The 72089-nt window shown below is 43.3% G+C and overlaps 1 long non-coding RNA gene across 2 annotated transcripts; it reads right to left on the bottom strand.

Moving 5' to 3' along the window:
- Window positions 1-512: 512 nt before the first annotated feature.
- LOC134478971 (uncharacterized) lies at window positions 513-46892 on the bottom strand. Of its 2 annotated transcripts, none has more exons than XR_010051807.1 (5): window positions 46295-46892; window positions 31478-31571; window positions 31007-31078; window positions 27911-28263; window positions 513-767 (listed from the first exon to the last, which is right to left on the bottom strand). It is a non-coding gene; the product is annotated as an uncharacterized LOC134478971 (long non-coding RNA). The 2 variants fall into 2 exon arrangements; XR_010051806.1 differs by lacking the exon at window positions 46295-46892 and adding an exon at window positions 37717-37833.
- Window positions 46893-72089: the final 25197 nt, after the last annotated feature.

The raw sequence follows: 72089 nt of genomic DNA on the forward strand, positions 1-72089 counted from the left end.
CCACCACCCCGCCAGGCACAAGACCACCACCATGTTCCAATAAACCCTACTGAGTATATATGGGAAACTTTAATTGCCAGAGAGCTATTCTCTATTGCAGAGTTAACTGTCCCTGAGAAACTGTATTGGGGTTTTGAAAAAGGAAACAATAAGTTCGAATCTATACTAAGGCCATATTAGTAGTGTGATATTCCTCTGGGAGACACAGGGGATTGTGGGAAGAGGGTAAATCATGTTGCATCTGTCATCCGTTGGTTCTCTACCTTAGCTATGGTATCTGCCCCGGAAAGGGGCTTTTAAAACCAGAAATGGACATTTCAGGAAACTTCCAGTAAGATTTGCAAAGACTTGTATTACAATCCCAACCTAAGGATTCACAAAGGGCCATCCCAAACCAATAGCCAAATGGACTGAGGAACACCTGTGCTTGACAACAGTGAAAATGTCCCTTAGTTCTTTGCCGACAGGTACACTTGTTAGCAGAGGTGACAGATTTCTCTGCTTACCTTGTTTGGTGTGCATGTATAACGTATAACGAGGACCTTTAATCAAAGGCTGAGGAGAGCAATGAATACATTCAAGGCTTCTCTACCTTGACACAGAAGGAAGTGGTTGGGTTGGAATGGTGGATGTCTTCGGTGCCCTGTCCAGATTTTTCTGTAGTGCAGGAGACTGTCTGTCCTTCAGCTGCTTCAAATATTCTCAACTAATGACAGCATGGCTTCCTTTTCCAGGAATTGTCCCATAAGAGTTTATGTTCTGCATACCTGCAACCAAAGTTGGACAGATAGGAAGTTAAAACTCATGACCCCTTTTCTTGAGCCTGGGTCCAGCCCTGCAATTTGACCATGTTCCCGTGTTCCTATTGGGGCAAGCTGGGACTATACTTGGCCTGAAGCAATGATGTATTTTCCTCCTTCCTTAAAGGATTCTTTGGTGACACTGTCCCCAGTGTCAACCTTCTTATTGCTGTGACCCTTTAATACAGTTAGTTCCTCATGTTATGGTGACCCCAACCATAAAATTATTTTCCTTGCTACTTTGTAACTATAATTTGCTACTGTTGTGGATCATAATATAAATATGTGTGCTTTCCACATAGGGGTCTTAGGTAACCCCTATGAAAAGGCTGGTCACAGGGTGATTGTGACACAGAGGTTCAGAACCACTGCCATAAACACACTTACATTTGTCTCACTCTGTTTCTGGGAAACCTGAAGGATGTGCCATTGTGGACATGTAGCTCAGTGGGAGAGCTAAGGTGCTGGGCTTGGTTCGTTGTTGTTTTTTTTTGAGACAAAGCCTTAATGGCTAGCCCTGGGTGTCTTGGAACTTGCTATATAGACCAGGCTGGCCTCAGACTCACATAGATCCATCTGCTTCCCTAATGCTGTATTTAAAGGCCTGCACTATCATGCCCAGCTACAAACCAAGTATTATTATAATTAAGGTTTTAAAACAAAACTATTGTTCCAAGGTCACAAATCATTATTAAATAAACTTTTAAAATTCATGTATGCATATATGTTTCCCGCTCTGTAATATACTTTTTTTTTGAGTCAAGATTCACTCTCAGCCTGTGCTTGCTTTACAACTCACTATGATATCTAGACAGATCTCAAATTTGTGGGCACTTCTATCTCAACCTCCTGGCTGCTGAGATTATGGGCATACACCTCCCAGCTATGACATAAGCCCTGACCCATTAGTTTTATAACAAGGAGTTCACTATAGATTGATGGTCTCTGTCTCTGTCTCTGTCTCTGTCTCTGTCTCTCTCTCTCTCACACACACACACACACACATACACACACACACACACGTACACACCATACACACACACATAGTTAGTTCATTGTAACATTGTTTATACTAGCAAAAATTGTGGAACAACCTAAATATCTAGTAGTAGGGAACAGAGTAAACAAATAACCTTCCAGTCACATAAGAGACTACCATGTAGTCATTACAAACAACGAGATAATGTGTTATATATGTAACAAACACTAAATGGTGCCCTGTAAGTGCGTGTAATTTTATTTTTATATATTATTTTTAATTTAAAAAATCATACATATATATATTTAACAATTTAATTTCAACTAAAAGCAAATAAATGAAAAATAATGGTCTAGCTGTGCCTTTTCTTCTGTGGAATGACTTTCAGGATGTATTGTTAAATAAAAAAATAAAGTTTCGTGGTTTTCTTTCATTTGTGAAAGGATAAATGTTAGCATACACATGAATTATTTCTACAACACAGATTCCTTAGAAGGATATACCTGAAACTATGAAGTGTTTCTGTGAAAAGGAACTAGGTGTTTGGGTTGCTTTGTGACATTGTAAACATGTTTTATTGTTAATAAAAAATTGGTTTCATTATTAAAGTATATAATGTGGAAACTACATAACATATAGAAAAATATCCCTTATAATCCTACTCAATTACTCCTTAGCCTTTTGGCTAAGGTCAAGAGTATAATTCTATTTTTAGATGACCACTGTCCACATCTGGCTTAATTTCATTGTTGTCTTCTTTCTGAAGACAGACTATTTCTTAAAATATGCCTAAAAAGTACATGTATAGGTTTTTATTTTAATTTTTAGCCCAGGCGGGCCTCAGATCCCGAGTGCTGAAATTATAGGTGTACACCATTATTCTTCGTTATTACCCTGACTTTTTGATGTGGTATTAGATCCTAAGTATTTTCTCACATCAATGAATGTATTCTCAGAAAAATATTTATAACAACTATTTTGTTTTCTACTATATACACGTATATTTCTATCCATTATCCTGGTTTTAACCATGAAGTTATTTCCTGTATTTTGCAAACATATAGTTCTGTTAGACAGTTGTAGACATTTCGTTGTATACATGTCTCTAATTCTCTTCCCCCCCCCCCTTTTTTTTCGGAGCAGAGGACTGAACCCAGGGCCTTGTGCTTGCTAGGCAAGCGCTCTACCACTGAGCTAAATCCCCAACCCCTCTATTTCTCCCTTTAAAATAGATTTCTAGTTATGAATCACTAGTCAAATAAAATAGCTTTAAAACCTTATGCATTAATAGCCTTCTCCATAATTTGTATGTGTTAACAATCCCAACAGCAATGGAAATGAGTGTTACAGAGTCCTCACTGATACTGAGTACACTCAGCTGCTGGCATTTGGGGACTTATCATTTCCAAGTTTCCATAGGTATGAAGTTACTCATCAGGCCCCCAATGTGCATATTCAATAACTGATTGCAGTAGGCCTAGGCCGCTGTAACGACTGGTCTAGGAAGTTTACTTAGCCCCTTGTGAGTCTAGTTGGGATCCTGGAGTATGAAGTCAGGGCAGGGTCTTAGAGCAAGGGCTTGCTGGCTTCCTCCCATAGCATGGCTGCCTTTCAGCACCTTCATCCCTCTACAGAATTCTAGGCAGAAGCTCTTTCTTGTCCACACCCATTATCATAGTACTTATACTTCCAGGTCAGCTTATAGATATACACGTGCATATATACATATAACACACATGTGCATATATACACATAACATATACACACATATATGCACACACATATACATACATATAAAATAGAAACAGTGTTATAGTGCTAACTATACTTCTGAGTCATAATTTATTTTAAAACTTGTTTTTATATTTCTGAAGGGTCTTATTGGTTGCTTATTTCATGAGCTCACAAGCCCATTGCTTGTGTCTCCCTAGTGCTAGAATTAAAGGCGTGGCCCACCATGCTCAGCTTCTGTCATTTATTTTTTTGAGGAAGTTATGTGTGATGCTCTTTGATTACTTGTCATTTTCATATTCTAGAGAGAGATGCCCAGAGTTTCCATTTATTCCATGGGAAATCAAGAGGACTCGAGTGCTTTCTGCAGACAGAGTCTCCAACATGAGCTGGTGACACCGTTGTCTGTTTCATAGCCATGATCTAGGTGCATTTGAAACTTTTACAGGCAGACTTTGAACTAGTTTAACAAGTGTATAGTCCCTTTTATATGTGGGTTCTGGGTTCTAGTGCTGGCTAGCCATTACTAGTCTTCAGGAAGCTCATTCCTCTGGCATTCAGGTTTCTTATATTTAAAGGAGAACTAGGCCTGGGATCCTAGAACCTTGGATTCTTATGACATAGGAACGAGTGTTCCCAGGTTCATAAGGTTTTCGGAAACCTTAATTTAAACACAACTTCTCCTACTTTGGGTCTGACAGGATCATAAGGCAGTTATAACAAAGCAAGACTCCTTACACGCCGGTGTGGTTGCTGCTGCGGTTGGCACTATTCCACAGATGAGGAAACCAAGGCATAGCTAGACATGTGATATATAGCTAGTAAGTGTCAAAGAGAAGACTCAACCTTCGAAAATCTGACTCCAGAATCAATAGCCACACTGCCTACTATAAATTCCAATTAGGTTACAATAGTCACCTTCTCTGATTGGTGGAGAATGTCTTTAATACAATAGTCACCTTCTCTGATTGGTGGAGAATGTCTCTAATTAAAATGAGAAAGTGACATGTTAGGAACTAATAAGAGAATTCATTTTGTAATACGTTTTGCAAACCCCCCACTCTGTAGAAAATAAAACACCTCCAGAGGTTATAAAAAGAAAGGAAATGTTTAGCCAGGTTGAATCAGAAGATACCTAAATGCTCTCCTTTTATTGTTCTGCAAGACTGAGGAGGAGATGCGGACATTTAAGAGGGAAAATAACTTCTATGAAACACCATGCTGGGCAGCATGTTTATATTTTAGGAGTAACCAACATACCCTCTCCTTTTTAAATGGTACAAACACGTTTTAAGTTCAGAAACCAATAATCAAATGAGATCAGAGGACTTGGCTATATGAAATTTAAAAGTCAAAAGCAAAAGGGTCTTAACAGTGCAAAGGCATGGTTGAGTTTTAGCACAGCAGTACCAGGATGGCACATCGTCACATAGGTGTATTGCATAACGCCCTTCAAATCTTCTGAACTGCTTCAGGAACATTCTCTTCATTCCTTGTAAGCAATTGGCATGTTTGGCCATTGGCGTGACTGGGATAAATATGGCTACTAAGGAGTATTTAATAACAAGAAAGAAGAAAGTGAGGGCAAGGCCCATGTTGTGTTTACCTAGCAGCCATTTTTAGCACAGTGCTGGCATATGCTGGAAGCTCAGCTGATATTATTTGAATGGATGGAAAATTCACCAAGGTGCTACCGGACTCTGCGAAAATCTCCACTCAGCTGTTTTCTGTCTGTAAGGTAACTTTAATATAACGTAACAACAGTGCAGTTCATCTTAAGCAGCCACATACGCTAGGTCAATTTAACATTGCTGTTAAGATTAGACTTGTTTAAACGTCTTTGTCTGTGGAAATGGTACAATCTTATCGCCACATTCCAATTTTCCTTCATGTCCTCATCAGTTCTGTTGATCCCCAGCCAGCTCAGAGTTTGTATTCTATGTTATATATACATGACTTAAGTTTTGCTTTATTTTGTCCTAACATTTCAGTGAAATAGAAAGGCCCAGAATTTTTTTTTAAATGTGACATGAGTTACTAGTTTGGAACTGTCTTTTATCTCGAGAAGGGGATGACTTCTAATAACTCTGACTGATTTTAGCATCGACAACAGCCCCGCCCTCCCTGTTGTGCAACAGGGATGTGGTTTGCTGAGCAGGCCTGTGCAGAAAGGTCAACACTGTATTGTTTGTTGTGTGAGTGAGTCATATCCCTTGCTCCTCGCTCAAGAACAATTGGATCTTAAATGATGGCAGAGACTGCTGGGAGCTTTGAGATGAATGGGATTCAGTTCCAGCCGCCACGTGACTGCATCTGCAGGAGGGTTGGAGAGGTGGGGAGGCTAAATTAAAGGAAAGGGAAAAAAAACAATTGCAAATGACTATGATTCAAGGAAGAATGTGATCAGAGCACTCAGCTCCTACCAGAGGGAAAAATTGGTTGTAGTTAGAGGATGATGTAGTCACCAGAAAGCTTCGCATGGTGGCAACATCTGTAACCCCAGTTCCTGGAGGTGGAAGCCAGAGGACCAGGGGTTCAAGATCATCCCTGGTGTATGTAGCAAGTTGAGTGTGTCTGGGCAGACTAGGATTCCCTCTTTCTCTAAACACTTGTTAAGTTCTGCCACATTCCAGACTGTGCCAGGCCCTAGGGATTCAGAGAGGAAAGTGGTACATTTGTGTTCTGGAAAAACTCTCAACCTAGCTGGGAAAGAGAAACTTAAGTTTTTAAAAAAGAAAAATCTCAATTCACTTTCGTGGATATTGCTTTAGGTTGAAGAAGATGACTTTCCTGGAGCCAGAGGGTGGAGTGGCCAGTGCTGCCCGAGACCCTGTGAAGAGTTCTCAAAAGGGGAGTGAATCAAGTCTGCAGGAGAACTGACCTGTGGCCACCCACAGCTAAGCAGGTCTCGGCACACACACTGTCTACTTGACTCACACAATAACCCCATGGGACACTCACTGTTTTTTCCTGCTTTGATGATGGGAAAGCGACTCAATTCAATAACATGAAAATTGCCCAAAGCATGGCACTGGCAAACAAACAAGAAATGGGAGTTGAGCTCTGTTTTCTGTTAATGACTTTCAGGTGCCCAGAGGGAAAAAAAGGAGAAAGGTCTAAAAATGGAATTTGGTGGCTAGGAGATGCAGCTTACTGGCTCCTCTTAGGACTGGGTTTGATCTCCAGCAAGAAGAGACCGAAGGGTGGAAGAAGAGAAGGATGGAGCAAAGGAAGAAAGGAAGGGAAGGGAGAGAGCAAGGGAAGGAGGGAGAAGAGGGCAGGCATGAATCTAGTAGTTTAATCACAGACTAGGAGTCAGGCCAGCCAAGCTGAGGTGCTACAGGTGAGATAGGATTTTCATATCCCTCCAGAGGCTCCCGTACTGGAAGCTTGGTTCCCACAGTGGCTCAGGTAGGAGATGGTTGAACCTTTAAGAGGTAGAAGTTCACCATACATACCTGTGATGTGGCTTGGTGTTCTCGTGGGACTCCTAACAGTGGGGGTAGGGGACATTCTCTTTTGCCTGCTCTCAGGACTCTTCCTCCTACTGGGTTGCTTCCTCCAGCCTTGATAGGAGGGTTTGTGCCCAGTCTTACTGCATCCTGCTAGGCCGTTTTTATGGGATGTTCCTGCTCTGTTTGTTTGCTTGTTTGTTTGAAGGGAAATAGGAGAGTTGATCTGGGGGAGGGAGAAGGGGAGGTGGAGGGAGGGACTGGGAGAGGCGGAGAGAGGGGGAACTGCAGTCAGATGTAATGTGTGAGCGAAGAATAAAAGTTAAAAGCAGTAGAGGAGTTGGGTCTCCCTTCACAGACTAGTCCTTCTACAGCTTACTGGATTTTTCACCAAGGTTGTAACTGAAGGAGCAACTCCAGCCCCTCCCATTCTGTGTTCTTGATTCCAGACACAATCAGTTGCCATCCCCAGTGTACACTGCCACCACAGCAATGCTCATGAGGTAATGCAGACACCCAAGGCTGCTACCCCAGCCTCTTTAACTATAAGCTAAACAAACTGCTTCTTCATAAGGACCACCTATCAAGTATTTCATTATAGTCATGAAAAGCAAGTTAATATACAGAATAGATTTTTTTAGCTCGTAGGTTGCCTAATAGTTCTGAATACGGTGGAATAATTGTGTGTGTGTGTGTGTGTGCGCGTGTGTAGTATGTATATATGTATATATTATACATAAACACAAAATGTTTATATTGAATATATAGTATGCATACCAGTATATGCCAATGTCTTTGAGGTGGAAGGATTCTCAAAGTAGTTTTAATTTGTGTTTCCCTGACAGCCGATGATGTTGAGTACTTTTCTGTGAAGGATGTGTGGGGATTTTGATTGGGGCTGCATTGAATATGTAAATTAATTGCTTTTGGTAGGATGGTCATTTTTCACAATATTAATTCCACCAATCTATCCTTCCATCTTCTTTATCTTCCTTGATTTTTTTTCTTCAGAGTCTTAAAGTGTTCGTTGTTGACGCTTACATCTTTGGCTAGGTTTACTCTGAATTTTTAGGCTTATTCCAAACTATGGATGCATTGTAATTTATTTCTGCTATTTCTTATCATTATATAGTTTTCATCAGAAATAGTGTCCAATGAATATCATATTAATACTAATTAAGAGGAACACAATATTACCATGTAAACTATAATTCCGCAATCATTCTTTTACTAAAGAATATTCTAAAGAGATATTCTAGGACCGACAAGACAGTTCAGTAGATAAGGGCACTTGCTATTAAGCCTGATGACCTGAACTGAAGTCCCAGAACCCATATGGTTAAACAGGAAAACTTCCCCAAATTGTCATCTGACCTGCACATGTTTTCAACGGTGTCTATGACCACACATATACACAGACACACACACCAAAGCACACACTTAAATAAAGTCAGTAAATGTGATAAAAGATTTCAAGATGTTTTATTGATGGAATAAATGATACTTTCAAGATTTTGACAATATTCCTGTTGTTATTCCTATAATTAAACTGATTCTGGACACTAATTTCTGGGGTCACTATAATAACACTCAATGTAGGTGTCTTAACATACTAGAAAAAAATGTTCAAAAGTGCAGAAGTCTGAACTCAAAGTGTCAGCTTAATTAGCTTTTTCTGGAGATGCCGAGGGGAAGTCCCCCATGCCTCCTAGCATCTTGTGACTGCTGACTGCTGCAGCTGGTAGCTACATCACCCTTTCTGACCCCATTGTCACATGGCTTCCTTCAATATGTCCTTCCTCATCAGGGCATCAAGTTTTTGAAATTCAGGATTCACTGTGCTCCAATATGACATCATTTTAATTAACTAATTGTACTTGCACAGAGCCTATTTCCACGTAATGTCACATGCTGAGGTAATTCAATCCAGTTACTGAGCAAATGCAGGATCTCCTTTGCAATTCCAAAATCCCTTCTCTGAACTCTTGGTAGAAAATGAGATTTAGATTTCCAAATGGAAAAATCATATATATCATGTGCCACATAACAGTGTAGAAAGGTCAGGAATAACGTTTTATGATAAAAAAAAAAGACCCATTGTTTCTGAAGTAAAATATATGCAAATCTATACCAAGTAAGATGAATACAATAGACAGTTTTGTTATTTTATGCCCAAACTTACTGCCAATAAGAAAGAAAGCAATTTTCAAGTCTCGTAACTTTGGAGATTTGAGCATTGGAGAGTCTGTGGGGCTTAATGTGGTTCCTTTTCAAGTGACAGTGTTAAAATCCCAAGTCAAAAAGACTCGTGGGGTGCTGGAAAGAACCATCAGTGAAGTACTTCCCTCCTTAACATGAGGACCTGGGTTTTGATTCCCAGAACCTATGTTGAAAAACAAATTTAAAAGGTGGATTTGTAAGGTTGTCCTTAGGAAGACAAAGACAGGTGAGTCTCAGGAACTCACTGACCAGCCAGTCTAGCCTAACTGAATTGCAGGCTAATGAGAAACCCTATCTCAATACTCAGGGTTGACCTGTGGCCTCACACACATGTTCTAGTACATATTCACCTACATGGGCACACACCTGTATGTGCTTACATATACAAAATAAGCAAATAAAATATAAACAAACAAGCCAGCAAACCAACTGTTATAGCCACTTAGTGCAAATAGTTCATGTATTGCCAACCTATAATTACACATACAAGGCAAAAATAGATGATCAAACTCAACTCCAAACCCATTTCTATTCAAGTAAGATTTGCAAGGCAGTTCAAAGCTCCTCAGATCTAGAAATCCCCAGGGTAGGCCACATTTTATACATATCCACCAAGCCTTCGCAAACACTTTCTAATATAGCAAACTCAGGCATTAATCTTCAGCAGAGAGTTGGTGAGAAGCAGAACTACCCTCAGGTGGCCATCTGCTTCCTGAATTGCACTTGCCCTGTGTTCCTGGGGCCAAACAGAGTCCACTGCTGCCAGATCATTTCCCCTGGGTCCTTGGCAACCATTTTTTTTTCATGAAATAAGAAGGAATGTAACCTCTGGCTGTTATAAGTTCAATTGGAGGTTATTTTACTTGTGGTCACAACAATATTACAGAGTTTATTGGCAAAAGTCATCTAGACTGTTTCTATGTTATAGTCACAGTTGACAGTGGAGTTGTTTAATATTCAAATGCTCTGCCTCCCAGGAAGGGATTTCATCCCCCTCAAACCCACTGTTAATTGAAAATATCGCAAAGGGAAAATGCATTTCATCACTTAATACATGGAAAGAAAGTCTCCTACAAACCTGTTTATAAGTTTATTTGGGACTAGCCAAATATTGTGACAGGAACATGCATGTCAGTGAACCAGATTTCAAAGCAAGAGGATGCCGTCAAAGGCAAGGTGCGGAGGCTTCCAGAAGTTGTTTTGTGTCAAGTATCCTTGGCTACAAGTATCAATAACTTTGACATTGTCCAAGTTTGGAGGGGCAGTCCTTGGGCAGAAGTATTTTCCTTGGAAGATTGTCATAGTCTTCGTGCAAATTCACCATGGTGGCAAACCCTTAAGACAGTTTTTGCTTGGACATTGCACTACCTGAGGACCCAGCTATACCTCTCTTGGGAATATACCCAAAAGATGCCCCAACAAATAACAAAGACACGTGCTCCACTATGTTCATAGCATCCTTATTTATAATAGCCAGAAGCTGGAAAGAACCCAGATGCCCTTCAACAGAGGAATGGATACAGGAAATGTGGTACATCCACACAATGGAATACTACTCAGCTATCAAAAACAACGACTTTATGAAATTCATAGGCAAATGGATGGAACTGGAAAATATCATCCTGAGTGAGGTAACCCAATCACAGAAAAACACACATGGTATGCACTCATTGATAAGTGGATATTAGCCCAAATGCTCAAATTACCCTAGATGCACAGAACACATGAAACTCAAGAAGGATGACTAAAATGTGAATGCTTCACTCCTTCTTTAAAAGGGGAACAAGAATACCCTTGGCAGGGAATAGAGAGGCAAAGATTAAAACAGAGACAGAAGGAACACCCATTCAGAGCCTGCCCCACATGTGGCCCATACATATACAGCCACCAAACTAGATAAGATGGATGAAGCAAAGAAGTGCAGGCCGACAGGAACCGGATGTAGATCTCTCCTGAGAGACACAGCCAGAATACAGCAAATACATAGGCGAATGCCAGCAGCAAACCACTGAACTGAGAACGGGACCCCCATTGAAGGAATCTTAGAAAGGACTGAAAGAGCTTGAAGGGACTTGAGACCCCATGTGAACAACAATGCCAACCAACCAGCGTTTCCAGGGACTAAGCCACTACCCAAAGACTATACATGGACTGACCCTGGGCTGCAACCTCATAGGCAGCAATGAACAGCCTACTAAGAGCACCAGTGGAAGGGGAAGCCCTTGGTCCTGCCAAGACTGAACCCCCAGGGATTGTTGGGGGAGGGCGGTAATGGGGGAAGGATGGGGAGGGGAACACCCATTTAGAAAGGGGAGGGAGATAGGTTAGAGGCATGTTGGCCTGGAAACTGGGAATAACATTTGAAATGTAAATAAGAAATACCCAATTTAATAAAGATGGAGGGAAAAAAAGAAAAAAAAACAAAAAGACAGTTTTTGCATCAGGAATATTTACACAAGAGCACAAGAGCATCTCCACAGTCTCCTAGGTTTATTAATTTATTTTTGGCTTAGGACTTTTTGCAAGTGGCTTCATTTTGATTCTGACTCTCTTCGCATTTTAATTCTGCCTCCACACTAAACATCACAGATTAGCCCCACCTACCTTAATTCTACTTAGAATCTTAACATTAGCCTCCATTTGGGCCAAGGGATTTAACAAAAATCCCATTTTGCGATAGTGTTGAATGGACTACATAAGGCGTTGGATGCAACAGAATGGTTGCATTGGCATAAAGTTAAAGGAAGGTGAAGCGGGAGCATCCTACAGTCACAAATCTGTTAGCATTCCCTTACTGCTGTCACAAAGAAACAGCACTTGAAGGCTTAAAATAACAGAAGGTTATCATCTCACAGTTATGGAGGTGAGGAGCTTAAAAGGGTCTCAGCAGGAACCACGTTGTTGAGGGGGCTTTTCTTGCTTCAGGCCAGTGTGGAGAACCTGCTTCTGTGCCTCTTCTACCCTCTGGAAGAGGCTGTGTTCCTTGACTTAGGGATCCTTTTTTTGTTTTCAAGGCATGTCAGTCCACTCAAGACTCAGAAGCGTTAAGTGTCTTGATAAAAGTCTTGGCATTAATTTAAAAAAAAAGTCCAGAGGAAAAAGAAGAAATCCCTCCCAGTGTCACATTGTGGAATCATACAAATATGTAAATTTCAGGTTATAGGCCGTGTCTATCAGCTGTAAACTGTAGTCAGTTCATTTATTTTACATTTTACACGGAACACCTTTAAAACAACCTTTAGACAATCGTGAGCCTGAAGTAGTGTGTCCTCAAGGCTCTGCAAACTTGTCTGTCTGCTTCCTCCTAGTTCTCTGGCCCTGGCTTCTAGCCTAACCTTGTCCTTTGGCTACTGAGAATCTTTCTAGACCAGTTCTGTCAAGTAGTGATATGTGAGCTGTGTTGGTTTGCAGGAGAATGTCAGCCAAAGGCTCAGGGATTCAAACACTTGGTCTGCGCTTGCTGGCGCTGTCTGGGGGAGGCTTGAGAGGTTTGGCCTAGCTGGAGGAAGTGTCATCGGGTAGAAGGGTTTGAGAGTTTAAGGCCTCTCCCTATGTCTAATTTGTTTTCTCTGCGTTATCCTTCTGTTTAAAGATGTGTGCTCCTGCTGCTATGCCTGCTGCCTGTACACAAGTTTCTCTGCCAGGAGAGACTTCTATCCATCTAGAACTGTTACCCAAAATAAGCCTCTCCTTCTGTAAGCCGCCTTTTTCACAGCGTTCGTAAGCTGTGTATGTGAATTAAAAGTTTACAATCCTATACCTCAAAGTGTAACACCAACAGAAAAGGTAAATTCATTTTAATGTATTTGACTCATTGCATACAAAGTGTCGTCAGTTTGGGATGCAATCAATACTAAAAATTGCTAATGAAATATTTCCCTCTTTGTTTCTTTGTGAATTTTCTTTTATTCAAAATTCAATGTATATTGGCCTGGATGCTAAAATGTTCACCTGTAGTCAAGATGTGCCCACAGATGCAGAAGTGGCATCTAGAATGTTACTAGGTAACCAACCACTTCCTGATTGGATCTAAGGCTCACTCCATAGGGGAGAATCCATGATTGGTACTGTAAACCTGGTCAAAAGCCTAGGAATGTCATAAACCCTGGGGGAACCTACTGTTTTATTTCACTAAATGGTCATTTTGTCAAGCTACCTTCTAAAGATCTGTGTTGGTACCCACCAGTCTGAGCTTCTCCTAACCTTGGTCAGAGAAGCTTTCCTTTTGCAGTGAGTGGCAGTCAATGCAGAGACTCATAACTGTGCACAGTGCTGAGATGAAGTGACTATGGATGCTCAGCCCTAATGGGACTTCTTATCAACACTCCCACCAAGGTTGAAGGAAAGGAAGAGGCAGTTGGTGAAATGTAGGAGTGAGAGGACAGGGAAGAATGTGTTAGAGGCTACCTTTGCACATGATGTAGCTGTTAGATGTTACCGTTGCACATGATGTGGTTGTTATACTCATAAACTTTTAACAGCTGCACAGGACCCGGGTACCACCTATCAGATTTCCAGCAGTTGGCATTACTTGAGTTCAGTGGATTATAGCAAGATAGGAGAGGACATGACATCAGGAGGGGAACTTATCGGACACAGTTGGGGTGGGAGATGATGGAGGAGACTTGGGGTGGATAGGATTGAGAATCAGTGTACGTGTGTATGAAATTGCCAAAGGACATATACAATACACTCCTTTTAAAAGACAACTATCTGTGATTCTTCATGTTAATAAATATGTATTTATAATATCTTTGCATAGAGATGTAGGATGATGCCATCACGCAGGTAAAGGCAGGTACAAGATAGAATGAGGCCTGTCATTGGACAAGAAGGCAGAATGAATGGGAGAAAAGTTTTAGAGAGGGGAGGAGACTGGACTGAAGGGGGGAAAGCAGGAAGAGAAGCAGCCGAGAGAACATGGAGGCAGATGTTAAGATTCCTCTCTGCACATTTACAGGTTGCTATGAATGTTCTTAATGGATGGATGTGTACAGGGCTTTGTATTTCTAGGTGGGCAATTATGTCTTACCAATTGGATCAGAGATTATTGTGTTGTGTGTTCTTTCATGTGGTGATTTAAGTTCAATAGAGTATGTGGTGGGTGGGGACACTAGGCCGCCATGGAATTGGGATGTATGTTTCTTGCATGTTGGCAACCTGCCTTGGGAACTGGATGGGTAGAGAGATTGTTGCCAGGATCAGAGCGTAGTCATAGGCAGTGTGGTATGGGATGGAGCAGAGCGGGTGAGAAGCTTTGCTGACTGAGATGAAGATATCTACCAGATGTCCTGGGGCACTACGGTGCCGGATCTAGTACGGGGTAAAAGAAAGCTATTTTTATAATTATACAACAACATAGAGAAATCTGTTCCTCGCTTATTTACTCTTTTGAAACAAAGTTTAATTCTGTAACTCAGGCTAGCCTAGAACTTGCTCTGTAACTTACTCTGGCATCATGCTTGTAATCATCCTCCTGCCTTAGCCTCTTCAATGCTGGGAATACTTGTATGAGCCATTCTGCCTGCCTAGAATTTCTCTGCTTAAAACAAAGAAAGAAAGAAAGAAAGGAAGGAAGAAAGAAAGAAAGAAAGAAAGAAACAAACAAACAAATAAACAAACAAGTAAACTAAGGAATCCAAAAATAAAAAACCCTTTCTACTTGGACAAATCAGAAATATATGCATTTTGACTTTTTTAAAGCTAGGGCATCATGGATTCTGTTCTGGCTTCAACCTTGCTATGTAGCCCAGGATTTCTCTGAGTTCCCAATCATCTTGTTCAGAGTTTCCTGGTGCTAGGGTCCAGATGTGAGCCACTGTGCCCAAACAGAATCTGTATTCTTGCCCACTTTGTTTCTCTCTGTTTCTTGGCTGAACCATGGGGGTACAGAAATAAAGTGAAGAAACAGAAATTTAACAAGTTACCTATTCAAATTACAAGGGAATTTTGAAGTGGTAGCACAGAGGACACAAAAGAAAATGGACCCTGGGGACACTGTGCTAACCATAACACAGCTACCCCAACCCAGCCCATCTAAAGCAAGCAACTTTGTACAGAGAGAGCTGGAGGCTAGCAGAGGGAAGGGGAAGCTAGGTATAAAGTTTATAAGGTGGAACTGCTGTACAGATCTGTGCGGCCGTGTGCTTCTAGTTAATAATGCAGCTTACATATGAATGTCTAAGAGCTTAGCTGTCACACTACAAATATGCTGCTCACTTTTACTTAGATGTGGGAAGAGGGGGAAGGAGGAGTGGGAGGACGAGGACAAAGAAAACGAAGAAGGAAGTAAAAGAAACTCTGATAGTTTTAAAAAGGCAGTTTCGAGCTTGGCCTGTGAGATACTTCAGACCTCTGTCCAGGACTGAAAGAACTAGGGTGTAGAAGGACATTGTGAGAAGTGCAGTTCTGGGCTAGAAATTAGATCCCCATCCGTATTCTGTGAGAGACCTGAATTAAAAACTGAATTCGTCTTAATACCTGGGAAGATGAGTCTTATTTCTTCTTTAACCGTGGCCATTGATAGAATAAGCTGCATGATCATCAGGGATTTAAGTTGCATAAAATATGTCCTATTGTGCCCTCCCTAGAATTAACATGATACAGAAAAAGAAAAAGAGCATGCTGTCAGTTGAGTGGTGCCGGCTGTAAATGCCTCTTAACTATGCCTGTGACTTTAGACAGATACTTGGGACTCTATTCGTCAACTATAGCACAGAGGCCATAATATCTGCTAATAAGCTCTTAGGTACACTGACTGTGAATGAGACTATATACACACATATAATCACACCTATAAAGAATCTATATACGAACCATGATTCTTTTTAGACTCTTATAATTTTTTTTTGGTTCTTTTTTTCGGAGCTGGGGACCGAACCCAGGGCCTTGCGCTTCCTAGGCAAGCGCTCTACCACTGAGCTAAATCCCCAACTCCCATGATTCTTTTTAGAATGCACATACACCATGGCGCCTGTTAGGATTGCAAGGTGCCAGACCTCAGAAATCATTCTGCTTAAAAGAAAGGACTATACTAACTGCTTTTCAAAAAGGGAAACAGTAGATGGCTCAAATGCTCTAAAAGTTCCTGTGTAAATTAAAATTCTACTCAGATCCATAAAACTTAGGGAAAAACTAGCAATGCCCAGTTACTAGATACAGGAATATGGAAAAACACTGCCTCCATAGATTGCTAAAGGCAGGGCAAAACATCAAAGCTCATGTAGAGAATTTGACAAGATCTATCAGAATTTTAAATGAACATTTCCTTTTGCTGATGAGTTTATTTCTAGTAATTGATCTCGCAGCTATTCTGTCACATGCAGACACAGTGTGTGCGTAAAAGGATGTATTGCATCATAGTTTCTAAGGCAAAAAGACTGTAAACAATCTACTGTCAAAATGAAACTGACCACTGACCAAATAATAGGGCCAAGTCCGCACAGTGGGCTCGGCTGCCCTGTGTAGGCTGAGGTAGAACACATCTCCAAAGACAGTCCAGATGCCGTGTGTGGGCACTGTTAGCATTTGCTGGAAGGTTAAGATGTGTCGTACCTGTTCATGTGTTTGAAAATGCAGAGGCAGTCTCTTCAAGGATTCAACAGAGTAAATAAATAATAAAATAAATAAATAAAGTGGGCAGATGGGAAGCCAGGGGAGGACATGGAACCTCTAGCCTAACATACTACAGGGATACACTCTTCCTCACCGTCCTAAGTTGGCTTCTGTTGCGTGTTAAAATACCCTAACAAAAGGCTACTTTGGGGAGAAAGGGTTTATTTTAGTGAACAGTTCCAGATTACAGTCTATCAGGAAGTAAAGGGGGCAGGAACCTAAAACAGTCACATCAGTAAAGAGCAGAGAGAATAGGTGTATACCTATCTGCATTTGCTCAGTGTCTCTCCACCCTTACACAGCCCAAGAACCAAGCGTAGTGAATGGTGCCACCCACAATGGACTGGTTCTTCCCATTTCTATAGAATCAAGACGATCCCACACAGACATGCCCACAAGCCAACCTGGTCTAGACATTTCTTCATTGAGACTCTCTGCCCAGGTGATTTGATAGTGTGTCAAGTTGACAATTAAAACCAGCCGTCAAACTCACTGTCGTTTTACTTTTTGCACCCAGAATATGAATATATATATTCATTATAATAATATTTCAAAGAAGAAAATGCAATGCAGGAGAAATAAAATTAGAGTCAGAAACATTGGTTCACTCCCTGAATGATCTCAAGTGAGTGGCTTTTTCTCTCTAGTTTGTTTCCTTGGAGAAAGGGGGGGCAATATAATAACATTGGAACAACCATTAAGATATTAAGATGCTTATAGGTAACATAACGATTTTCATGTCTGTCTGTCTGTCAAAGCAGAAAGTATTGAGAAAAATCAGCTGTTCCTATATCAAGGGCATTGCCTGGCTAAGAAACTGTCTTACTTTTTGGATTGATGTCACAAAGGGCCTTAAACCTTTAAGAACCCACGCTCCTGCCCTGGCAATGGGCGAAGAGATACCTTATTGATGTTGTTCTTATATCAGTCAGGGGGAGGGCAGATGGCATCCGGTGGTCATCCTAGTTTGATGCCTGGCTTGGTGGCCAAAGCTATTTTATGTTCAGGACACTCGAAAATCAAATCAAAGACAGAGACCTGGAGACCACCATGCCCTCCACCAACTTGCTCTACTGCCCATGGCACATGCAAACTGTAGTCACTTGTTGTTATGCCAAGCAGTATGGACAAAGGATGTCACCCAGGGAGCTGCCAGCCGTGTGGTCAGCCTGCAGCAGGAGCCACCACAATGTGCGAGTGTGCGGGTCAGATGGGAAAGAGAGAAGTGGAACAGCTTGAACATTAGATGAGAGATGGGACTGGAGACGCCAGGGTGGAGAGGAGTGTCTGTTGTGAGTAGACAAACCCACCATCTGGGGCCATGGCGAAGTCCCAGCCAGAACTGTCATTGAGGGCCATGTCTGGGTCCATAACTACACAGCAAAAGGGGTTGGTGTTGATCTCTAAGACTCATGTTACAACTAAAGAACATGAGGATGTCCTTAGTGGGGGCAGTCTCCCTGGACTACATGGCTGTCCAAGGGCGGGGCCGGCTTTGTACAGCCCCTCACTGACTACAGAGCTCTAGAGAGCTGGCTCCACCTCTCAACAGGACCCCCTGCCTTTCGTGTACCATGAGGTAGCATGGGGAGGGGGTGATCCCCTCCCCTTCTTGCCCCTCACCATCTGCCCCAGATTCATGAAAGCAGGTGAACTGGCTTTGTTCCTTGCTGGTTATAGCACTCAGCAGAGAGGGCAAGCCTGCCCAAGTGTGCAGGAGAGGGGAAGCCTGGCCCTGCTACTGTGTTGTGAGGTGGTTCAAGCAGTGGAGGGAAGGGAGATGCCTTCTGTCCCTTTGCCCCACATCACTGGAGACAGTTGGGAGAGCTGGCCATGGAGTCTTGAGAGGGGGTGAGTTAGCCCTGCCTCTCACTAGCTTTAGCACTTGGGAAAGCATCCCCTGCACCTTGCATGGGCACCACAGTAGGGCTGTCCCTGGTAGAAAGGACACTCGTAAGCTATCCTCAAGGGTGAGAGCATGGGAGAGCTGGCCCTGACATGGCTGCAGTGGTGATGCCCTCTGTCACCTTGCCCTTCACCACCTGTAGTAGTTGGGAGAGCTAGCTCTGAGGCCATAAGAGTGGGGAAGCTGTCCTTGCCCCTCACTGGTGGGAGATTAGGCCCTGCGCTGTGCCTAGCCAGCACAGTGGAGCTGGCCCTGATGCCGAAGGCACTATTGAGCCAGCAGCCCTGAGAGTGTGAACGAGGAAGAGCTTGCCCAGCCCCTTGCCAGCTGTAGCACTTGGGAGAATGGGCCCCCACGATCTGACTGGGCAGCCCAGTGGAGCTGGTTCTGGAGGTGTGAGTGTTAGATGAGCTGTCCGAATGGCATGAGAGCTGCATTGAGTCTGGAAAGGGAAACTAGCCATACGGATATATGACAGTTAGACATTTTCATTGAGAAAATACATATAATTTTAAAAAGTAATAAACTAAGTAGGCGGAAAGGAAAATATGAGAGCCATCCCACACACATCATCTAACCTATGTAATTCTCAGGACAAGTTTGTCAAGCAATCAGCAGTGGTTTTACTTCCTATAGTGACTGTATTTATGATTAGGAATTCTGTCACACTGTAGAAAAAACAGATGGCCGTTTTCTGACGTAAGGTGATGAAATAGTTACGAGTCAATAATGTAAAATCATTAATAGTACTATTAGTTGCAAAACTGAATAGATAGAACAGAACTGATTGTATAAAATATACATTGAAAAGGCTTAAACATTAAAACGTTATGAACAGGTGTCCAAAGATGATGGATTTTTTTCCCATTTATACAGGTCCTAAGCTATCAATACTGAAGAGGGTTGATTTTAATATTAGTGAAAAATCAAACCAATTGTTTAAAAGTTATAGTCATAAATATAATAGGACATTACAGGGAGTATCTCCAGATGAGTGGACTTGTGGGTTTTCTTCTTTGTAATCTCTTCCTGTCCAGTAATAAGAAGTCATAGTTTTGAGAAAAGAAAGAAAACAATAAAAAATGCATTCTGAAGGAAATGATTCTTTGGAGCATATAAATGCAACAAATGATTCAGGGCATTTTGTCTTGCTTCCCTAATCCTCTGCCGCCCAACTCTTTATATCTTAAAATAATAGACCATTATCAGGTTTTGCCTTGTAAAAAGTCATCCTGGCAGCGTTGGAAGCCACAAACAGCAGGAAGTCACAACCTCTGAGCTGTGTATTTGCAAAATGCATGAAGTCAGGAGTTGGCGTGGGCAATGTTCCCCGAAGACAGAACAACGTGCCTAGCCCCCATCTCCAGAATGCCTTGCTAGTGAGCCATAAATGTGACTGATGTCAAGGAAGTCAAAAGGACCTCTAAAGGAGGAGTGTTCAGTTTCCGGAAGCCAACGTAAGAGGGCTCAAAAGATTCTAGAAATTGAATTTTCTATAGAATGTCCCCATTTTTCAAACAGTGAGAGAGACTTTGTATGGCACAGGAAGATAGTTAGATCCTGGAATAACACCGAGATTTCACTATTACCACCAAGGGACAAGGAGAGAACCAAGGGGAAGAGAACAGGATGGGAGAGATGGGGGTAGGGAGGAAGGGAGGGAGGGAGCAATGGAGAGAAGATGAAAGAAAGGAAAGAGGGAGGGATGAAGGGACAGAAGGAGGGAGGGAATACAGGAAGTAGGGAGGGAGGGAGATCTACTACTCTCCTCCTCGACATGGCCACCTTAATCTGGCCCTGGCCCTCTCTCGCGAGACACTGAAATGTTCAGCTAGTCTGTCACAGGACTCTACTCATCCACTTCACTAACTCTTTACGGAAAGTCACAATGACTGTTTAAATGCACACACAAGAACGTGCTTGAATTTCTAACACTCAGAAGGCTAAGGCAGGAGGCTCCCAAGCACTATACCAGCATCTGAGGGATGCCCCACTATGTGGCAAATACAACTGTGCTCCTCTTCATGGCCCAGGATTCCTGCATGGGCATAGCTGCCTTCCTTGTTGATGCCCTCACCAGACACCTCTGCCTTAACGCCTTCAGTGCAGGCATGCTGGTATCCATGATTTCCCTAGCGTGTCAAGCCTTTTCCTTCCAGAGCCTTCTAACAGCTCTGGGCTGTGCCTGGGAGAAGTGGCCCTCTCTCCTCATGGTGTCAGTTGAATGTCCGCTCCTTTGAACGGCCTGACAGTTTAAGCCATTCTCTTCCCAACCACGCTCCTACTACTCACCAGCATTGCCCTTACCCAACCTCTTCACAGCACTTGTCACAATTTATAACTGCGTGAGTGTGTGTGCATGTGTCTTTGTTCGTTTATTTATGCCTCCAGTAAGAAGTACTCATATCTGGTTAGATCACCTCTATATGACTTCTGACTGTAGCTGTGGAAAAATAAGGACCAACACTTAGTAGGTATTAAGAACAAAAGAAAACCACTCAGGGACTAGAGAGATGGCTCAGCGGTTAAAAACACTGGTTGCTCTTCCGGAGGTCCTGAGTTCGATTCCCAGCAACCACACGGTGGTTTATAACCATCTATAATGAGATCTGGTGCCCTGTTCTGGCTGTTCAGGCAGAATATTGTATACAGAATAAATCTAAAAAAAAAAGAAAAGAAAAGAAAAACCCTTTGTGAATGAATGAGTGAGTGAGTGAATTAATTCAGTGTCATAGCTTGCCTCTGTGTAGGTCACTCAGCCACCTAAGATTCAGCTGCTTTATTTATACATTGATAAAGCTAGTTCTCCTTTTACAGATAAGTGCATGTAAATGCCTTGCAGGGTAGCTGGCACAGCGTGAGGCTTTCTCACAAACTGAAACAATGGTTTTCATGTTGAAGTAAACTATGGGGTGGGACGTTCCTGCATCTTAGACAGATAGAGTTTACTCTTGTAATGGGTGATGTTGAGGAGAGCACAGGGCTGGGCCTGTAACAGACGCTGGATAAATGTTAGGTCAGTGAACGGTGTCAGCCAGAAACTCGTCAAGTCTAACCTTTAAGAGCGTTCCTCATGTACACTGTTGATAATTTTAAAAGATAGAACAAAGTTTAGATGTCAATGAACAGGATCGGTAAGTAACTCTGGCATAAAATGGGTTGATTTGTCACATCTGTAGATGAAATCACTCTGGGGAAACCATGACAATGGCTACAATCTGAGTGTGACCTCCAAAGGGTCACATGTCAGAAAATTGATCCCAGTGGTGGCACTGTGGTTGGGAAACCTTTAATACATGGATTCCCAGGGGAAACAATGAGGACACTGGATTACTGCTCCCAGAGGATTGATGCTGGTTTCACAAGAATGGGTCATCACACAAGTTTGGCTATCCCAACTCTCTTCCTCCTCTTAACCTCCTCCTCCTCTGCCCCTCCATCACTGTGATGCTCTCTGTCCTTAGGCCATAGGCCAGCATCTTGTTCTTTAATCTCTATGAGCTAGGGATTAGAGTGTCGACAAGGTGTGCTCCCTACAGGCCTGAGAAGTAGCATTGCAGACCACAGACAAAAGAAACAACTAAGCAAAACATAGCATACACTTTCATCCGTGTGCATGTGCATGTACAGGCACACACACATACATACACAGAGCATAAATAGATGGATGATATAAACAGATAGAAAAATATACGTTAGGAGGATCAACTCCTGCCTAAATGTTTAAAAAAGGCCTCAGGGAAGAATGGCCATTAATCTGCCTTTCTGTGTTACAAATAGTAACTCACTACTTAGAGAAGAGATTTCTAGGCAGAGACATCATGTTCTCAAGGCCACAAAAACTCTAATGACTAAACCAGCTGTAATCACCAGCAAAAGAAGACATTCAGGGAGGTGCTGAGTGGCCGTCCAATCCTCTATTTAAAACAATTGCTATGGAGACAAGTAGACTAGATTAGAATGTGCAGGTACTCCACCAGAAGATAGCACCTGCCCAGCCCAGCAAGTCTCTGAACCGAAGGACTGGAGTGCATCCCAGATCTGAGGGTGAGACAGACACAGAGGGCTCGTTTCGGGGTTCTTTGTGGCTGCTGGTTTGCTTCTTTGTCTGAACTGAGCTATGTATATTCCAGGCCATGTTCCAGTATCTTTGACTTTCTTGATGGCACAGCATCTCACAGAGGTACAGTGAATGCTAAATCAGTGTTTCTGAATGGATGGATGCAGGGTAAGGGTGGGGCAACTGCCCAATATGGCCACATGTAGTTTCGGTACCAGAATGGTTGGCTGAATGAAGTGAAATGTGTTTGGAGAGCAGTTTGGGGTGGAGGGAGAGAACCTGATGCATATTTCAGATATGCTGAGTGTTCTGGGTCTATGGGAAGACCCAGTAGCTGTTGGGTATCTAGGGTTAGAACTCTGGGTAGAGAGTAACAGAAAAAGGGTGTGCTCTAGAAAGAGTTGGAAAGATTACATCTCACTTATATTCATGGAAATTTGGACCTCATCATAGATATTATCTAATATATATGTATACATATGTATACATCATATATCAATCATCAATCTATCATCTGTCTATATTCTATCATGTATCAGTCAATCTATAATTAATCTATCATTTCTCTCTGTCTATCATCTGTCATCTGTCTATCAGCTTATAATCTATCATCTATCTATCATCTATCAGTCTATCATCTGCCTATAATCTATCATGCATCAATCAATATAGCTATCATCAATCTATCATCTATCTCTGTATCATCTGTCAATCAATCTATCATCTATCTACTATCTATGTATTTATCAACTATCATCTATATGTCTATCATCTATCATGTATCAATCAATCTATCATCTATGTATCATATATCTATTAATTTATCTATTACCAATCTATCATCTGTATATCACCTTCATCTATCATCTATCATCTATCTATCTATCTATCTATCTATCTACTATCTATCTACTATCTATCTATCTATTCATCTGTCCTCACGTTCTCTCTTTCTTTATCTCTATCTACCTCTGGATTTCTTTCTCACCTATGTATGTTCTTCCCCTTGTTTTGTCGTAAGTACTAGTTCAACTTGAATTCCTCGTTCCTTTGGTAAGGCTTCTGTAATTTGTTCTTCCTGTTCAGACCCTAGCAACTTTCAGACATCCCTCCTCCAATTCCTCTGTCCTTTGCATTTCTCATTTTTCCAATTGGTTACGGGTCCCACACCGGGGGGTGGGGGTGGAGGGAATGAAGAATGGCTCAGAGGTTAGAGCACTGGCTGCTCTTCCAGAAGACACGGGTTCAATTCCCAGCCCCACATGGCAGCTCACAATGGTCTCTAACTCTAATTTCAGGTGATCCAACACCCTTACACAGATATACATGCAGTATATCAGTACACATAAAATATAAGATAAATAAATAAAACTCCACACAGAGTGATACAAGAACTGTGTCCATATCATAAGGGTTAAAAATCATGACATGTCTAAAGAAGTAAAATACACATTCTGAATATTTGTGTACAGAAACAAAAAGACTAATGTTTTATAGTCTTCCTGCTCTCCCAACCAGGTACAAAATTAACCTCCACTTCAGATACCCATAGAGATATCAGTTTTGATAGAAAAATGATGTGATTTAACCTTGTCAGTTACAGAGTTTCCTTGTAATTCTCTTGCTCAGAAAAGTAAATATGACCTTCCATCTGGAAAAGGCCATTTTATTTCAACAAAATAAAATTGCTTTAATAAACGTATTCCACTGTGCCTCAGATCATCCCCTGGTAGCAAAAAGAAGAGATAGACAGCCATCTTTAATTTTATTAGGCAAACCTAGCCACAAAGTTGCCAAACAGTAATCTAGGGTTGCGAATCGGTTTCAAGGTTTATAGAACAGCATCTCAGTAAGAACTTAGACGCTGAATGCCTGGTTCATACATTGCCTCCTAACCCAGGCTGCCTTTCGTCTTTCAGTGTTCTTAAGCAACAGCCAGTCCATGAAAATAATCTCACAAGAAACGTTGGATTAGAAGAGGGGAATCTTAACAGTATACGCGGGCTGGACCCAGGCCTCCCTGTTCAAATGCAGCAGATGTGCAGCTTGACCGTCACATGGGTCCTGAACAACTGGAGTGGGGGGCATCTATCCCAAAACCTATTGCTTGTCTGTGGGATGTGTTCTGCTAGCTGGGCTGCCTTGTCGGGTCTCAGTGGGAGAGGAAGCGCCTAGCCTCACAGAGGCTTGAAGTGCCGGGGACAGGGGAGGGGGAGGAAAGGGGTGGGGGCACCCATCTGCTCAGAGGAGAAGTGGAAGGGGATGGGGAAGGATTGTGGGAGGGGGTGACTGGGACAGCAGCAGTGAGCGGGATGTAATGTGAATAAGTAAAAAAAAAATTATAAAAGAAAGAAAAGATGAAATGGAAAGAAAAAGAATCTTAAGTTTTTCCAAAAGCATTTAAAGCATCCCTGATTAGGAAGCCAAGGTCCAAGAAAGCTTAAGTGTCAGAGTCATACAGATAAGGAGAGGCAGAGCTAGGAGTGGGCCCAGATCCTTTGGTTCACTTTGCATTAAAAAAAAAACACGCAGTCGTTGTTATTTTTAGAAGAAATAGCAATAATGTCTAACATTCAGTGGAATGTATCAAACTGTCAACACCATTAAACCGTAGGAGCCCAACTTGAATCCAGGTCTATGCAATTAAGACTGATTAAAACCAGGTTTTGCATTGTGTGGAGATGCATGTGTCCACAAGTGCTGCACAGGATGTTCCAGAGTTTCATGACTGGAAGGAACTTTATTGCTTGTCTTTTTTAGTTCCCTCTATGTCCACAGCACCCAGAGATGCAGCCTTTGTCTGAGTGGCAATGTGGAAGACACTGTACTCTGAGAGCAACTCATCTTATGTTAAAGGGGTTGAACCTCACTCCCGAGTCTTCTACTTAACATAGATGTTTTTGTTGCCAGGAAGCAGCGTCCTGGAAGGACTTGAGAAGAATACAGAAGAAAGGTTGGCGGCAACATGAACAGCCAGTTCCACTCCTGTGGTTAATACCCACACAGCTGTAACCTATCTAGTTTTATTTTTCTCAGATTTCACTGAGATGCCAAGTCAGCAACAATTCCGAGAAGAACTCCAATGTATAAAGATAATGTTGAATGTTGGGATGAGCAGGTCAGTATCTGCCACTCCTGGGCACAGACCTTGTCTGAATGGATCTAAGGACTGAGTATGAAGAGAGTCCCTCACAGATTTTAGCTAGTTCCTGGGAAGAGCGTGTGGTTACAGCCTCTGAATCCCTGACACTCCACCAACTGACGCTCAACACTTTTGAGAAGCATTTAGCTTAGCTGGAAAGATAGGTGAAGTCTATTGGTAGAACTAAGAGAACTGATGGCTCATAATCACAAGATCGAAAGAACCCCCAAACTTTATTCTCTTCTCTTGGCTCAGACTTTCTTTAGAGCCGTTAGTGTACCCATGTCGGGACTGAGAACAATGTTCAGTGTGTGTATAAATGAGTAACTGCTCACAACAGGCCTAATGTCACTGAGTGGGAATTAAAATTAGTCTCTTTTCTGTGGGGCTCGAAGGCCTTTGATGTGCTTTGTCTCAAATAGACTAGTTCCAGTGTGTCACACCTACACAGTTCAGAGTGTCTACACAAGGATAATGACAAATGGTGGGAATGCTGGCAATGAATTTGAGACATTGTGGGGAAGATTAATCCCATGTTCTGATATGCTTAAAGTGGTTAAAATAACCAACTTTGTTATATGTGTTTATTCCAACTCAAAAAATGGAATATATTAGAAGCCATTGAATTATATACTTTAAGCAGGTGAATTATATGGTCGTGTCAATTATATATTTATAAAGCTTCTTTAGGAAAATGCACATGAAACCTTAGAAACTAGTCCCCAAACATCATTTTATAGCTGAGGAAATCCAGACCCAGAGATGGGATGGGGCTCCTTAAGGTTATATATATTTTTCCTGTCAGAAAAAAATACTTTATTTTAATTTGATATCATGTATATACGTTGCCACAAGAAGGAAAATATATTTCATTTTTTATTTTGCCATAGAGACTGGTGGAAACTCATTGCATCTTGACAAATCTCAGTGAATAAAATTATAAAATGTGACTGACTTATTTCCTTGATACTCTGACAGCTAAAGATGTCTTGAAAAGGGAACAGCTGAATAATTCATTCTCTAATAATGAACTGTGGAGCAAGTTGAGATCTAAGGCCCAGGAGAGAAATCACAGTTCCCAAAGGAGAAAGCATGCAGGCTGTACCACGTCAGCTACAACTTAGCCCTCATTCAGGCTTTGCACCAAGGCCCCTCAGGGCTTCAACCTTCAGTCCATTGTCAGAAGGAAGTCATTAGCCCCCAAATGGTGTGGTCTGGAAAGAGGTCAACCACAGTCAGTGAGCACCTTACCTCAGTCCTCATAAACTAAGGAGAGAATGGGCAAGGCAAGGAACTGAAGAAACATCTTCCCTAACTCTGCTTAAAGGCATTCACGTGGGAAAATAAAATGGGAAAGGAAGGCTTTTGTTTGCTTTGGTTTTTGTTTTTAAAATGTATGTGTTCACATTAGTGTGTGTGTGTGTGTGTGTGTGTGTGTGTGTGTGTGTGTGCAGATATGTTCTATTCTGTGGAGGATAAAGGACAACCCTGGCTGCCATCTGTCGTATTTTTTTTAACCAATATGGCATTGACTTGGCACTAGCTAACTAGATTAGGTTAGTTGGACAATGAGCCCCAGCAGTCTGCCATCTTTTGTCCCCAGGACTGAGATTACAAGCACACTACTATAGCTGGCTTTTAAAAAAGGGTGTGTGTTGGGGGGAGGCAGTGCTTCTGGGAGATTGAACTCAAGCCCTCATGCTTCTAAGGCAAACAACGGAGAGAGAACCCCAGCCCCACAGATGGTATCTGTTTCTTCACAACTCAGTAAACTCAAGGAAGATTCCAAAGGTCCAGACTTAACATATTAAAAACCTATGAACTGACTTTGTTGACAATACTTCCCCTCTCAAGCGCCTCGAGACTTTTTGGACCAGTTTCCTATCACGATTGGACTGCAGGGTTGGGGTGCACATGGTAACGGTAAGACAGTGACATTTCATGTGCCCAACCTCTTACACACTAAGCCCTCCCATTCAATTCTTTTCTGACACTTTCAAAATTACCTGTGGGCCCAGTGATGCCAAGTCTAATGTCGTGTTTTCAAAGTGACTCAGTTGTACCTCCTTGGTGTCATCGTGCTGGGCTGCTGATGGCTCCTGCAATCTGGGAGCTTGTCCTTTGCTTTCGCCTTGTGTTTGTTTGTTTTTTGTTTTTTGTTTTTGTTTTTTTTGTATCATCTTTCATATCTTCACTTTCAACCATTTTCTCTGTTTCTTCCTCCTGAATCTCAGACTCCCAGGCTTTAGTCTCAGATTTTCATATAATGGTTGTTGTCTTCTTGTCTCCTTTTCTGCTCCTCTCTCAAGAGGGTTTTCAATGTGTCCTCTAAATTTTCTGTTGCATCTCCAACTCCAATCTGCAGGAACGAGTTAACACATTAGGTTTAATGTTGCGATCTCTAGATTTCTGCCATGTTCCTTATGCTCCTAAATGATAAAGCTATTAGCATGTCTGTTCCACTGAATGCTATTGTACCAGATTGCCTAGATCACTGGCACAGATAGGAGGGTTTACAATCAACACACTCCTGCTTTTGGAGAATGTAAATGGTTGCAACCATGGCTGCTTACACAGTGTTCTGGTCTAGTTTCTGTTGCTATAACTAAATACCAGGCTAGGTCATTATGAACTGTAAAGGTTTGTTTGCTTCGTGGTATTTTGAACCTGGAAATGAATAAGCATCTGGTGAAGGGTTCCTGCTCCAACACCCTGGAGGACACCAGAGGAAGTCATCCAGCTCAGACCATTCTTTCTTTTCTTTCAAGACCACCTTCAGGATGTCCTCCAACCTCAAGTATCCCCAAACACTCACCTCCAGGTATCATTAACATATTAATGGGGGTTAAGTTTCCAATATCTTTTAGAAAACAAGCTTACACTGCAAAACCCAGGCAAAGAGTGCCAGGACCTCCAACAGTAACCTCTCTGAACTCCTGAGTCTTACTTACCCAAGCTTACCCAGTGGAAGTACTGCATATGCATTCCACACGCACTGAAGGCTGAAGCATGGTGTTTGTGTGAACATCCATTCTCTCCAGGCAGAAATCTTTGCAAGCCTATTCTGGACCCTTCCAGACTCTGCCTGATGGGTCATTTGCTTCATAATCACAATTGCCTCTAAAGACTGAGTCCTAAAGCACCACAGAATGTATTCGGAGTCACAAGAATGCCCTAAACATTCTGATACCATGGCTTGCTTTGTGCATGCACGTGTGTGTGTGTGTGTGTGTGTGTGTGTGTGTGTGTGTGTGTGAGAGAGAGAGAGAGAGAGAGAGAGAGAGAGAGAGAGATTCTGTTTTCATCAAAAGACATACAAATCACTTCATATTAACATTGCCTTTTTTGTCACGGTGACCAAATTTCCTGACATAGACAACTTAAAGGAATAAAGATTTATTTTGGCTCATGGTTTCAAAGGGCTTAGTTAATCATGGCAGAGAAAGCATAATGGAAAAGTATGTATCATGCTATGGAAGGTCATGATTCAGAGAGCATGACAAAAAATGGTCAGGGAAATTATACTGCCTCATTAGTCACTTTACATGTTGCTGAGACAAAAGCAACTTGCACAAGGGATGGTTTATTTTGGCTCATGGTTCAAGGGTGTGCACAGCCAATCATGTCACAGAAGTCCTGGCAACATTGCATCCCCACTGGGGAAAGCACAGGTTGCTGACTGCTGGGGCCCAGCTCCCTCCTTTTTTCAGTCCTAGCCATGACGTGATGTGATGTCTTACCTGTTAGGGTTTAAAGTGTTAGAACCAATGTTGGGGTTTAAATCTCGACCCGTGTCAGGACAGAACACACCAAGCCAACATGGTTCTACGTGGAGAGGTTTAATGAGAAAAGAAGAGAGGAGAGGAAAGGCTATGGTGGGAAGGGGGGATATAAAGAGAGAAGGGACAGGGAAGAGTGCAGGAGCAGAGGAGAGAACAAAGAGAAAGCAAGAGGGGGGAGAGAGAGAGAGAGAGAGAGAGAGAGAGAGAGAGAGGGAGAGAGAGATAGGGAGAGAGGGAGAGAGGGAGAGATAGGGAGAGAGGGAGAGAGAGGGAGAGGGAGAGGGAGAGGAGTGGGCAAGCAGCCCCCTTTATAGTCAGGCACAGCTGGTTGTTCCCAGGTAGCTGTGGGGGTGGAGCTTAGACAGAATACCAACATTACATTTTAGGGTGGAGCTTTCCACCTCCGTTAGCCTAGTCTAAGAACTTCCTTATGGACATTCCCAGAAGTTTATTTCCATGCCAGTTCTAAATCCCATCAAGTTGGCAATCAGGATTAATCCATCACAGCCCCAAGATCATCCCTACTTCCTCTAAGTTGGCTCTGCCTCCTACAGTTTCTTTAATTTTCCAGAATTGCAAAATGAGACAGGGACATAGCATTCAAACTATGAACTTATCGGAAAGACATTTCCTATCTAAACCATAACGGTGCCTACAACCCTTACCGTCTGTGGTTTCACGTCTTCTATGTGAGCGTGTGGGCATTAAGTTCTTAAGGGCCGCACTATGCTTTCTTACCTCTTGGAAATTATTACAGTTTTTTACTTAGGACTCTGTGTATTAGCTCAATCCCTCTCTATTTAAATTTTCTCTGGCCTTTTAATGTTGTGGATGTATCTTAAACATTTGGTGATGCTTGATTCATGCTTAATGATGGGGAGCTAAAAGGTGGCAGAAACTGTTTGCATGGATAGAACTTGTTGGCTGGTGATCTCTGCTGTTAGCTGAGCTGTTCTTCTTCCTAGCAGGAGTCAGGATGGTCTAGCCTCTGCTCCTAGGAGGTCTATACCCAGTGACTCAGTCAATAGAGGACAGAAGACATTGGGAGGGAAAAAACACAAGTGTTGTAAACATACAGATTTAACTTATTATTCCCTAAGCAAAACCATATAGCACTGTATAAATACCATTTAGCTTGTATAGGTGTTGAAAATAATCTGGAGATAGGTTTTAAATGGGTAGAAGGATGTGTGGAGTCAGACGCAGCAGTATAGCATTTCGAACGAGAGATGGCAGTATCTAAGATCTCGCCCTCTGCAGGGGCTTTGAGAACCAGTCTCCTACACACAACAAGGATAATTGTACACATAAAACATTCACCTGGGAACAGTTTCTCCAGAGAAGAATTCTTTCCTTTTCTCCTTGTAAAGTACTTCCATGTCCACTGAATCCCTGTAACAGGAGTAGTTGCAGGTTTTCAAACAGTCTGGCAACATGTGTATAAGCCTCTTATTCTCAGAGCAGTAAATGTCGGGACAGTCCTTACTCTCAGCTCGCTGCCCCAAAGCCTGTGAGGGTAGGTCTTCTCTGTCTTCCCCAGACAATCTCACCCTATCAACTCCTTCCACCTCCTTACAGCCCGGAGACTGTTCCCTGCTCTAGTATAGACTCACTCAATTCTGTTTCTCTGCCGTATGTGCTCAACCTGTCAGGGCAGTCATAGAACAAGATGCTGTCTCCTCATTCTCTGCTCTCTTCAAATGAGCCTCTCTCTCCATAAATGACACCGTAACCAAGTCCAGGGAACAGAAGAATGGGAAAAAATAGTAACTGTGAGGTTTCTTAACTCACACAGAGTTGGAAATTATTATTCCTGGATGGGAGTTTTCAGTTCACCTTTCTCCATTTCCACCTCTCTGCCTTCTCCACCTGTGTGCATGGGCCTCTGAAACACAAGAATAAGAAGTCTTTTCTTATTTAAATACAGAACCCAAGTAGAATGTTGCATAACTCGCACAGACACACAGACACAGACACAGACACAGACACAGACACACACACACACACACACACACACACACACACACACACACACACCCTCCCATATCAGTCCAAGGTACAACTATTAACATTTTGGTGTATTTCTTTCTATGCTTTCTTCCAATCAAAAATGTTTGAATGATACCATATACAGGTTACACAAAATGCAATTGCTGTGCATGTTGGTTTGCTTTTGAGATAGGGTCTTTCGACCGTCATCCTGACTGTCGTGCAACTCAGTCTGTAGACCAGGTTGACCTCAAACTCACAGAGATCTTCCTGCCTCTACTTCCTGGGATAAAAGACACTCGCCACCATACCCAGCCTGTGCATGTGTTTTAGTATAATATGTTAATAATTCCTTGAGAATTTCATACTGCATACAATGCGTTTTGATCAGTCTTCCATCAACCTTCTTAGCTCCTCCCCCACCTACCTCCATCTCTATTCCTGCCAACTTCAAGCCCATTTATTTTTTAAATATCCTATGCTGTCCAATTTGTGCTGCTTATATACTTGTGGATGTTGGATCATTCTCTGGAACATGACCAACCCATTAGGGGTCATGTCATTAATTAAGCCATTAGCTGTCAATAGTTCCTCAGCTAGGAATGGGGCCTTGTGAGCCCATCTTTCCTCCATGCTGGCATGTTGACTGGCTTTCTCTTGTACAGGTCTTGTGCAGGCAACCATGGATGTTGTGAACTCATGTTTATAGTGGCCCTGTCCTGTCCACAAGACACCGACTCCCTCCAATCATACCTGATCTTTAGCTCTTTCTGCCCACCTTCCTCACCTCTTCCACAATAGACCCTGAGCCTTGTGGGAGAGGGCTGTGATACAGATGTTCCGTTTGTGGCTGAAGACTCCACAGAGAGTTATTCTGTCAACTCTAACCACTTGTGAGTTTCTGTGTTAGCCATCATCTGCTGCGCAAATGAACTTCTTTGATGAGGTCTGAGGATGGCCATGCATGTGTTTCTTATACTTTTAACAAATAGTGAGTGTTTGTATAGACGAATAAGTAGAATTCACATATAAATTTTAATTGATATGTTAGTTATATGAATGTACCATAGTCCATTATTTTTTCATCAAATATTATCATAAATATCACAAAGGCTACCATATTAATACATCACTGTGCTGATCATAGGCACAGAAGTCTATGGAAATCTGAAACAAGGCACACTAATCTGTAACTGTCATCAGTGGCGCCTTTACCACTTATGGCTGACAGTGCATATTAGCATGCTTTCAAATTTCTGACCCCCTGCTAGGGAAGAGTTGCAGAGGCCTTCCTTCATACAGCATGAAGAGATAGCTAGCCAGAAACACACAGAGCGCCAGCACAGCCCATACTTTAGTGAGCCTCTGTGCTTCCTGTTTGCACAGACTCTATGTGCTCTAGAAATTTTTCCAGCCAGGACATTTTGAGGACACAGAACTGACAATGAAAAGTTCTATAATAGTGTTATTATAAACAAACATTAGCCATTAATTACTTGGGGTGCTTCAGATGAAGGTTTCACAATGAGACCAGAGGGTCAAACAAGGATTATAAAAAGCTAAGCATTTTTTTTTTTAGCTTGTCTTGTGATTAAAAACAGAAAGCTCTTTATATACACACTATTAACTCTTTATAGGTAATTAAGGAGGGCTGGCTTCCCTTGAGACCTGATGAGCACATTGGAGAGTCACACCCTCATCTGTCCACTCCAGCAGCCCAGGCCTTTGTCCTCCTGGTGTAACAGAATCTGCATATGAGGCCCATCTGAGACTTGAGTGATGAGGGTCACCAGGAGGGCATGGTTCCCTGCATCTTGGAGGGTGCTGGCTACCATCTTCCATCACACAGGGTCCAGAACAGACTCAGGAGCATTGGTATCAGGCCAGGCTGCCTGTCTTTCTATGAGGCATCTCAGCCGGCAACAAACACTGCCTGGTCTTGCTATTGAGGACTGAATAATTGGCAGAGACTTAAAGGCCTGCTGACTTGCATTTGGTGCACCCATTTGAATTTTAAGTCTTTCATTAGAACACAGAGCACCCCTTTTAAAGACCCAGGTCCCATGATAGTGAAGACTCTTCCTAGAACACCAGGAAGGCTGGTTGGGTCTTCCTGCCTTTCCTCCTCTGACTGTGTTTAAATGAGGTAGTGAGTGCACTCTGGAGCGATTAGGGGAAGAGAAATAAGATGAGTGAGGTTCACTTCACCTTTCAAAGAAACTGTACAACACGTGTAAAAATACTTCCCAGTCCAGATAGATAGCTGCGAATGTGCCTTCTAGGGACTACAAAAAGGAAACCTTGAAACATTGGCCTTTGAATGTGTGGTTCCTGGTGAACTAAGCCAGTCTCAGCCCCAGAAGGTTCTGTAAGCCTTATGGTGGCATGGTTTATCTGTGCCAGGGAGAGGTCTGTCGTGGCTTCAATCCGTCTTTAAGCCCTTATTAAGACAGCATTCATTCATTCATTCATTCATTCATTCATTATTTTTATTCATTTATTCTTTTACAGTGCCACTATTAAGTTCCAGACTCTGGGTAGGATCTGGCTTCTATCCCTAATGAATTGAAATGAAGGGAAGAGAAGGGTGTTGGGTACAGGGAGCACAGGACAGAAAAAGAAGATAAGAAAGTGCACTGTGAGAATTATTAAGGTGGTAATTTGTGCTGGCACCAAAATTGAGATGGGGAAGAACTTATTGAAACTGGTGTAGGGAGTTGGAGTAACAAAAAGGTTCCAAGGACAAGAGTTTGTCTGTGACTTCAATGATGGGGAAGGGATTTTTAGGTAGACTGAGACCTAGTGGAAAAGGCAGAAGAGGCAGGGACTGGAAGACCAGGGAGATGGCTCAGTGGGGAAAAGCATTCATCCTGCAAGTATTAGGTCCTGAGTTCAGATCCCTAGCACCCACATAGAAAGCCAGGCATAGTTGTGTATCCCTGTTGTCTCAGCACTAGGGGACAGAGACAGTGGGTCCAAAGAGGTCCTTGGTTGACCAGCCTTCCCCGAATGGCAAGGTTCCTGGTCAGTGAGAGAGCCTATCTCAAGGCAAAACAGGAACAACAACTGGTGTCTTGTTCTGACTTTCTTACGTGCACATTCAGGCATCTCCACTCACACATTCACATGTGTGCAACACACACACACACACACACACACACACACACACACACTATAAAAAAAGACAGAGGTTAAAAACAAGCTGGGCATGGCAGTGCATCCCTTTAACCCCAGCACTTAGGAGTTAGAGGCAGGCAAACTTCTGTGAGTTCAAGGCCAGTTTGGTTTACACAGCCAGTTCCAGGATAGCCAGAGCCTGAATACTAAGACCATGTTTGATGGCTCCAGTGCCTTTCCCCAAATAAATTAAAGCAGCATGGCGTGTTTCAGGGCTCTATAAGTAGGTATCCTTGAATAGTTGGGGGCATAGGAAATGGTGTAATGAAAGTAAGGCTAGAGAGTAATGAGGGCAAGATGAACATGGGCTGTATCACTGAGGCAATGGGTCCAGTAGCTCTAGCTGGACCCTGGAGCCACTGGCTCGTACATTTCCTCTGGATACTACATTTACATTTTCATCCAGGACTATGGACCAAGGAGGTCTACAAAGAACAGAGAGCATGACACATCTCCTGCCTGACATTGTGAATACACAATGGAGTATGGACAGGCCCTGGTCAAATCCACATATCTGTAGCATATCTCTGGGCTTTGCTTCCACACCACTGTCCATCATTAACTAGCACTCACGGAGTTTGGTTAAGAAGTCACCACATGATCTTTCCATCCAGCCTTCCTTCTGTACTTCATCCTTCAGCAACACCAAAATAGCTGTCATATCATCGTCTCATCTGGGCGTCCTGTGTTCTTACTCTGCATATCTGCTCAACCAGTCTAATGAACTTAATCAAAAGGGGAAATTAGATCACCGTGGCATGAGTTGTTTGAGTAAGATGCTACTGGCTTAGAAGAGAGCTGCTTAATTTGTAAGCACTCAGGTCATTCATTAGTCAGGTAATCTCTTACAGAATTTTGTAGAGGATGGGTGCCAAGCTCATGAGTCTGTATTTGGTAGAGAGGATAGCTTATTGATGGTCATTTAAAAACAGGGCACTTATGTTTTCTTAGTCCTCCTGTGTGATTCTCATGGACCATGAATCTCTCAGGTTATTGACAGTGATCTCCCCTGTTGATCTTCAGCAGGCTGTGGAGTGCTTAGGGCAAGCATCATAGATTTATATACAGCTGTTATGGCATTCTTCCCATCTGAGGGGCTTCCAATCCTTCTATTGGTTTGTTTAGGTCCTTTCAGTAAAATATCCCTGAACCTGACACAGCAGAAAGAGCAAACTGGAGAGATCCATTTATCCCTTTTGTGTGTTTGAACAGGACCTTGCTATGTGTGTCTGGCTGGTCTGGTGCTCATTATGTAGCCTAGGCTGTCCTCAAACTCCCTACAGTCCTCCTGCTTCATCCTCTCACATACTGGGATTATAGATGTCCATGGCAATGCCCAGCTTCAATTATCTTCCTCATTCTCTTTGCTCATATCACTTGAGCAGCTTTTGTGCAGTGTCAAATTCCTCCCAAATTTTGACTTGCTAAAAGCATTCACTCCCAGATTCCATACATTTTTGTTTCAATATTTATCATTCCCCAATATCCAAAGTGCAGCGGACAGTTGATGGCCCCTGAAGCACACATCTGAACTCAGTCTGAGACATAATGGAGATTTAGTGTTTCAGGAATTCTGTCAGGAATAATAGATCATGAGGAAATCTGCAGGGGGCAAGAGTCTTGCAAATCAACCCTGACAGGAGAGAGCCCTTGAACTCATTCACTGCTGTAAAGTCCCTCTTTAGTATGTCTCCTCCTCGGCATTCGTGGACTGAAGGATGGACTCTGGGCTGGGAAGACAGATTACCTCATGGACCTCAGTCTCTTAATTTATAAACAGAGAATTCCACCGAGATGATATCACAGTTCTCTCCAGCTGGAGAGCTATACAGCTGCAGTTGGGTCAGTGATAATCCAAACTCAGAGGCATGGCGCTGTGCACCTTTAATCCCAGTACTTGGGAGGCAGAAGCAGGTGTATCTCTACAAGTTCAAGGCCAGACTGTGCTACATAGTGAGTTCCAGAGTTCCAGGACATTCAGGGCTATGTAGAGAGACCTTGTCTCAAACAAAACAAAACAAACAAAAACACAAACTAAGCAAACAAACAAAAGATCTCATGGGCTAAGCATTCTGCTAGAATCAATTATGAACAGAATCACAGTAGCTGTGATGTTGTTTAACACAGACAAAAATAGCAACTTCATTTGCCAGGTAATATTTTTCAGACATTGTATACTTATCTAAGCCTCGTAGCTACTTTTCATATAGCTGTGATAAAACACCTTGATGAAAGCAAATTAGGGGAAAGGAGACTTATTTTGGCTCACAGATCCAGGCGACAGTCCATTATAGTAAAGGAGTCACGGCAGCTGGGGTTTGAAGAACTGGTCACATTGTGTCCATAACCAGGAAGCACATAATGATGAATGTTGCCCACTTTCTTCTTTAAAAAGTGACTTACTGGTTTTTATGTGTGAGTGCCTTTCCCGAATATAGGTATGTGTACTATACACATGCTGTGCCTTCAGAGGCCAGAAGACAGCATTAGAATCCCTCAAACTGGAATTGTAGACTGTTGGAACCTATCATGTGGGTGCTAGGAATCAAATCTAGGTCTTCCACAAATGCATCAAGAGCTCTTAACTTCCGAGCCATTTTTCTCACCCCATTTTCTCTTTTTGATACAGACCCATTATAGGGAATGGTGCCACCTACAGTAGGCAAGTTTTCCTACTTCAGTGAATGTAATTATGATAATCCCCCACAAGAATAGCCAGAGGCCCACCTCCCAGGTGATTGTAGATCCCATCAATTTGACCAGCACACTAAGGTCATTGAATTATTAACAATAAGAGGCAAAGTAAAAATTCAAAGACTGATCATTCTATATATCATTAATTCTCAATATACTTAATTTGATACCTGCTCCCAGTAGATATTTGGCATTAACTATTTGATCCTGGATATCTGGAGATATTTTGGGTTGTCATCTGTATGGGGTTGCTGCTGTCAGTTACTGAGTAGAATCCTTGATGTAAAAGAGAAGACAGAATGAGTTAGATATGAATAAAGGCTTTATAATGTTGTTTGGTTGTAAAAAGTCCTCCTTGGGCTCATGTATTTGAATGCTGGATCTCAGCTGTTGACGGCAGAGTAAGAAGTTGTAAGACTCTATAGGAGGTGGGACTTCTCTGAACAAATTGATTGTGAGTAGCACTGAGTTTGTGGAAGAACAAATCCATTTAATCATACTGGTGCCCGCCTCCTTCCCGCTTTCCTGGCAAATGGCATAGCAAACATCTACAAGATTTAAAGTATTGCTAATTGTCGTTTTTATTGTTTGCACCAGGACTGGTATCGCCTGACTGCCACCTGGTAGTGAATGACCTCAGAGATAGCTTCTTGTTCCATTTGATTTTTAACATCATTTCAGAGACAGGTATGGAGGTGCACGCCTGTGATTCAAGTACTTAGGAAGCTGAAAGAAGAGGATCCCGAGTTTAAGAACAGGTTGGATTACATAACAAGATTGAGGCTAGCCCAGGCTGTACAGTAATTCCCTCTCTCAAAACAACAACAGCAAAGTCAGTTCAGAAGGCACTCCACATTCCCGTGTGAGAATTAATTATTGTCTGCATGTTGTGGATGATCCAGAGAAAACAAGGCTTGGGGTGTGAATCAAACGGGATAAAGTACAAGGCTGTACAAATGATGAACTTCTGTAAGACCAAGGGCAGGTGTAGTTTTTATGAGTATCACATTGGCTGGCGTTGAAGTAGCCATTCCACCCTTAGGAGCTGTGTGACCTTGGGACATATCAGCTTCTGTTTCCTCTCTGGTAATCTTGAGATGATTTGTATAAGACGCAAATAAAGCATAAAGTACCTTATGCAAATTAACCCCTTGTTATGTATTTGTAACGGTGCCACGTAACCATTGTATTTGCTCTCAGGTGACCCATGTTCTACTTAAGATTGAAATTACCAGGGAGAAGTGATCCGTAAGTCATAGATTTAGTGACAAACAGGAACTCTTGACCTAGTACACAGAAAAGAGATTTATAAAAGGCTAGTTGAAAAAGTCATGAAATGACCGAGAGTGCTAAAGGTTATGCCTCTAGGACTAAGACTTAAGCACACTGCAGAGATGCCTGGTGGAGACTGTACAGCCAGGCAAAGTCACCAGCTCCATGCATGGACACAGGATCTGGTGGTTGTCCCTAATGTCTCAGTCCTGGTACCTCTAGGAATGTGTACGCCATGAGCATCGTTGCCAGAATAGGCTTCATGGAACCCCTTTTTGATGTCATTAACCTCCAAAAAAGTCCTTTTATCTGTTTAATGGATTCTGATTAATGGAGTCCTGTGTCTGGGTCTTAGCAGCAAGGGAAACTGGAACAGCCTTTCTTATGAGTTAGATGAGGCTAAGAAACAGAGAATTCTCGGAGCTGGATTAGGTGTGCAAATTAAAATATATGGTTGTCAAGCAAGTGAAAGATCTGTATGATAAGAACTTCAAGCCTCTGAAGAAAGCAATTGAAGAAGACCTCAGAAGATGGAAAGATCTCTCATGCTCATGGATTGGCAAGATTAATATAGTAAAAATGGCCATTTTACCAAAAGCAATCTACAGATTCAATGCAATCCCCATCAAAATACCAATCCAATTCTTCAAAGAGTTAGACAGAACAATTTGCAAATTCATCTGGAATAACAAAAAACCCAGGATAGCTAAAACTATCCTCAACAATGAAAGGACTTCTGGGGGAATCACTATCCCTGAACTCAAGCAGTATTACAGAGCAATAGTGATAAAAACTGTATGGTATTGGTACGGAGACAAGCACATAGACCAGTGGAATAGAATTGAAGATCCAGAAATGAACCCACACACCTATGGTCACTTGACTTTTGACAAAGGAGCCAAAATCATCCATTGGAAAAAAAGATAGCATTTTCAGCAAATAGTGCTGGTTCAACTGGAGGTCAGCATGTAGAAGAATGCAGAACAATCCATTCTTATCACCCTGTACAAAGCTTAAGTCCAAGTGGATTAAGGACCTCCACATCAAACCAGATACACTCCAACTAATAGAAGAAAAAGTGGGGAAGAATCTTGAACACATGGACACTGGAGAAAATGTCCTGAACGAAACACCAATGGCTTATGCTTTAAGATCAAGAATCGACAAAGGGGATCTCATAAAACTGCAAAGCTTCTGTAAGGCAAAGGACACTGTTGTTGGACAAAACAGCAACCAACAGATTGGGAAAAGATCTTTACCAATCCTACAACTGATAGAGGCCTTATATCCAAAATATACAAAGAACTCAAGAAGTTAGACCGCAGGGAAACAAATAACCCTATTAAAAATGGGGTTCAGAGCTAAACAAAAAATTCACAGCTGAGGAATGCCAAATGGTTGAGAAACACCTAAAGAAATGTTCAACATCTTTAGTCATAAGGGAAATGCAAATCAAAACAACCCTGAGATTCCACCTCACACCAGTCAGAACGGCTTAGATCAAAAACTCAGGTGACAGCAGATGCTGGCGAGGATGTGGAAAAAGAGGAACACTCCTCCATTGTTGATGGGATTGCAGACTGGTACAACCATCCTGAAAATCAGTCTGGAGGTTCCTCAGAAAATTGGACATTGCACTACCTGAGGACCCAGCTATACCTCTCCTGGGCATATACCCAAAAGATGCTCCAACATGTAACAAAGACACATGCTCCACTATGTTCATAGCACCCTTATTTATAATAGCCAGAAGTTGGAAAGGACCCAGATGCCCTTCAACAGAGGAATGGATACAGAAAATGTGGTACATCTACACAATGGAATATTACTCAGCTATCAAAAACAATGACTTTATGAAATTCATAGGCAAATGGATGGAACTGGAAAATATCATCCTGAGTGAGGTAACCCAATCACAGAAAAACACACATGGTATGCACTCATTGATAAGTGGCTATTAGCCCAAATGCTTGAATTACCCTAGATGCCTAGAACAAATGAAACTCAAGATGGATGATCAAAATGTGAATGCTTCACTCCTTCTTTAAAAGGGGAACAAGAATACCCTTGGCAGGGAATAGAGAGGCAAAGATTAAAACAGAGACTGAAGGAACACCCATTCAGAGCCTGCCCCACATGTGGCCCATAAATATACAGCCACCCAATTAGACAAGATGGATGAAGCAAAGAAGTGCAGACCGACAGGAGCCAGATGTAGATCGCTCCTGAGAGACACAGCCAGAATACAGCAAATACATAGGCGAATGCCAGCAGCAAACCACTGAACTGAGAACGGAACCCCCGTTGAAGGAATCAGAGAAAGAACTGGAAGAGCTTGAAGGGGCTCGAGACCCCAGATGTACAACAATGTCAAGCAACCAGAGCTTCCAGGGACTAAGCCACTACCTAAAGACTAAACATGGACTGACCCTGGACTCTGACCTCATAGGTAGCAATGAATATCCTAGTAAGAGCACCAGTGGAAGGGGAAGCCCTTGGTCCTGCCAAGACTGAACCCCCAGTGAATGTGATTGTTTGGGGGGAGGGATGTAATTTGGGGAGGATGGGGATGGGAACACCCATATAGAAGGGGAGGGGGAGGGGTTGGGGGATGTTGGTCCGGAAACCGGGAAGGGGAATAACATTTGAAATGTAAATAAGGAATACCCAATTTAATAAAGATGGGGAAAAATATGGTTGTTTTGTTTGGTTATTTTTGTCTTGTGGAGTTTTGTTATTTATTTATTTATTTATTTATTTATTTATTTATTTATTTATTGTTAATTACACATTTTGTTGATGATACAGGGTCTCCCAAGCTGGCTCGGAACTCACTATGTAGCCCAGACTGGTATCAAATGCAGAGCAATACGCTTACCTCAGCCACCTGAGTGCTGAAATCACAGGTTTGAGGCTCCACAGGTGGTTCTGGGTTTTTGTTTTTTGTTTTTGGTTTTTGTTTGTTTGTTTGTTCATTTGTTTTGTTTGTTGGTTTGGTTTTTGTTGTTGTTTTGGGGTTTTTGTGGGGTTTTTTTGTTTGTTTGGTTGGTTGGTTTTTGGTTTGGTTTTGGTTAGGCTCTCACTGTTTAGCTGGCCTTCAGCCCATCGTCTGCCTACCTTAGCATCTCAGGTGTTAAGATCATAGTTGTGCACTACCATGGTCAGCCTTGGATGCCTAGATTTCTTTAAAGATTTATTTATTTATTATATATAAGTACACTGTAGCTGTCTTCAGACATACCAGAAGAGGACATCAGATTTTATTACAGATGGTTGTGAGCCACCATGTGGCTACTGGGATTTGAACTCAGGACCTCCGGAAGGGCAATCAGTGCTCTTAACCACTGAGCCATCTCTCCAGTCTGATGTCTAGATTTTTAAAGAATACAATTATTCCAATATTTTCAGGAAAAAGTAAGGAAACAAAAACTATACTCAGGGGCACTACCATTTACTAGTTATCTTAGCAAGAATCCCACTGACATCTGGTCCTCAGGTACCTCCAATATCACCCTTCACTGGTATCTTACCCAGGATGGTTCCCTCCTCCCTGGTTTCAGTCTATCCTTTCTCACCTCAGCTGCTGACAGGGTCACCTACTGGTCTCCTCACCATAGTGCCTGGAATTCCTTGGTTCTTCCTTCTCTAGAACATAAGCATGTAAGGGGCATGATTTCAGGGCTCACTGAGTTACTCCTGTCAGGCTTGTAGCTACAGTACGGAGTGACAACAGGACAGGGAGCAGCTTGCTTTGCTCCAACTTCCCTTGTAAAGGTCAGAGGACAATTTCATTTTCTATTGCCTTTGAGGCGGGGTCTCTCTGTTGTTTTTCTGCCATGGATGCTGGTCTAGCTGGCTCATGAAGTTCAAGGGATTCTCCAGTCTCAGCCTGCCATCTCCCCATAGCAGTGTTGGGATTACAAGCGCATGTAATACACATTCACCTTTTACATGAGGTCAGGAGGTTTGAACTTGGGTCATCACACTTACCCAGCAAGCACTTCTACCCACTAAGTCACACCCTTAGCCCTCAGTTTTGTCTTTTAAAGCCTGAAGTTTATGAAGTTCATAAATTTTAGCAGCTATCACCAAATTGCAACTCTCTTCATAGTCAACCACAGATTTTGTCAGACCAGAGGGAAAATAATTTTTTGAGTGGATGTGGGAATTAATTATCTGGTAGCCAAGAATTAAGTACAGGATCAGGTTAAATGAGTCTGTTCATTTTAGTTCATACCATTAAGCTTTGCTATTCAAAAAATAAAAATGGTACATTTTGCTGATAAAGTGGATACCTGAGGACTTGAATAGGAGGGTTGTGTATATCTTTGTACATTTAAATCGCAAAGAAGTATAACTACTTTTAAAATATAATATAGATGTCAAGACAGGCAAACCTGTGATATAATTCTAAGGAATCTAGTAAATCTTTATATGAAGACATTTGTTATTTGCCAAAGAACAGAAGGAGGAAGAGGAAAAGCAACCTAGCAACATGAAACATGACACAAATAGATTTCTTTTTTCTATAACAGCTGCAAGAATTCTCTTGATGCCAGACAGATCGGAGGGCAAGGGCAGTGTGTCGCTAGCCTTGAAGAGCAACGAACTGATTAGGGAGGTACAAAGGCTGCAAAGGGCAAGTCAGGTGACAGACTGGTGTGGGAGGTGAGGTGAGAGCAAGATGATGGGTCATAAGAATCTCAGATGACTTCAGGATAGGCCTGCAGCTAGTCCCTCAGCTAAGCAATGGGGGATGACATGGCCATCTGCTAGGGACAGAACACAAGGAGCAGAAGCACAAATCCGTCTAGCCCTTCTGAGCTGGCAGTGACTTGATGAAACCCTGACTTGCATGGTATTTGCTCCTCTCCAAATCTTGTCAGCTTCTTGAGGGACAGCCACCTGGAGCTCTGTGCCAGCTGCAGATAGACATATACTGAAGTCTTCCTCACTGGACTGACGGCTGGTGGCTTGTCACCTCCCACAGAGAGGGAAGACTGTAGCAGCAGCTGGGGCTGCAGCCTGACAGGACACACACACAGGAAGAAACAGAAGCACGTAGGAACACTGAGGGATCGTGGAAATACCAGATGCTGTGTGACTCCAGGCAATTCTTGTCCCTCTCTGACTCTAAATTCAGTATCCACAACTTTGGTAGGGAGATAAATGGGGGTGTTTTAAGGGTTTCACATGATACATACAGAAATTATTCTCAAATAATAGAATCTTGTGGTGGTGGGGGGAGTAAAGAAACTGACATTTATGGTTGAAAGAACCAAAATTCTTTATCTTCCCTTGACTCCTTTCAAGGAAGATCTGGAGGTCGAATGCATGTTTTTCTGGGGAAGTTTTATTCTACTTGAATTGACTCAGAGTATCTTTATAGGGGATATTGGCCCTCAGAGGAGAATGTACTGTACCACAATAATGTCAAGGTTAATATTTCACAAGTAGGGTCAAACCCATCTGAAATGGGTGAATGCCAGGTTTTAATGGACTGTGTGGTCTTCAAGGGAAAACAGTTTTTGTTCAGATATTTGCCTTTTCCAATGGCTTTCAACCTTCCCAATGCTGCCACCCTTTAATACAGTTCCTTTTGTGTTGTGTTGAGCATCAACCATAACACTAGTTTGTTGCTACTTACTATAGCTTTGTTACTGTTGTGAATTGTAACGCAAATATCTGAGGTGCAACCCCTTGACGGGGTCTCAACCCACAGGTTGAGAACCACTGTTTTAGATTGCTCACAGGAGAAAAAGCACTCCGTTACTACAGGCAGACAGAAAGCTGGCTAAAGCTTAGAGCTCACCCTTCCATCTCACGTGAGGGAAAGCTGTTCTTCTTACATGAATGTGAACCTCTTTGGAAGAGTCCAGTAAGAGAGTAAGGTGGGAACCTATTGAACCAGAATAAGAGTCAGGACCATATCCATATAGGTTAAAGTGCAACACCTTCCTGCCATAGTATCAGGGGAGACATTCTGGGCCCTGGGTGCCTCTGGTCCCTTCTCTGAAATTCCTTCCATGTAGGCCCCAGACATGCATGTGCACACACACACACACAAACACACACACACACACACACACACACACACACACAAAGCTGCTATCACTCCATGCATTAACATCTCCCTTCCAACCCAAAACCTGAGTATGGACTTCCCTCAGGAAATGGGGTAATACAACACCTTCCCTGGTCCTGCCTGTACTGGCTCAGGAAAGAGGGCTGTGAGCTGCCCCTACCTGGAAAGCTCCCAAAAATGATTTCAAGGCAGTTCTAAAGGCATATGACAGTGAGTGGCTTGCCCCTCATGGCTCCTTATGGCCTCTGCAAAGACCACCAATGCATGGAGAGGACACATTCCCAGGAATTTCTAGAATGCAGTTCTTGAGGAGCCCCACAGAAAAGGGGATACGTTGTAAGCATTTGGCAAAGGGAGCAAAAAGCAGCCCCCTGGTGTTTAGATTGCTCCCCTCTGTCAGAAGTCTTAGGCCTCCTCTCCTGCGCCTCACTGCTGCCTGCTGTTCCAGATGCTAGTCACAAGTGTGTCTGGAAGGCCAAGCGGTGACCGGTAGTAACCCAGCTGCACATGATGGTGGCCAGCTGCCAACTGGCGGCCTCACTGGCCTCTTAGCATGGCAGCTCTCCAGCAAGCCCTGCTCCTACACTGTCCTAAGAGGATGATGAGTGCAGGACCTTTACACGCAACCAGCCTCTAATGCCCACCCAAATGACGAACGAAGGCCAAACAAGACTTCCTAAAAGACTCCAGGTCTTAAGCCAGATGGTACACCTAAACTAGAGGAAACACGCAAAGCTGCTTACTCACCTCCTGGCCAGAGCCTCCAAACAATAGCTCAGAAGGCTTTTTAGCATGCACAGTATCATTTTTGTCTCTTACCAAACCCACAGGAGGGTTCTGCCCACTCACACCCTGGGCACACTGCTCAACTTCTCTGTCTTCAGTATATCCCTCTAAAGTGAGCAAAAGTAGTAGACCGGTGTCACTTTCTAGCTGTGTGTCCTTGGACAATCTATTTAATTGACTTCAATTTTTTTCATTCATCAAGTAAGGTTAAAAATAGACCAACCTCATGGGACAGGTAATAAAATTAAGTGAGTTGATTCACATGGCAGCACTTAGAGCAATGTCTGGCTTCCAGAAAGTACAGAAGATGCCAGAAATGATAACTACTTCCATTGTTTCTTGTAGTCGTGCAGTGGTTAAAGGAGATTAATATGACAACATCTGCCATTTTCATTGCATATTGACCACAGTGTTCTCATGCTGGGCTCAGTCTTTCATAGGAAGTACATCACAGACAATATTAAGTACGCATGAGTTACTGTCTAGCACATAGATAGCCACTATCATTCTTTCTCCTTCTCTTCCCCTTTCTACAAAACAGAAAATAGTTCAAAGGCTCAGTGACTTGCTCAAGGCTATAGTGTTACAAGGTAAACAGTGCTTACGCTTGCGTCCTGGTGTTCTAGAGAACAGATCGCCGATACCACAACCTTGCATTCTCTTGGCCTCTTCCTTCTGCTTGACCCTGGGCATCTGGTCCACAGCAAACTGGCTTCCCTTCAAAGAATTTGCCAGGGACGCATCTGTTACAATATCCCTAGGTCGTCTGCCTGCAGCTGTCTTCAGTCTGTGCTGTGAAGGACTGAGCGTGCTTCCTCATGGCCTTTTCCCTTCAGGATCCGAAATGTAAGCTCCAGTTGCTAGAGCTAGGGAATGAGGAGGGGAGAATCCATCCCCAGGTACAAACTGCACCCTACATCCATGTGTGCCTTCTTCAAGAGCGAAGAACGTAGGTGTTGGTTGCTCTCAGCCCTAGATCCAGACCTATCCTTACACCTCGATATCACTGTGCTGAGATTTTTATGATGGATTTTTCCCAGAATAGATCTCCAAATCCTTTCTGAGACGAGAAGATTCGGTCTACAACTACAGCAGCCAGCTGAGGGGTGGCAGATGCCGAGCCTGCGTGGAAGCTATCAAAGACTGAAGACTGTAGTTTGAGCTGTGGACAAGTGACTTCCTTCTAGGACCCAGTATCCTCCTCTCTCTTTTTTTTTTTTTTTTGGTTCTTTTTTTCGGAGCTGGGGACCGAACCCAGGGCCTTGCGCTCCTTGGCAAGCGCTCTACCACTGAGCTAAATCCCCAACCCCCAGTATCCTCCTCTCTAATGGTGTGATATCAAGACTTTTCTTTCAGGGTTGCTCTGGGGACCCAATGAGAGAATTGGTGTCTTAGTGCTGGACCTACAGTCAGGCACAAAAGCAGGAGAAGGGCCGGTAGGCTCCAGCTCACTGACTAACTGAAATCCCAGAGCTGAAAGCAGCCACATGGCATGCAATGATGGGAGAACCCAGGAACTAGAATAAGACAATGTGAGTCTCGGGTTGTCATTGAAGAATAGAAGCATTTACCTAGTACATGTGGTTCCAACTCAGAGGACATTTTTACCAAGTCTTTACAACCCTCACTTACCACAGAAGACAGAGACACCGCATGACAACACTTTAAGAGAGGTGTGGGAAGTTGTGAGCAAGGAGGCGACAAGGAAGAAATGAAGATATCTGAATGTTTTATGTCCAATGTTCTCAGTGAAAGCTCATTCTTATCACAGCTGAGAAGGCCACAGAGCAGTGACAGGTGAACGCCACCACAGGAGACAATGGGTACATGTTCAGAACTTATACAAGCTATCTGCTAAACATGGACATTATTAAAAGTCACTTAAACTTAGCTAGATTATATTAAAATGCATCACTTCCTAATTATTTTAAAATTATTTTTACTTTGTATGAGTGTGAGTAGTATCTGGTGTGTGTGTGTGTGTGTGTGTGTGTGTGTGTGTGTGTGTGCAGTTGTCCACAGAGGACAGACGAAGGCATGGGATGCTCCTTTAGTCACTGAGCTATCTCTTCAGCCACCAGAGTGAGTCTTCATTCTTTCAGTCTATCTTGCTAGCGCATGCTTTTGATGTTCTTACACCTGTTCTCTCAGTGTGATGGAGGTGTAGCTCCAGGGCGTGCTGCTGGGATACAAGTCCACACTCAATGGTATTACATCATAACTCGAAATCATCCATCGAGTATTTCTACCCTGAAATGAGAAAGCCCACAGTTCCTCATCTCCTCCTTGTCCTAGAGAGCTGCTTATTAAATATTTACTAGAACAGCGCTGATGAACGGCCTCCCCACTGTAGCAATGCCTGCAAAGGATTGGGTTAAATGAAACGTCAGGCTGTGTTGTTGAACACTTAGGCTATATTCCCCGTGTTGCTTAAACTTTGTGGTGAGACTGCTTCGGAGCGTCTCATGACAGCTTATGTCCCAAAGAGTGTTGAAAGAATGTACATCTACCGTAACCCAGGAAGTGCTGGGATTGCATGAAGAATGTTGCTGGAGGAAGATAACACAGGAAGAAACTAAAAACAAGGTGTCCTGTTCAACTACTAGTTATTCCAAACACATCACAGTCAAGACACTGGACTGGGAGAAGAAAGAACACACACAGTTTTCTCTCAGGACGTTTGCAGCATGGGGGCGGAGCTACAAGCTCTCTGCATCATGCTGAGATCAGCACTAAGCTGGCAATTTAAATTAGACTTCCTGAGGACCCCCAACCCCTTTTCTTTATTTTCCTTAACTCTCGTCACCTTATAATATGTATATTTAAATTATTAAATTATATGAATTATTAAATTATATAAATTATAATATAATTTACTTATTTTCCACAATTACTTATTGACTATTTTCCTTCTCCAGTCTGTGGGAGCAAAATGTAAGATTTGTTTATTTCACTATCTAGAACAGTTCCTCTTACTCAATTATTTATGATTTTTTTAAAGGAATAATATCCAGTGCATGGCAAGAGACCAGTGGGTAGGAAGTGACCACAGCACTGCCTATAAATATGCTTTAAACTTTGTGCATAATTTCTTAGTTGGGTTCCTATTGCTGTCATAAAACACTGGCCAAAAACAACTTGGGAATGAAAGGATTTATTTCAACTTATGACTCTCAGGTTGCTCAACTCAACTTACAACTTCATACAAAGGGAAGTCAGCGCAAAAACTCAAGGCCAGAAACTAGAGGAAGGAACTAATGCAAAGGCCTTGAAGGAGTGCTTCTTATTGACTTGCTCCTCACGGCTCTCTTAGCCTATGTTTGTAGAGCATCCAGAACCACCTTCTCAAGAGCAGCACCTCCCACAGAGATCTGAGCTCTCGCACATTAATCACAAATCAAGAACATTTCCCAAAGGTTCGTTCATAGGCCAGTAGCTTGCATCAGGTTGACATAAAACTAACCAGCACAATGATATACTAGAGAAAGCCCACTGATTCGAACTTTAATTCCTGCTCCATCACTTAAAGTGACTCTGGACATATCATGAAAGTGCTCTGATTCTCAGGTCCTCAGGTGTACGGCATTTAATTTGGACACGGCTGTTTCTAAATTGGACAACCGAAAATGCACCAAGTCTCCACTACACATATCATGACACACCTACCTCATCCAGAGCCACTTTTAGACAAAACTATCCATCCATGGCTCCAGCTCTGGGAGCTCTGCTCCAAGCACCACCCAGCTTTCTCCAAGCCCCCACCTCTTCTCTCTACTCATATAAGGTTGGGAACCACATGAGCATGTGACCCCGAGGGAGGCAGAAGCTTATGGTGTGTCCTACAGAAAGGCCTTTTCCAGTAGACAGAACTAAACCAATCCTATTCTTTTTTTTTTTTTCCGGAGCTGGGGACCGGACTCAGGACCTTGCGCTTGCTAGGCAAGTGCTCTACCACTGAGCTAAATCCCCAACCCCCAATCCTATTCTTCTAATAAGATTTTACATTGGGAAGTGCAGATAAAATCAGACACTTGGCAGAAGCTTAGAAACTAAAGTTTGAGAGACGTTAAAGAGACTACAGTTAGCTAAGCATTTGGAAAGGAGGCCAGAAATTAGGAAGAATTAGTGAGCAGACCCACAGAAATGTACCTAAGGGACAGTTTGTGTTGTGTTTCTTCAGGGTTACTTTAGAGATCTGTGAGGATGCTGCTCTACCCTCCACCTACGGTTGGACATAGTTTGGACCCATTTTGCTTCTAAAGGTGGGTTCTATAGCATCACCCTCCTTTCACCAACAAACTTTTCTTGATGAGCTTCGATTATGTCTCTTTTTAAATCGAAAAGACTTCAGTTCAGAGACTGAGTGAGGCACACAAACCAACCACGCTCGATTGATTTGTCCTGTCCTATAATTCTTGTTAACGGTTGGCGTGATCCTGTGCTTGGTCATCTTGTTGCCTGAAGCTGCAAGACCTCCATTTCACACAAACACATCTTAAAGCCAAAGAAGAGATGGTGGTGGTTGGGATGGGATAGAGGAAGCTAAGATTAATGTTTCACTCCCAATTCTGTAAGGCACTGCAAGTATATATCATATAATCGTGTTTCGACCCGTATTAATAAATATAAGCTCTTAAAGAAGGTGTTTCTTATATTTTCCCATTGAGAATTCTTTTATTTTTAGCATTCTTATTGATTCTTTGTGGGGTTGTGGTGCATTGATGATAATTCTTTTACATCATACCCCAGAATATGACTCACCTCTCTGTCCCTTCATATCTTTCCTCTGCCCTTGCAATCTCCCTACAAGAAATGAAGGAAGGAAGGAAGGAAGGAAGGAAGGAAGGAAGGAAGGAAGGAAGGGAGGGAGGGAGGGAGGGAGGGAGGGAGGGGGGAGGGAGGAAGGAAGGAAGGAAGGAAGGAAGAGAAAAATAAATGAAAAAATAGAAAAATCTTGTCATGGAACCTGTAGTGTGTCACATAGCATACCCTTTTGTCCACACATCTTTACCTGCAAATGTTTGTTGCGATGAGTCATCGTCAGTCTTGTTAGAGGCCTCTGGCTTTTGCTATTCTATCAATATTGGATCCTCATTGGGATTCCTCTCCTGTTGTTTCCCTGTGTCATGGAGATCATGTAGTTTGGGATCAGCAGGATCAATCCTTCATGAGCTCCAGCAGTTCACAGATGGGGTAGATGTTGGGGTGGAGCCAACTCAAAGCCCTGGATCTGGGCCTCAGTGATAGCTGAGTTGGTCAGACTACCAGCTCTCCTGAACCCTCACCACCAGGGCAAGCTCTCCCACACTGCCCCAGCTAGCTCACCCCAATAGGGCAGCTGGCAAAGGGCAGGGCCAGCTCTCACGCCCTTGCAGCCAGCTCAACCGCTTTCCTGCCACCAGGGCCAGCTGTTCTGTGCTATCCAGAAATGATACAGGGCCTGCTCTCCCAAGTACTATAGTCTGCAAGGGTTGGGGCCAGTCTACACAGCCCTCAGACATCCGCATGGCCTTTGGTGGTAACATGAGCCATGAACACTGACATGGTGCTGCAATGCCATGGATGTAGACATGGTCATCAGTGGCAGCATGGACTGGAACTTCACCATGGCCTCAGATGGCAGGGCAGGCTACTCACATCAGATTATTCCTCTGCACCCTTGAGTTTCCAGTTCCTCCTCTCTTCAAAGTGCTCAAACCCATCCATCTCTCCACCACATACTTGCACATGGTGGTGGCTCCTGCTGCAGGCAGGTCATGTGGTAAGCAGGCCTCTAGGTGTCTTCTGCCTGTCCACACCGCAGCAGGTAGGTCTCTTGAGAAGTTTTAAATTTACTCTCCTCCCCTGTCTCTCTTCCTTCTTTCTCCTCCTTTGTCTTCTTCAACTTCCTTTTTTTTTTTTTTTGGTTCTTTTTTTCGGAGCTGGGGACCGAACCCAGGGCCTTGCGCTTCCTAGGTAAGCGCTCTACCACTGAGCTAAATCCCCAGCCCTCAACTTCCTTTTCTAACATGGTTTCATATAACCCAGCCTGGCCTCAAGCCCAGTGTGTAGCTAAAGATGACCTCAACTCTTTACCTTTCTGCCTCCACTGCCCAAGTGCTGGGAATACTCGTCTGCACTGCCACACCCAGCTCTGTACTTTTCCCCTGTAGTTTCTCAGTTTTGAGCTCAAGCCCCAGTATAAAATGTCAACAGTACTCTTCCTCTTCTAAACTTTGGGGTTCCAACAGAAATAAAAGAAAACTATCTTTTCTTTCCTGGTGAAGGGAGCACAGGTGAGTTGGCCCGTGGGCATGAGTGCAGGACAGCTGGCCCGCCCCTCACTGGTGAAGAGCAGGCCCTGAACCTCATCTGGGCAGATACAGTGGGGCTGACCCTGAAGGCTAAGGTATGGGCGAGCTTTCTCAGGCCCTCACCAGCTACTCACCTGGGAGACTGGGCAGCACAGTGGAGCTGCCTTCGGAGGCTTGGTTGCAGGTGAGCCAGTCCAAGGGCATGAGAACAGGAGAACTGACCCTGACCAGTGGTAACATTGTATGAGGCCAGGAGCCATGGGAAAAGGAGAGCCAGCCCCGAGCAAGAAGGGGGTCAAGACATGCTCAAACCCCAGAAATCTTGTCCCGAGATCAGCAGGAATAGTACCGCTCACCCCTGCCCCAGGCCTGCATATAGCCCTGCGCCCCTACCTTTGCCCTCCACCCCAGAGGTCACGTAGACAGTAGCCAGGTTAAACTTCCTCCTTATAATGTCATGGCTGGCAGCCCCTAGAATTCCTGCCTCGCCTCCCCTTTCAGGACCCACCTGGTGGGCAATGGGGACTGAAGCAAGCCAGGATGGCAACATTGGGCAGCCTAACTGAAGCACTGCTGGAGACCTTGCCCTGGTGTTTCAGATAAGGGAGAGCTGACCCACTGATCAGCTCAGCTATCACACAGACCCAGATTCAGGACTTTGAGTGGACCACACCAAAATTTGTATCATCTGTGAACAGTTGAGGTAAATGAAAGGACAAGTCCTGCAGATCCAAAGCTGCAGGATCTCCATGACACAGGGCAACAACAGAATAACTGGAGGGGTTGGGGATTTAGCTCAGTGGTAGAGCGCTTGCCCAGCAAGCGCAAGGCCCTGGGTTCGGTCCTCAGCTCCGGGAAAAAAAAAGAATATGATGAACAGAATAACTGGGAGGAGTCCCAGTGAGGATTTAATATTGATGGTGCCACAGAAGCCAGAAGCCTCAAACCAGAAAAAAGACTCATTGAAACGAATATTTGCAAGTAAAGATGTGTGGATAAATCTACATTTATACATATATATACATATATACTGTGGGACACACTGCAACATACTACAGTTTCCACAACGAGATTTTTTCTTATGCTTTGTTTTCCTTATTTTTATGGTGTATGTGTGCGTGTGCGTGTGTGTATGTGTATGTTTTATTTGGGGGGTGCCAGGGTGGAGGGCAGCTATGAGGAGAGGGGAGATGAGTGGAATTGGAGTGCATGATGGGAAACTCACAAAGAATCAATAGAAAATCAAAAAGAAAAAAAAAACCTTAGGGATCTCAGAGTGCCAGTTTCTTGAGAATATTGGAGCTCATCACCAGGCCCACTCTAGGCTGACGTGGGAAGGATGATTCGATGCTAAGACTTCATACAGTGACTCATTCCAGCACTAATGAGCTGTCACCCATTATGCATCAAATAAGTGCTTTCCCAGTAAAATGATAGTGACATATCTATGTCTTGCCTGCCCACAAACTACCAGTAGGAAAAGAGAGCAAATTAAAGAAATCTTCACTGTCATCCAGGAGGTAAAAATGCAATGACGGTCTGAGTTTCCACCTATGGAGTCAGTCTCTGTCTCGGGTAATTTGACACTTGTAACAAGATGCAAGTGTTCTCGATAGCCTTTGAGTTTGTTCCTTGATCTAATGAGCATAGGGGTTAATCTAAAGTCAGGGATCCTAGCCTCAAAAACAATGAGCTCTGATCACTCCAGCACCAGAGATCTGGATGATGTAGGACTCATAATGCAGGTTCTGGCCCTAAGACAATAAAAGGCTAAACTCTAATTCTTGCACTTGGCCTTGCACAAGACCGATGGCCAGAGTGTTAACAGGGAAAAGGATCATCTACAATGAAAAACTCAGAAATAGGGAAGATTTGTCTTTTCTCACACTATGTTCAACATAGTCTAGCAGGAGGCAGTGCTCCCCAGTTCCATTCACTGTCTCAGGATGTGCTGACTCACAATGTCACCACCACAACATAAGGTCTTCCGGGATAAGACATAGAAAGATGGTGAGAGGGAAGAAGGGCCAATTTCAAGTTTTCCAACATTTCATCCCAGAAAGACTGAACAGCCGGCCATTTCTGTTCCCGGTATATTGACTAGAATCAGTCGCCAGGCTCTGCCTACTTATAAGGTCCTAGAAATCATAGCTTTCCATACCACCAGGAGATGAAGGGAAAGTTACTATGTGTATTGATTTATTTGAATCTACTATAGAAAGGCAAACAGTGTGTGCTGTTACTGTGGTTAGATTTTTCCTTGAAGGTGTTTATAGATATGACAAGTTAAGGATCTGTCAGATGAAGTATCACCTTTATCAATCATGATTAGGAGGCCACACCTTCTAATCCTTCCCAAACAATTCTATCAATTGGGCCCAAAGTATACTGAGGAGACTCTACCCCACCTTGACCCTCACCCTCAGTGCCAACCCTAGAAAGCTGGATCAGTTCACCAGTCTTACTTTATGACCAGGGCTCTTTAATCTGATCTATCTTGTCCTGTTGTCTTGCCTGGTTTTCTGGGCCCAGCCTTATGCTTAATTATGCTTAATGTTTACTCTGAGGAGAAACCATAGACAAAGGGGTCTGTGCCTTGTCCAGTGTTCATGGGTTTCCCTTAGTGTAGTCAATGGTTTAAGCAGTGGAATCAGGCAGGAGAGCTGAAGCAATTTCACAAAAACCTAAGGATATACAGAGCTTGGTGTGTTGGCTCATTCTTATCAATAAAGCACTGGGGAGGCAGAGACAGATCCCTGGAACTCACTGATCAGAAGGCCTCTCCTAGTTGGAGAACTCCAAGCCAATGAAAGACACTATCTTAGTTGCTTTTCAATTGCTATGACAAAACACCATGTCCAAGGCAACTTATAGAAGAAAGGGTTGGTGGCGGTTACAGATCCAGAGGGATACGAATCCATGACAATCATAGTGTGGAGCATGACAGCAGGCAGCCAGGGATATGCTGGAGCAGCAGCTGAGAGCTCACATCCTGATCCACAAACAGAAAATAGAGAGTGCACCGGGCATGGTATGAGTCTTTTGAAATCTCAAACCAGTATGTAGTGACACATGTCTCCCTACAAGGCCACACCCCCCAATCCTTCCAAAACAGTCCTACAAACTGGGCACCCAGTATTAAATAGAGGAGCCTTTGGGTGCCTCCCCCCGAAAACCCGTATCAAAAAACAAGGTGAGAGATGGAGAGATGACTCAGCACTTAAGAACACTGGCTATTCTTCCAGAGGACTTGGGTTCAATTCCCACCTGATGACTCATAACCATTTATAACTTCAGCTCTAGGGGATCTGATGCTGTCTTCTGGCTTCCACACACACCAGGCAGGCATGTGACATGAATGTATGCAAAGTACTTAAAATGTGGATGGCACCTAAAGAATGACCTCTACTCATCCCAAGGGTAAGCACCAGTCCCTGACACTATTAACGATGCTCTGCTGTGCTTGCAGACAGGACCTGAGAGGCTCCACCCAGCAGCTGACTCAGACAGATACAGACACCCACAGCCAAACAGTAAATGGAGTTTGGGGGATCTTATGGAAAAAAGGAGGAAGGGTTGCAGACCCTGGGGGGATAGGGACCCCACAGGAAAACCAACAGTCAACTAACTTGGACCCTTGGGTCTCTTAGAGACTGAATCACCAATCAAAGAACACACACGGGCTGGACCTAGGCCTCCCTGCACATGTGTAGCAGATGTGCAGTTTGGTCTTCATGTGGGCCCTGAACAACTGGAACAGGGCCTATCCCAAAATCTGTTGCCTGTAGGTGAGATATGTTCTAGCTGGGCTGCCTTGTCTGGCCTCGGTGGGAGAGGAAGCGCCTAGCCTTACAGAGAATTGAAGTGCCAGGGTGGGGGAAAGAATACCTAGGAGGACTCCACCTGCTCAGAGGAGAAGGGAAGGGGGATGGGAGAAGGATTGTGGGAGGAGTTAACTGGGAGGGAACAGTGAGCAGATATACAGTGAGTAAGTAAAAAAATAAAATTTAGGAAGTCCCACACCCGCGGATCCCGGCCCGCAGCAGCTCTCTGCTCCCAAACCCCGTGGGAGAGAGACCTCACCGCCTGATCAGGTGGGCACTCCTGAGGCTGCAGAGCGGAGGAGACCACCAACACTGCCCACCCCTGCCCACATCCCTGGCCCAAGAGGCAACTGTATAAGGCCTCTGGGTTCCCGTAGGGGAGGGCCCAGGAGCGGCAGGACCCCTGCGCCTGAGACACCGCCGGAACCTGAAGGAAACAGACCGGATAAACAGTTCTCTGCACCCAAATCCCGTGGGAGGGAGAGCTGAACCTTCAGAGAGGCGAACACGCCTGGGAAACCAGAAGAGACTGCACTCTGTGCACATCCAGGCGCCAGAGGAAAACACCAAACGCCATCTGGAACCCTGGTGCACGGAGGCTCCCGGAAAGAGCGGCGCAGATCTTCCCGGTTGCTGCCACAGCGGAGAGGACTTAGCAGTACCCCACGAGCAAACTTGAGCCTTGGAACTGCAGGCGCCAGAGGAAAACACCAAACGCCATCTGGAACCCTGGTGCACGGAGGCTCCCGGAAAGAGCGGCGCAGATCTTCCCGGTTGCTGCCGCCGCGGAGAGGACTTAGGCAGTACCCCACGAGCAAACTTGAGCCTTGGAACCACAGGTAGGACCAACTTTTACCCTGCAAGAAACCTGCCTGGTGAACTCAAGACACAGGCCCACAGGAACAGCTGAAGACCTGTAGAGAGGAAAAACTACACGCCCGAAAGCAGAACACTCTGTCCCCATAACTGGCTGAAAGAAAACAGGAAAACAGGTCTACAGCACTCCTGACACACAGGCTTATAGGACAGTCTAGCCACGGTCAGAAATAGCAGAACAAAGTAACACTAGAGATAATCTGATGGCGAGAGGCAAGCGCAGGAACCCAAGCAACAGAAACCAAGACTACATGGCATCATCGGAGCCCAGTTCTCCCACCAAAGCAAACACGGAATATCTAAACACACCAGAAAAGCAAGTTTCAAAATCATATTTGATCATGATGCTGGAGGACTTCAAGAAAAACATAAAGAACTCCCTTAGAGAACAAGTAGAAGCCTACAGAGAGGAATTGCAAAAATCCCTGAAAGAATTCCAGGAAAACACAATCAAACAGTTGAAGGAATTAAAAATGGAAATAGAAGCAATCAAGAAATAACACATGGAAACAACCCTGGACATAGAAAATCAAAAGAAAAGACAAGGAGCTGTAGATACAAGCTTCACCAACACAATACAAGAGATGGAAGAGAGAATCTCGGGAGCAGAAGATTCCATAGAAATCATTGACTCAACTGTCAAAGATAATGTAAAGCAGAAAAAGTTACTGGTCCAAAACATACAGGAAATCCAGGACTCAATGAGAAGATCAAACCTAAGGATAATAGGTATAGAAGAGAGTGAAGACTCCCAGCTCAAAGGACCAGTAAATATCTTCAACAAAATCATAGAAGAAAACTTCCCTAACCTAAAAAAAAGAGATACCCAGAGGCATACAAGAAGCCTACAGAACTCCAAATAGATTGGACCAGAAAAGAAACACCTCCCGTCACATAATTGTCAAAACACCAAACGCACAAAATAAAGAAAGAATATTAAAAGCAGTAAGGGGAAAAGGTCAAGGAACATATAAAGGCAGACCTATCAGAATCACACCAGACTTTTCGCCAGAAACTATGAAGGCCAGAAGATCCTGGACAGATGTCATACAGACCCTAAGAGAACACAAATGCCAGCCCAGGTTACTGTATCCTGCAAAACTCTCAATTAACATAGATGGAGAAACCAAGATATTCCATGACAAAACCAAATTTACACAATATCTCTCTACAAATCCAGCACTACAAAGGATAATAAAGGGTAAAGCCCAACATAAGGAGGCAAGCTATACCCTAGAAGAAGCAAGAAACTAATCATCTTGGCAACAAAACAAAGAGAAGAAAAGCACACAAACATAACCTCACATCCAAATATGAATATAACAGGAAGCAATAATCACTATTCCTTAATATCTCTCAACATCAATGGCCTCAACTCCCCAATAAAAAGACATAGATTAACAAACTGGATACGCAATGAGGACCCTGCATTCTGCTGCCTACAGGAAACACACCTCAGAGACAAAGACAGACACTACCTCAGAGTGAAAGGCTGGAAAACAACTTTCCAAGCAAATGGTCAGAAGAAGCAAGCTGGAGTAGCCATTCTAATATCAAATAAAATCAATTTTCAATTAAAAGTCATCAAAAAAGATAAGGAAGGACACTTCATATTCATCAAAGGAAAAATCCACCAAGATGAACTCTCAATCCTCATCTTCGGTTGGTTTATATACAAGTGTGCAATTTCTAGGCTTGAAAGTAAAATGATGCTATCTGGTGCTGGATAGAGGAGCCTTATTTTTTATTATGGCAGCTTGCTATTTTTGTAACATGGTGATTTGGTTGAACACAATAAAGTACAGCAGTAACTGAAAAAAAATAAACTTTTAGGAACTGAAAAAAAAATAAAATTTAATTAAAAAAAAAGAATGACACTCAAGGTTGTCCTCTGGCCTCTACACCTACCTATAAACAAGGCCGAACCCCCACCCATGCAGAATTAAGAATTGGTGGTAGAGTCATCATGGATCCTCAAGCTCCTTAACATCGAAAGAGTCAAACATTCCACAGTGGCAGTGAATTACTGGCAAGAATACAATGACTGGATATATCAGAGAGAATTGCATATGGAGACACAACAAAACATTGGGAAATACCTAAAGACACAGCAAAGTGGAATGTTTATAAATATGAATTGTCTCCAGCTTGATGTCCTGATTTGGCCTGTCCAATTTATCAGGGGGGAGAGAGAGAGAGAGAGAGAGAGAGAGAGAGAGAGAGAGAGAGAGAGAGAGAGAGAGAGGGAGGAGGGGGCGTGCAGGGAGAGAGAGAAAGAGAGAGGAAGAATCAAAATATTTAATTATAACAGAGTTCTTATTATTATTCTTCCCCTGGCCCTGTAGGTTACATAGTAGCTGGCTCTAATTTTGTTTGTACTGCAATTATATTTCCCAAGTGGGTTTTATTGGCTCCTTCTGTGTAATTTCTTTGGGGCAGCTATGACTAAACTCACACAGAGCTTTCGTTCCAAGCCCATCATTGTGATTAAGTACTCGGTCCTCTTCACACCGAGAGCCGTTTGCTTAGACTCTAGTGAAAACTCCTTTGATTAGTCCATTTTGATGCAGTGTTCACATTCTTTGCCAATAGTATCTACCAGAATAAACAAGAAGTGAGGTAGGGGTTGATATGGCTCAACTACCCTGGAGTCCACCATGTAGCTAGGGATGACTTTGAATTTCTGGCCTTTAGGCCTCCAGCTCTCAAGCGCTCTGACTTCATGTGTGCATTACCATGCCCAGCTTAATCAAAACCTTTTTTTAAGACATAGAGAAACACCCAGAAACATCAAGTTCTAAAGCATCATAAAATTCAATCAGTAGTTTGACACATGCTATAACATAGATGGATTTGGAAGACATTACACTAAATAAAATAAGGTATAGGAAGCGCTACAAGTGGATGGTCGTCATGGTTATGCCTTGTATGTGTACTTAAGGCAGCCAAAGGGATAACTTTTGATATGCATGTTTTAAAGCAGTCTTATAATCTGAATTAATAGTATCATCTCAGATATGTAGGTGTGACTGTATGTATGTTTATATATGCGTATGGAGAGAGAAGTCTTGTCATCTTCAAGCAGGGAACAAGATGCTACAGGTTATTCTCACATATGGACTGTGTTTCTCCATATAAGAAGAGCTTTCTATTCATCTTTCAAGAGGAAGCTTGTGTTGGAACACAGCCATATTTGTTTACTTGGGTAACGTCTGTGGCTGCTTTGTGCAACACTGGCAGAGTGAGGGTGTTTGCAGGAGAGGCTGCCCATCCATTCAGAGCCTGCAATATTTATTGCCTGACTCTCTGCAGAGCAATTTTCCTGTGCTTTAGTGTAGTGAGAACACACAGGGAGGCAGTCAGATGACTTAAACCTTTCTGGGGGTTCCAAATCCTAAATTTCAAGCCAGAGTCCACATGCGTGGCTGTCCTGTCTCTTTTCTTTACAATCATTTTCAAACATTATGGCAAACTCACAGCCTGCATTCTAGACTTGTAAGATTCCCCTTCTGACTAACATGGACCCCTCGGGGATATAAAACAAACTAAAGAGGGAACCAACCAAGCTTGGTAGCTCACATTGATGAACCCAGCACTTAGGAGGTGGGGGCAGGAGGATTTGAAAAAAGTTCAAAGTTCTCCTTGGCTAAATATCCAGCTTAAGGTAAGCCTGAGCTACATAACACACTGACAAAGAAAGGAAAGGAAGAGAGAAAGAAAGAAAGAAGGAAAGAAAGAAAGAAGGAAAGAAAGAAAGAAAGAGAGAGAGAGAGAAAGAAAGAAAGAAAGAAAGAAAGAAAGAAAGAAAGAAAGAAAGGAGGAAGGAAGGGAGCAAAACAAGTAGGGAGAAAAGAGGGAGGGAGAAAGGGAGGCAGGGAAAGAAGGAAAGGAATGAAGGGAAGAAAAAAAGGAAGGAAGAAAGGACAGAAAGAAAAAAGAGAGGAAGAAAGGAAGGAAAGAAGGAAGGAAAGGAAGAAAGAAGAAAGGAAGGATACACACAATTTACTTTCTAGACTTCATTACCCAATACCTCCTCTACTACCTAAAACTTGGACTGTACACAAAAGCATGCTGTGTTTACAGCAGACAAATTCTAAACCTCTAGAAAAATTTGTAGCAGTAAGTTCATTATGGAATTCAAAATCTTCAGATCATGCATAAATTTTTAATTCCTGTAAATGTTTGTTTTGTGATTTTTCATAAAGTCATGGGTTGCTTCTATGACAAGGAAACTGCTAGTTTAATGCTCTCCACATTATTATTTTACAAGATGACAGACTGAAAACTAGACAAAGTCATACGAGAAGCATCTCAGTGCTGTCAGGAATCTGGGCATCCCCTTGCCAAGCAGGGTTCCGGTTTTTTTCTTTATTCTTTTATTAATCATTCTATTTGTTTACATTTCAAATGATATCTCACTTCCTGGTTACTCCCCCATCGACTCCCTCCCAGCCCATCCCTCCCGCCCTCCCCTTGGTCTGTATGAGGGTACTCCTCCACCTATTCACCCACTCCCACCTCACCCCTCTAGCATGCCCCTACTCTGGGCATCAAGCCTCCCTCCCCTCCCACTGATGTCAGGAAAGGCCATCCTCTGCTGCATATGTATCTGGAGTCCTGGCTCCCTCCGTGTGTACTCTTTGGTTGGTGGTTTAGTCCCTGGAAGCTCTGGGTGGTCTGGTTAGTTGATATTGTTCTTCTTATGGGGTTGCAATCCCTTTCAGTGCCTTTAGTCCTTCCCCTAGCTCTTCCACTGGGATCCCCAAGCTCAGTCCAATGGTTGTCTTTAAGTATCTGCATCTGTATTGGTCGGGTGTTGGTAGAACCTCTCAGAGAGCAGCCATATCAGCTTCCTGTCAGCACACACTTCTCGGCATCCGCAGTAGTGTGGGGGTTTGGTGTCTGCAGATGGGATGGATCCCTAGGTAAGACAGTCCCTGGATGGCCTTTTTTGTTCCATATTTTTGTCTCTGTTTCATTTTTTTTATCCCTGTCTTTCCTTTGGACAGGAACATTCCTGGGTTAAAATTTTTGAGATGTGTGGGTGGCCCCACAGGGTTTGTTTTCTTGACCGGAATTCTGCTCAGAAAGAGATATGAGCAAGGCAAAGCCTCCGGAATCACTCTGGTGAGCCTAATGTTTTTGTGACAGGTCCAGCCATATAACCTGTCAGTTTCATTTCTCTGTGCACCCTCTGCTCCTCTGGGACCGCAGCCTCGGTGCTACCACATACCTCTTTCTCCATTTCATTTTAGGTTCTCTTGCCAAGGCTGCAGAGATTGGCTCCCAGAGCAGAGTCAGACTTGAGTTAGGCTGTGCTACTTAATTGAGCTGGGGTGTGCTATTAAATCTCTCACCCATAAAAGGGAGATAATCCTCCCTTTGAGTGGCAGAGAAAATTATTCACTGTATTGCCGCATGCCTCTCTCTGCCCTTCTTCCAAGAAGACTTAAGTACTAACCAAAGCTGTATTTTGTAACTATTCTGTGAGCGGTGGGGACTCTGGCTTTGAAGCCACAGTGACCGTGGTTCCCGTTTCTGCCCCGTTCCCCTGGAGAAAGGTGATCAGCAGAGCAAAACCTTCAGTACAGGAAGAGACAGAGCCATCTCACCGTCTCGCCTTTGATTTCCTGCCAAGTAGGGTGGGGACAACCCACGGTTTGAACTTAGGTGAAAGGACAAAAAAGGATTCCCGAGGCTTTGCCTTGCTCACATCACAGGGATTCTGTACTGTGGATTTGACATAAGCCTGGCTTTCTCTTCATATTATGAGATCAGGATGAGCTTCTTCAAAATGCTGAATGCCACTAGCTCTCACAAAGCTACGGAAAACCTCAATGGGACTAACAGTGAACCCCTTAGAGAGCAGGAAAGAGGTTTCCAGGTGGAAGTTTCTCCTTTTCTGTGTCCTCTTGTCTCCTCCCCATCTTCTTCCTTCTGCTTCACTTGGACGCCAGAAGCTCCTGTTCTCTAGTCACCATAACCTTTACTACACTAGGCCTTGATTTACCAAACTATGAGTGCCCGGGGAAATTGTGCTATATTTTTCTCCTGCATTTAATTCCCAGTGCCAAGCACAGCACCTGTTTACTGTGTTCATTTAGCATTTGACAGATGGAAAGAATGATGGAGTAACTAACTCTCGCACTAAGTGTAACTCTTCACACTAACGGATTTTCTTAGCATGACCCTGCTGTAGTACTTCCTGTCTCAGTTAATAAGTAGTTTAAGGACCGGAGAGATGGCTCTGTGGTTAAGAGCACTGACTGCTCTTCCAGAGGTCCTGAGTTCAAATCCCAGCCACCACATGGTGGCTCACGACCATCTGTTATGGGATCCGATGCCCTCTTCTGATGTGTCTGAAGACAGCGGCAGTGTACTCACATACATAAATAAATTTTTAAAAAAGATATTTTAAAAAACTAACAAGCTTTCCCGTTATTCTGCCCATAAAACCTATGTAGCCTCTCTAACAGTTCATATCTAATCCATGAACAAGTCCAGTGGCTCACTTTGTATCCAGTGTTCAGCCTCACTGCTGCCATACTGGCCAAAGCCAGAATCTTCTAGAGTCTATTAGTAATACAAGGAACATGTAAAAATCATTAGACCACCTTACTTTGGTCCAAAACATGCCAATGGCTTCTCACGTTGCATAAAGACAAGCCAGCATCATTACCAAGACCTTCACCTCTCCCTCCATTCCTCCCCCCTCATGGCTCTGATTTTACCCCATCCCCACCCCACCCCTACTTTCCTCAGACAAGCCCGCTTGGCTCCAGCCATGTCTGCCTCAACTTAATTGTTCAAGCTTGCCAGACATGCTTTCACCTCAGTCCTCTGGAGTGCGTCATGTTTCCACCCCTTAGGTGTTCCAGCCTGTGGCTATCCACCGGTCTTATCTCGGGGGCTTCTAATGGCAGACATTCTGGCCAGGAAGTTTGGATGGCAAGTTGAATCTCCTTGTAACAAAAAGTCAGTTCAAACCCTCCATCCACGTGGTCACAGAAGGCCTGGAGGCTGGCAAGGCAGCTCTGTGGTGGAGACTTAACTAACGCGTAAGGCTTGTCCGCAGCCAGCTCTAAGAACAGTAGCAATATTCTCTTCCTAGGTGTACTGCAGCGCAGTCAGAGGGTTACACAGTGGCTCTGGGGTCCTGAGATGGAACCTCCACAGCGGCATTCAGGGTTTCTCCCTATTCAACCTCAATTCTAACTTAGATCTGGACACTGTGTGGAACACTGCTTCGTTGACATTTCCAAATATCTGCTCATAAGTCCTAGTTTCCTTCAAATAATAGCACAGGCATTGCTCATCTGTATTTCTCCCAGAGAACATCATGGCTTGTCAGGCAGACCTCCAGATTGCTGCAAGTTGAAGTTCTGGGATGCTTATGACACATCTCTTGCCTCTAATAGTTAAGTATGGCCACCCAGATTCTATCCTTTGTGATCCCATCCACCCAACTGAATCTAGGATCCCAGTCCATGACAGTATCTCCCTCTCTGATCTCGGGTCACAGAGGACTCCCATCTTTCAACATTTGACAGTGCTGATAAGACATCATTCCTAAGTGAATTTCCGGATCCATGCCACCAAATGCCCCTCTCTGGATCTTGCCAGAGAATACAGTCAGCTGTTATATCTCGCAATAAATTTATGCTAACATATACACCTTCCTCAGTCCTTTACCGAAGAAGTACTAGTTCACCCAGTTTGTTGCTATGGGCTGTCATCATTTGAAAGTGGCAGGGGCAGCTCCAGGTGTCCTTACCAGGATTTTAATTACCAGCTCCTGAAATAGAACTCCCATACGATAATCCCTTCCACGGTCTACCTGCCCCGGATGCAGTGTCCCTAGACTCATCCCATGCATTTCTCTGGCTCACCAGACAGCTCCTGCAGTCTTTTTTATACACATTGTTTCCAAAGGAACACAACGTATTTTCCCCTCATGCTCTGTTGCAGCTAAGCTCTAGTTATTTAGCCGAAGATAATAAAAGTAGTAAAAAATAAAATGTCAGCATTCAGGCAAGGGCAGATTGGTCTCCCTGTTCTCAGAGGATCATTCTTTTTAACACTCTGGAATTCAAACAAACCTGGAAATGCAAGCTTCTTAGACCTATACTAATAACTACCTCAATTCCAAATGTTGTTCTAATCCCATAGGCTCTGATGATGTGAACCTGGTAAAGCTCTGGGTTCTGTCTTCCTTACTGCTCTACCCTCTTCAATGCTGAGTCTGTCTTTAGTGGCTGTGAACTCTGGGGTTTAGGATGTTGGGTTCTCCTTGAAGCTGCCTTTAACCCCTTTTGATTTGCACAACCTGCCTTGATTACTTGTTGGTGAACAAGTCTATCATTTACTTGCTTCATGGTAACAGAGTCACCTAACTACATGGTTGTTACAGTGGAAAACATACACTATCACCCCTTACCATGTATGTGCCTTAGCAGCTCATAGCCTAATGTTTCGTGTGCCTTAGCAGCTCATAGCCTAATGTTTCGTCTTCCAGCTACACTTCATCTGCGTTCCCCACCTGTGATGTTTAGCAATTGTGATGACCTGCACCTCCATACCAACCGTGGAGCAATCAGCAAGGGTAGTAATTCCGAAGGCCAATCTGAGAATCAGCTTCTTAGGGTTACTCCTGATTCCAGCCATCTTAGCCTATGCTCCCCAGAAAAACATGTAACAGGAGCTCCCAGGGAGGAACAGGGAGAAAGTGACTACATTAACAAGTTAATCACCACTTTGAACAAAAGATGCTTGATCCTATCAGGATCTTTGGAGGAGGTATCTTGGTGAACTTTCTGTTGCTGAGATAAAACACCAACCAAAACCACCTGGGAGAGGAAAGGGTTACAGTCCATCATCAAAGACAGCCTAGGCAGGAACCTGGAGGCAGGAACTGAAGCAGAGGTCATACTGCTTCACGGGCTTGCTTCTCTGCCTTGCTTAGCCTGCTTTCTTACACAACCTAAGGACCACCTGCCTGGGTGTGGCACCACCCACAGTGGGCTGAACCCTCCTATATCAACAATTAACCAAGAAAATGCCACCCACAGACATGCCCAGAGACCAATCTGATTCCTCAACTGAGGTTCCTTCTTTCCAGGTAACTCTGGGTCTGTGTCAAATTGTCATGCAAAAACTATCCAGTGCAGGAGGCATTGAAACCACCTCCTCAGAATTATCTGGACAAGAAAGAGGAGTTATGTAGGGGGGCATTTATAGATCAACACCCATTCCTCATTATACAGGGTTGCCCTATAAAGTAGTAGGCACTTCGCAACTGCACAGGGTGAATGCCAGGATGACTTCTGTGTGGAGTGCGGAGGGTCAAGGGAAGAAGGCAAGAGATGTTCAACGCTTCTGAGATCAAATGCTGCCAGGTTGTATCTGTGCAAAGCTGTGGTGCCAAAACAATGGCATCAAAGGTGGCAAACCATCTCATATAAAGGGCTAGCTAGTAGACATTTTAAGCTTCGTGTGCCATGTATGAACTCTGGCTGCCATATCTTCTTGTTATTTTAAGGTCCCTTATTCTTGGTGTGGGGTCTTACAAAACCAGACTTAAGGCAGATTTAGCCAGTGCAGTGCTTTTTGTGAAGGTAAATGTGAGACACAGGCCACGCACCAGACATTTTATCATGAACATGTCTATCCTTTCTTGGCGTCAACATCTCTCTTGCTTTTGTTTTCCTCTTTATCATGTACCACTCTCTAAAATGTTATGAACTTTACATATTTATTAGTTTACTGCCTAGACGCTTTAGTGGAATGTCGTCTCCTCTCAGGATGGACGTGGGACCTGGTCAGTTTACTACAGCGTTCTACCTTGTAGAATGGACAAGCACAGGACCCAGGGTAAGCTCTCTGGGTGTTTGCTAAACAAATTGAGCCACCACGGTTCGCATGCTTATGTTTAGCACTCCACGAATGACAGGGACCTGATACGCACATTAACCTCTGTTTTGTTTAACCTTCACGATCACCTTTCCAGGTGGGGAAAGCAAATGCCACCATGCTTATTTCGAAAGCAAGAGGACAAGCTGAGGAGTGAGGACAGCATAGGGACAGAAAATAATCAGGGATTTTGGATTCTGTTGGTCTGCCCCTGGCTCCAACGCTTTCATCGTGCATAAATGCTCTACGATGAGTACCTTAACAATAACATGGAGATTAATACTTGGACCTACAAAGCTGGGGATAAACCGACAGCCTTTGGTGGGCTGTGAGAAGTGGTTGGGCAGAGTACTCACCTCTCTGTCTGCCATCCCATCAGAGAGCAGTAGAAATGATGATCTGTGTGAATTCTGGTCCCAACCACAGGAAGAAGGATGGTTTGTCTGGACTGTCTGGGAGTCATCTTTCCATGGCCCGCAGGCTGAATTCTACTTGATTTGATTTTATAATCAAATATATTCAAAGGCATATTTAGGCTTGTGTTCTCCTTGGTTGGGAGAGAAGCTGCTCCTGGCTAAATGATGTAGTTTAGGCTGATGCCTTGATTAAACCTGTCTGGACCTTGTAGACATTCTGAGTAATTGATGCTTGGCTTGGTGATGCAAGCACCCAGGTCTAGATATGGTCCTTGATACCACACTAATTTAATAATCCTGAGCCTCATCTTTATAGATGTGAATGAAACTGGAATTCTTTTGGCTTGTGTGATGGTTAATATTATCAACTTGATAAGATCAAAAATTACCTAGGAGAAAAACTGGGCATGCATGAGGAAGGTTGCAGCCTGGGTTAGATATAGTGGCAGGCCCCACCATAGGTGTGTGTAGCATCATTCCATGGTTGAGTCCAAAGACTCAATAAGGTGAAAGTAAGGAGGTCGCATGCTGGTGTTCTCTGCTCTTCACTTCCTGACTGCAGATGATGATTATTCTCAGGTCAACAGCCCATCTCTTTCTCTCCAGAAGGGAGGTTTAGCTCAGCATAGCCGATATTCTCCTGCCAATGAGGTGCAGCTCTATAGCTTTCAAATACCATAATTCTTGAACTAGGATTCTGAGTCCTTCAATGTATTACTTATACAAGTTTGCCTACTTCCTTTCCAGAAGTAGATAGACTTCAATCAATTTTTTTCCCTCCAAAAAAATGTAAAAAAAAAAAACAAACAAACAAACCTTAAAAACAAAGCTTTTGGGGGGGGAATGCTACTCATGAACTCATGAACTAATTACAGTCAGTAGAGCAGACTTAGGGTAGAAAACCTTCCAATTGCAATTCTGTTCTGCATGCAAAAAGCAAATTTGCTATCACTGTGAGCTAGTTTTTATAATTAAAGTAAAATGCAAATGTCGATGCTCATCTGACTGAAGAGAATTGGATTAGATAATGGATAACTCTCTATAGGGCATGAGGCAAGTGGAAGACAATGGAATTCTTCTATTTTCTTCATCTTCAAAAGAGTTGACCAACAATACAGTAAGGGCTTAGATGTGAACTCCAGGGTTCTGGGTTCCTGGCCCAATACAACTGCTCTTACAGCATACTGTCTTTAAAACCATATAGAACAACATCATACTATACGATACATGATACTGTATAAAAACAAAATCAATAATCAGAGAGAGGAGTGCGAATTTTGTGTACTTAGAGGTACAGGTGCCATCCCTGGCACTTGGGGCCACACAGGAAAAGAATTCACTGAAGTCGTATTGCTTCTCCAGCTGTACACAAACACTCCCAAGGTGTAGGCATGGCACTCTTCTTCCTATCAGCTTCTGTCCTTCATGGGGTCACCACGGAGCCCAAAGTTCAGGAGAATATGTTGGCTGTTACTGGCAGAACCTACAAGCTTCTAATAAAGAATCCCGTAAGAATCAAGCATATATTAAAGACGCGATATTGGAAACGATCTTTGTAGTTTTAAGTAAGCCAAGTACAAGAAAGGGCGTCATTGTAAAATAAGCAACACCAGTGCGGTTCTGAACAAACAAACTTCAATTTGCAGACAGCTGGGTCTTTCTGATTCCTTTTCAAAAACATTCTGACTCACTCATAACTTTCAAAGCCTTTCATTTGGCTTAAAATGACTAAAAGTCCCAGAACAGAGGCCAAGGAGAGAGAATGGGATCAAGGAGAAGGCAACCACACCTGGAATTCTTGCGATCTTAATAAACCACAGATCGAGGAGGTAAAAGAATAACAAAGAAACCAGAGCCAGGGAAATGCCACCCAGCATCACACTGGAGTGTGCAACCACGGCACCCCAAGCCACAGTCTTACCTCTTCTTACCTCCACTAGTCCAAAATTCCTCCTTACGTTTTTCTCAGGGTGTTCTTTCCATTGAAATGGTTCTTTTGATTCAAACAAAAAGGTAATGAGCATAAATAATTTCAAGAATTGTCTGTTGCCTGCTACTTTAGTGTTGTAGATCGAACTTCTTCTTCTTCTTCTTCTTCTTCTTCTTCTTCTTCTTCTTCTTCTTCTTCTTCTTCTTCTTCTTCTTCTTCTTGTTGCTATGGCAAATACTGGAGAGAGATACTTTAAATGAAGAAAAGACTTATCTCACAGTTTTCTGATTATTAGTCTATTATGGTGTACAGGGCATCCCAGCCTGTTAGATTCTGTCACTCATCCAAGGGATAGAGATGTTCTCATAAGCAGCGCCCCAAAGTGTGCCTGACTAATCTTTTAGGCGTCTGTTCATCCAATCAAACTGGCCACTAAAATTAACCATCACGTATAGAAATTCTCTCTTTCCTGGGCCTACTTCCATGGGCACAGTTGCTTTCCTGAGGTTGTAGTGAATGCTATTATGAAACTACTGGAGTTGATCCAGTGTCTTCTCCAACTCAGAGATGCCATTCCACTCTAAGACTTTCTGAGGATTTGGGAATTATAAATCCCAGCTTCTTCAGATGGACTCCAGACCAGCAAGATGACACATTAGTAGCTCCCTTTAAGGCGTGTGGCCTTTTCTACATAAGCTATCTACATACGACAACCTCGTTTTTTGACTTTCTTAAAGAGACTGAGTCAGTGAAAAGACATCACCTCACATACACCATTACCTCTACCTGGGAACTCTGACTCTATGGAGGCCCAGCTGCTCCTTTTTATCTTTGTCCAACTGAAAGGAGACATCCTATTTTCAACCTCAGAAGGTCTTAGTAATGTATTTGTTTATTTTAAAATGATTTATTGAGCCACTGTGCTTCAGTGTAATGGGGAAGATGGACAGTCAAGTACAACACAAGATAATAATTGTTGTCAATTGTAAGGGCATAAATAATGGAAACTCTCCAGATAGAATACCAACTCTAAAGAGGTGGGAAAAGCTTCCTAGAGCAGCAATATTTTTAAGCTGAATCTTGAAGCCTTAGAACTGTGTGTGTACATGTGTAGTCAAACCCAAAAAAGCACATGCTTTTAAGGAATTGGAAAAGTTGAATGCCAAGCCCAGTGTGGCCTTGATGGGACATGGTCCATGCCCCTCGGACAAGGTCCCAGTGTGAGTCCCTGTGAATCTTGAAGGCTTTGGTTGTGTAATAATGTATGCATTATCTAGACTCACTAGCAGTGGAGGACTCTTTCCTTCCTCTCCGTTAGTGTTAACGTCTCCATGATAATCAGACAGCGCAAGTCCAGGAGGCAAAGGTTTGTCTATGTTTCTGCAAAATGATAAACTCTGGGACCTTTAGGATGGCCCTTAAGGCTATGGAAAAGAGCTCTAAATACTTGACTTTGAAAATACATAATTTCTCAACTATGCAAATATAAGGATGCAATATGAATTATATGAGGGACTTCATGAATCTAAAGGAACAGAGGTAGCTACACTATGAACCAGTTTGTCAGAAAGATACAAAGACAGGCAAATATATACGCAGGCAGATACTTGAGTTCGAGGTCAGCCTGGGACTCAGCAAGTCCAGGCTCAGGTGTGGTGGGAATGGTAATTTCAGGGCAGGGTCCCACCCAACTAAGTAGCTTTCGTCTGTGCTTAACAAAGGCAGACAGATCTCTGAATTCTTTTGCAACGTTAGGAAAAATTGTAAGCTGTCTCCTAAGAGTTCAAAGGGCTGGGGTCATGCGATACTGATTCATAAGATAACCAAACAGATTAATTTGACTGGAGTAAATGACTGGATTGATTTGTAACATAAAAGCCTGGACCTGTGTTCAGCAAGAGATAAACTATCCAGAGGATTTTTTTTTTTAGGATAGAAAAGAAAACTGCATCGAGAACACACACACACACACACACACACACACACACACACACACCACCACCACCCCCACCACCCCACACTCCCCCCACACACCACACCACACACACCACACACACACACACACACACACACACACCACCACCACCATCACCACCACCACCACCACCCACACACACACACACACCAAGAAAGCAGGACATGGACAGAGAGATCTCTTAGAATAGTTAGCAAGTAGAATGAATATAGGCAGAGAAATCTTCATAGAGGAAGCAGAACATGGAGAGAAGCAGACTGGGAAAGCTGGATTGAACAGAACGCAGGTCATCAGCTTGGACCCACAATTTCACTTCAAGCCCTTCTTTTCAATGCGCCCAGACACAGCTTCTCTCAGAACCCCTCTCCACAACGATTCTGGTCCTTGGCAGTTGAGTAAGACTAGAGTGTAACAAATAGGTGAAAATACACCTGGTGAGATGAGCGGATAACAAAGGGCAGCCTCTGATTTCTCCTGCTTGGATGGTTTTGTATTTGTGTTGATTATACAAACACCAGATAAAAAGCACTTACTACGTTTTTCTCGTGTGTCTGTTGATGGTAGATCATGAAAGGCCCTGTAAACCAGGTTAAAGAATTTTACCTTGGACCTAAAAGCAGGAAGTTAATGCTGGAACATGTTCAAGGCTGAGCAAATGCCCAAGGAAGACTGATAGTATCCTTAGGACCCTCTCAGCTTTGTCCTGAAAAGCTGAACACTCAGATAGGATCCAGTAGCTGAGGGACATACAGAGACCACTGCGCTAGCCTCACGTTACACTATTACTAAGAAAATACCTAGATAAAATGAAGAGAAAAAGTCACAGGACTCCTTTGTCCTCCAAACGCTCTAAACCATCTTCAGAATGCTGGTGACGTATAACTCCACATCAGATGCCATGTGAATAATTGCTGTGATGCATTGTCATATAATTTGTAAGGGGAAAGAAGTGCGCAAATGCTTGGGACCGATGCAGTTGGTTTCAGAGAGCTCTTGATCCACAACGGATTGTGTGCAAGTCTGGGGGACCTGCTGACAGACTCCGCGTTCATGTGAAGACCATTTACCACCTGAAGGTCTTCGTTTGTCATGTGTTATTGTACAAGTCAGCCTTGTGCATCTATTGTGCTTTTGGAAGATATTTTCATCAGAGAAATTTGGGGCGGGAGAGATGACT

This window comes from Rattus norvegicus, chromosome 5 (assembly GCF_036323735.1).
Source record: "Rattus norvegicus strain BN/NHsdMcwi chromosome 5, GRCr8, whole genome shotgun sequence".
Classification (NCBI taxonomy): Eukaryota; Metazoa; Chordata; class Mammalia; order Rodentia; family Muridae; genus Rattus; species Rattus norvegicus.